This window comes from Myxine glutinosa, chromosome 10 (assembly GCF_964187855.1).
Source record: "Myxine glutinosa chromosome 10, kmMyxGlut1.1, whole genome shotgun sequence".
Taxonomy (NCBI): Eukaryota; Metazoa; Chordata; class Myxini; order Myxiniformes; family Myxinidae; genus Myxine; species Myxine glutinosa.
Genome location: NC_136270.1, coordinates 28,621,613 through 28,693,701, shown reverse-complemented (window position 1 = coordinate 28,693,701; position 72,089 = coordinate 28,621,613). Strand labels below are relative to the sequence as shown.

General features: G+C 43.3%; 1 protein-coding gene across 1 annotated transcript; it reads left to right on the top strand.

Annotated features, from left to right (window-relative positions):
• The first annotated feature begins 34,883 nt into the window (after nt 1–34,883).
• ASB4 (ankyrin repeat and SOCS box containing 4) lies at nt 34,884–61,623 on the top strand. The gene is made up of 6 exons (XM_068127224.2): nt 34,884–35,153; nt 37,283–37,582; nt 39,347–39,558; nt 40,971–41,249; nt 56,084–56,197; nt 60,351–61,623. The coding sequence occupies exons 1-6, from the start codon at nt 34,973–34,975 to the stop codon at nt 60,537–60,539; spliced, it is 1,275 nt and encodes a 424-aa protein (XP_067983325.2). The 5' UTR covers nt 34,884–34,972; the 3' UTR covers nt 60,540–61,623.
• The last annotated feature ends 10,466 nt before the right edge of the window (nt 61,624–72,089 follow it).

Sequence of the window (72,089 nt, the reverse complement as noted above, 5' to 3'; positions counted from 1 at the left end):
CCTGGAAGTAGTGGAGTTAGAGGAGTTTTGAGTTTGGTCCAGATAGCACAGACCTGATGAGCCTCATGACCGCTACTCTTACGGTAGATAGGTATAAAACTGGAATTGGATAGGTACCTAGAAGTCGTGGAGTTAGAGGAGTTTTGCGTTTGGTCCGGATAGCACAGACCTGATGAGCCTCATGGCAGCCACTCCTATGGTAGATAGGTATAAAACTGGAATTGGATAGGTACCGAGAAGTAATGGAGTCAGAAGAGTTTTGAGTTTGGTCTGTGGTGTGCGTGTACGTGCGGCGTACATGTGGTGTGCGTGTCTGCATTTTAGAAATTCATTTTCTCGGCAACCATTGGTCCGATTGACACGAAATTTTACCATAGGAGTGCCTCCGCCTGTACAATATTTTTATTCATAATTATGACGTTATAGGTCATCTTGGGAAAAAAGTTACACCTCAATATCTCCGGAACAGCTCAATGGAAAAATTTAAACAAGGCTCATTGTTAAGTAGTCCCCATGGGGAATAAGATCTGTTAATGATGATGTATTTGGTGTCTTCATTATGACGTCATAATCCGACAAGTACAATGCTTGATCTGTTCAGTGTGAAATTTTTTTTTATCTGCAGCTGTTAGTCCAATGGACACGAAATTTTCACCATAGGAGCACCTCCTCCTATAGAATTTATTTAATGATACTTATGACGACATATGTCACTTGGTAGAGGCGCCAGCTTGGAAAAACCGAAAAACGTTGCACCTCTATATCTCCAAAATTGCTCCACGGAAAAAATTGAAACATGGCTCATTGTAAAGAACTCCCCATGGGAAAAAAGTGTTGTTAATGATGACATCATTGGTGCCTTAATTATGACGTCATAATTTGACAATGCTTAGTCTGATCAGTTTGAAATTTATTGAGCATCATCTACGCAACAATTATATTAGAGAATATAAATTTATGATGTAATCGCTCACGTGATCTGGCAGCCATATTGGATCAAAGAAATAAACCCTTCAAAAACAGAAGAGTTGGCTCGTACCAAGTTGACTGCGCAGGTTAAGTATTCTATGAATACCATCTAGTTGCAAATTTGTTGAAACATGAGAAAATTCCAGATGCCAGAGATTGTAGATGGGAGAGGTTGGAGGGTCATTATTGAAAATGGAGGATAATACAAATGGAGAGCGACTGGCATGCCACCGGCAATTATTCAATCTACTTTTTTTTTAGGGAAAAGTGAGTTTTTAGCAAGGTTAAAACACATAATACGACATTTGTCTTTTCTGTAAACTATGGAATCTAAAGCTCCCAATTATTTTCATTTGCCATAATTACACCGAAACACATAACCTTATGCTTTCACATCCAAAACATCAACAAACTCCCTGTTTTGTTTTTTTTGCTTCCGCTCCTCTTGTCTAGCCTTCCCTACCCTCTCAGCCCTCCGACCCTCCCCAGCAGCGCCAGGATGTCGACATTCTTCTAGGAACTCCATCCTGGTTAAACTCCATCACTCCAAGAAATTCAAGATTACACTCACTCCTGTTGCTGTTTTCTCCCATTTGTGGAACTGCCTTCCTGAAGCTGTTCAATCCCTCTCTTCACCCCTAGTTGGCAGTGCTCTGCCATCTCATCCCTACCCACAATATTTTCTATCCCCTTGAATCCTACCTCACTCAATCCTCTGACTTGCATTTTAATGTGTTTCCTACACTCATCCCTCCCCTTGTCTTCCCTTCTCTCTTCATTCTCTTTCCCTCTCTTTGCTTAACCTGTCCAACTGTTTACCTACGGCCCCACTGTTGGTTTGTCCCCTTTTGCCCTCTGTCACCATGCTCTTCCAAATGTCAAAATTGTGTGTGTGTGTGTGTGTGTGTGTGTGTGTGTGTGTGTGTGTGTGTGTGTGTGTGTGTGTGTGTGTGTGTGTGTGTGTGTGTGTGTTATAATTGCGTTATAAGTGACTGTATGAATATTTGAATAACAGTTTGATCCAGAGTTAAGTGGGTGATTGTGCAGGTTGGTGGACATGTTATATTTAAGGTACGATGTGCATGAATTCATGTATTATCATATAACTAGTACAAAGCCCGTCAAAAATGACGGGTTGGAACAGTTTATTTGACAGTGCAGCCGCATGAGCGTGCCAAAGTCTGAAGCCTGGGCCTAGTGTCAGGTGTGCTTATAACTTCTTTATTTATTAGATATCTTACAGGAGTAAATAGACACTTAGTTTACTCTGCGCACTTTGCACATCACGTTCAGCGAATGTCACCTCCCTGTGCCTTGTATTTATTGTGATTAAAAAAAAAAAACCGCTTCCGTACACCGACCTTGAGGCTCGGTTTGCAAGCCACCGTCCGCAATTCCAATGTAAGAGACATAATTACTCTTATTGGGGCAGCTTAGGTAGTGGATGGGGACATGCCGGATAAAAGCACCAAAATTTTATCAGGCAATCTTCAGGGTCCCAGCTATGATTCTATAACCGGCGCCAAGCGATACGACCACTCTTATTTGAAATGTTTTATTATTTATGAAAAAAATTTTTGAAAATTTTGGGAAATTTTTTTTGGGGGGTTTTTGGAAAAGAAATGTTTTTATTGCAGAAATGAGAATCTTTTCCGAACATTTTGGTGTAATTGTTTTTCAAATCGAACATCTAGAAGTATTTTAAAACAATATTTGAAAATTAGGTGTCTCGGGTGCATTTCCTCAATTTTATTTAAACGTTCTAATTAACGTAGAAAGATGAAATAAACGTCATTTTAACGGGCTCGGGACAGCGCGTTCAATGCCGCTAGTTTCAGCGCTCTAACTTAATTAGGAAAAATTTTATGCCCGAAAAACCTGAAAGTCGGAGCCTGCCCTTAACACATACGAAAATCAAGAAAAATGGATACTCTTTCAGACCGTGCGTATATTCACCCAACATGGTGCAAAATTACTTCTCGGCTAAGCTACTTCTCACATCGGCAGCTGCATAGTTCGAAATTACATGGACATGAGGAAACATGTCCTTCTATCTGCAGTCTGATGAATGACGTGATCTGTCAACTTGGGGTCCTTGTGTGTCACTTGGGGCTCTCTGCTCACGCTTCTTGGTCTTCTTGCAGTTGTAAAGGATGACCTGTGAAGCTGTGAGACAGGCCTGTGAATCCGCTGTGTCCTGGTCTTTCAGATCAGCCCCTTTCATCAGCATGGTTATCAGGGATTTGAGTTGGGTCGGGACAGCCTTCTGCTGGCAGTCACTGGGGAAGGCACCATCAAAGCTGAACCCGCTTGAGCTGAAGATTTCATTTCGTACAATCCTGGCAGCTTTCGCCAAAATCAGAGCATCTCCCTCAAAGTCCTGTTTGAACGCCTGCTTCAGCATTTCCTGCATTCCTTGTTCACACACGAGTATCACTTGTTTCCCGTCACTTTGCTCTTGGGCGTGGGGGAAGTGATTCAAAACTTGCTCCTTGAAACGGCCCTTGTTGATGTCACTGGTAATACCAAAGTCTGCAAGGCGCTTCTCATAGAGGTGCCTCGATGAGGCCAACTTGAAGCAAAATGTACCTTCTTCTATCTCGTTTTCAATGTGTGTGAGGAGTTCTACGAAAGCTCTTGCTTTGAACTTCTTCACATTCGCAGGTTCATCCTTGGAAGTTTCTCTTTGTCTCACTAGAGACCGATGACGATTCCGAAGACCAACGAGGCAAGCCAGATGATACTTTGCTTCCAGGGCAATAAGGTCACCGGCTCCTTCAATCCTGTCCATTAACTCTGTCTCTTGCAGATCGTTGGCCATAAACCTGACGTTATCATCTGCGCCTAGAGTTCTAAATTCATGCAGGAGTCCATCTTGCTTAGTGCAAAATATGCAGATGGTCTTGTCGAGCGATTGGCGCGGCCGCCGGCGCCTGCCTTCAGTCGTGCCACTTTCAGGGGTAACATCTCTCTCCCTCTTTCTTGCTCTTTCCAGTCTGTTTGCATTGAACTGTGAATGACAGGATTTGTGCCACTGTGCACGATTCCTGATGAGGTCATCCACAGTGATATCACTGCCGAAATGCAGCGGCACCGGCAACGAGTTCAGTTCTCTGAAGTGAGCCACATTTTCTAGGAATGATGCATAGGCTGCCGGTGCTGATGTGTCTGCTCCACGTGCATTCAAGGGGCAGTGCAGGGATTCAGGTGTAGTTTGTTGGCAAATTATGCACTGTGTCCATTCCATCTTCATGAAGTCTAGCCCTCGAAACCTGCAACACAAAGAAACACAATACAAGGAAAATTGCAACATATAGCAACATATAGCAGATATAATTTCAACATATAGCAGATTTAATATAATATGCATGTAATTAAATAAAAATATATAAATGTCTAATGTGCATGCATCTTGCTGTTCGGATCGTTTGGCGCCGGTTCTAAAATTGAAGCTTAGATGCTGAGGCAATGCACCCGAGACACCTAATTTTCAAATATTGTTTTAAAATACTTCTAGATGTTCGATTTTAAAAACAATTACACCAAAATGTTCGGAAAAGATTCTCATTTCTGCAATAAAAACATTTCTTTTCCAAAAACCCCCAAAAAAAATTCTTTCCAAAATTTTCAACATTTTTTTTCACAAATAATAAAAATTTTCAAATAAGAGTGGTCGTATCGCTTGGCGCCGGTTATAGAATCATAGCTGGGACCCTGAAGATTGCCTGATAAAATTTTGGTGCTTTTATCCGGCATGTCCCCATCCCTTTGAAATTCGGTGCTAAGCTGCCCCACTATCTTCTTTTGGGTCTTCGGAGTCCTCAGGGTCTTTTGGGTCCTCTGGTTCATTTGGGACTTTTGGGTGTTCAAATTCTTTTGCATCCTTGGGATCTTTTGGGTCTTTGTGTCCTCTGGGTCATTTGGGTCCTCGGGGTCTTTTGGGTCATTTGAGTTTTTTGGGTCCTCTGGATCTTTGGGGTCCTCGGGTCTTTTTGGTCATCTGGGTCTTTGGGATCATTTGGGTCTTTGGGGTCCTCAGGGTGTTTTTGGTGTTTTGGATTGACATCTTACAGACGTAAATGAACACTTGGTTTACTCTGCGCAATTTGCACGTCACATTCCGATAATATCACCTCCCTAAGCTGTGTAATTATTGTAATTAAAAACAAAACCGCTTCCGCACACCGACCTTGAGGCTCGGTTTGCAAGCCACCGTCTACAATTCCAATGGAAGAGACATAATTACTCTTCTTTTGGGTCTTTAGAGTCCTTGGGGTCTTTTGGGTCATCTGGTTCATTTGGGACTTTTGGGTGCTCAAGCTCTTTTGCATCCTTGGGATCTTCTGGTTCATTTTTGTCTTTGGGGTCTTTTAAGTCATTTGAGTCTTTTGGGTCCTCTGCATCTTTGGAGTCCTCGAGTCTTTTCAGTCATCCAGGTCTTTGGGGTATTTTGGGTCTTTGGGGTAATTTGGGTGCTTGGGTTCCACTGGGTCTTCAGGGTCTTTAAGGGTCTTTGGGATCCTTTTGGTGTTTTGGATTGTTTGGTTATGTGGGGTCGTTAAGGGTCTTCAGGGTATTTTGGGTTTTTAGTATATTTTGGTTTTCTGGGTCTTTTCGATTTTTTGGGGACTTTGGGGTGTTTTAGGTCTTTAAGCGTCTTTGGGATATTTTGTTTCTCTGGGGTCTTCGTGGTCTTTTGGGTCTTTTGTGTAGTTTGAGTCTTTGTGGTATTTTGGGTCTTCTGGGTCTTTTGGGTTTTTGAGTCTTTTGGTCTTTGGGATCTTTTCGGTCTTCTGTGTATTTAAGGGTCTTTGGGATCTTTTTGGGTCCTTGAGGTATTTAAGGGTCTTTTGGGTCTTTGGGGTATTTTTAGTCTTCAGGGTTTTTGGGGTCTTCTGGGTATTTAAGGGTCTTTGGATCTTCAGGGTATTTTGGGTTTTTGGGTCTTTGGGTTATTTTGGGTCTTCGGGGTCTTTTGGGTCTTTGTGGTCTTTTGTGTCTTTAAGGGTCTTGGGGTATTTTCAGTGTTTTGGATCTTCGGTGTCTTCATGGGTCTTTGGGGAATTTTGGGTCTTCAGGGCCTTTTGGGTTTTTGTTGTATTTTGGGTCTTTAAGGGTCTTGCGGTCTTTGGGGTATTTTGGGTATTCTGGATATTTAAGGGTCTTTGGGGAATTTTGGGTCTTTGGGGAATTTTGGGTATTTGGGGTATTTTGGGTCTTCTGGATATTTAAGTGTCTTTGGGGTTCTTCAGGGTATTTTGGGTCTTCACGGTATTTTGGGTCTTTACGGGTATTTGGTATATTTTGGGTCTTTGGGATATTTTGGGTCTTTAAGGGTCTTGGGGTCTTTACAGTCCTTTGGGTCTTCAATGTCTTTTGGTTTTTTTTGGTCTTTTGGGGACTTCTGGGTCTCCATGATCTTTTGTGTCTTTAACAGTCTACAGGGTATTTTGGGTCTTCGAGTATTTTGGGTGTTTGTGGTCCATTGGGTCTTTTCGGTCTTTGGGGTATTTTGGATCTTCAGAGTCCTTGGGGAGTCTTCTGAGTCCTTGGGGTCTTTTGGGTCCTCTTTGTCATTTGGGTACTTGGGGTTGTTTGGGTTTTTTGGATCCTCTGGATCTTTTAAGTATTTTGGGTCTGTGGTGTATTTTTGGGTCTTTGGGGTCTTCTGGGTCCTTGGTGTCTTCTGGGTCTTCATGATCTTTTGTGTCTTTAACAGTCTAAAGGGTATTTTGGGTCTTTGGGTATTTTAGGTGTTTGGGGTCCATTGGGTCTTTGGGGTCTTCTGGGTCCTTGGGGTCTTTTGGGTCCTCAGAGTCTTTTAGGTCTTTTGAAAGGTGGACACAGTTTTAGGTGGACACAGTCATGTTCAAAGATTGCCCATTTAAATCGCCCCACTCAAATCCCTCCAAAAGCACTACTCAAAGCCTTTAAAACCTACACTTATGAGGGACACACACATACACACACACACACACACACACACACACACACACACACACACACACACACACACACACACACACACACACACACACACACACACACACACACACAAACACACACACACACACACACATTGTGTTTTATATGGTAGATTGAATATGTGATGGGATTTGGGATTTATAACTTTGTGATAATACATTAAATCATCTAGTGAGTAATGATTGGTTTGTGATATTGCATTGATGGGTTAACTGACTGCCTGGAGCCAACTGAGGTTGTGGATCTACTGATGTAGGCAATCTACTGATGTGGATCCATGACTGAGGTTGTGGATCTATGACCGAGGTTGTGGATCTACTGATGTGGATCTATGACCGAGGTTGTGGACCTACTGATGTAATGTCTACTGATGTGGATCCATGACCGAGGTTCTGGATCCACCATTTGGCGAGTTCCTGGGCTGAAAGGATCAAAACCTCGAGGAAGAACGATGCCCAGCTGATTATCCGTGCAGTCAGAAAACTAATCAATTGCTTATAGGTCAAGGTTCTTACTTTAGTTAAGGGAACTATGCTTTGAGGTTTGCAATTTCAAATAAAGTGGGGCATGGGATGTTGTGAAATTAACATCATTTACAGCAATCCTTTAAAATTAAATTATATTAAAGTTTCGGAACAACCAATACTATACAATTAATTGATTAATTATAATTAAGTGTGTGTGTGTGTGTGTGTGTGTGTGTGTGTGTGCGTGCGTGCGTGCGTGTGTGTGCGTGTGTGCTACATCGATTAGTTAGTGCTGCCTCTCTTACATAAAAATATTCCTGTACTCTATGATTGATTTTCAGATGTTTACCCACGCACATGAAGCAAAATGTGTCGATTGGTTCCCTTTGTCTGTCTACAATCTTCAGTTTATTATTGAACAAGTACAAAAAGTTTTAATTAAAACAAAAGCCGCGTCGATGTTACACAATGCCTAGATGCAGCTGTGCCTATAACGTCGATGTTATAGGCACAGGACATTCCTATTGATTCGATTACTTGATGTTATTTTTGTGCAAAGTGAAAATATATCTCGGCAATTTCCCGTGTGTGGCGACGAAATTTTAATATATCTCGGCATTTTCCCGTCCGTTATTTCAGGCGGTGTATGACTGACCATGCCGCGATTTAAAAAAAATATATCTCGGCAATTTCCCGTGTGTGGCGACACGTGAACGAAGCTATGCTCCTCTCTCCACATTATTGTGACGACGTATAAATTAAATATTTCATCGTGACGATTGTCATCAAATGGACGAAATTTTAATATATCTCGGCATTTTCCCGTCTGTTATTTCGGGCGGTGTATGACTGACCATGCCGCGATTTAAACAAAATATATATATCTCGGCATTTTCACATCTGTTATTTCGGGCGGTGTATGACTGACCATGCCGTGATTTAAAAAAAAAATATCTCAATGGACTTGAAGTTACAGGCCTTTGAGAATTCATTTCGTTCTATAAAGGGCAACTTTCATCGGATTTTCTTCCCGTATTTTTTCAACCGAGTCTAAAACTATGTTAACGACTGTGAAAAATGAAATGATATATCGAATTTGATTTGAAAGAAAACTGTGTGAGAGAGGAAGACACCACGGGCCTACAAAACAGGCCTCAAAGCTATGCGAGTTAATAAAATGGTGGATATTTGTTTATATGAAGCCTCTCCCAAAATGAGTGGAGCTATGGTTCCCAGAATGGGTGGAGCTTTGAGGTTTTGTCTTCTCTGCAAGAACAACAAGAAGAAGAAGAACAAGAAGAAGAACAACAACAACAACAGCAGAGGGAACTCTATGACCAGCGTCTGCGACGCGGCTAAAAACAACTTGATTTCAGTGGAATGTTATATTTTCAACATGGACTGAAAAACCAATCTGTAATTTAGTAGTACATTGGCTCTGTATTTGTCCCAATCACACATGCATATGGAGGAGTGAATGAATGTTTTTGTCTGTCTAATTGTCTGGCAGTTAAAAAATTGAAAATCATTTCAAACAGGAAACTTTCTGTTTTGTTAAGGACGTCATAAAGGACACAAACAATGGGCATGATTAACTATTGTAACGTATTAAATAAGGTGGTGTAAAAGACTGCATCAATGGCGGTAAACTTCCGAAAAAGGTTTTCTTGTACAACCTTAAAATCTTTAATTTCTTTAAATTAAATTATATACTTGACAATGCAAAACACAAATTGCCTTATTGGCACTTTCAAAAACCTTCTGTTTAGCAGTACTTGGACAAAATATTTCAGCATTTTACGTTTTTACGTCCAATCAAATTTTCCGCTTGCAGACCCTGTCCATGCCCATGTTTTTCAAGACTGCACGGGGTAAGCTGGTGTTCTATGAACTTTCTAATTAATTTTTTCTAGAGGAGAGGGTATTACATTTGGGTCCGTTTGTTTGTCTGTCTGCACATAATGTGACAACATAGACCAACATTTTCACACATTTTTTTTTCAACTGAGTACCTCTATAAAGTCTGTACAATTAAAATGTGACTACGTCTATAAAATACGTACTATAAAACCACACAAAAGAAAATCCAGGGATGCTTCACAATCTTTGATTGCTCTTCATAGTTGTTGTTGCTGTTATTGTTGTTGTTGTTGTTGTTAAGCCGTGCGTGCAAAGCATAAAGCGGGGTTGAACAATTGGTTCACTTTGTCTGTCTGTTTACAAACGTCAGTTTATGATTGAGGGACAACTTAATTTCAATTTAATGTTATATTTTGAACACAAGTCGGAAAACGAACCTGTAGTTTACGTACTTTGGCTTTGAATTCGTTCTGATCGCACATGCGCAGACAGGAATAAGATGAAATATTTTAGCCTGTCTGCCAGTTTGCCATTCAAACAAAATTGAAAATCATTCCAAACAGGAACTTCGTTTTTTAAGGATGTTATAAAGGACACAAACAACTTTGGGGTTTTAAAGGGTCTAAGGGGGGTAAGGGAACTTAGCGTTCTTAAGGTTCATAGGGGTCTTTAATGGTGTTAGCATTATTAAGCATAGCTAATGGGTCTTAGCATTCTAAATGGTCTTATGAGGTCATAGGGTTAAAAAGGGTCTTATGGGTCTTAATGGTTTTAGGTGTCTTTGTGGTCTTCAAGGGTGTTAGGTTTCTAAAGGGTCTTAGGTGTCTTAAGGGGGTTTAGAGGGTCTTGGAGATCTAAAAGGTTTTAGGGGGTATAACAGGTCTTATGGTTAGTAAGGGTCTAAATGGTGTTGGGGGTCTCAAAAGGTCACAGGGTTCTAAAGGCTCTAAAAGGTCTTGGTGATGTTTGGGGTCTTGAAGGGTCTTCGGGATCTTAATGAGTCTTAATGGATCTTAGGGTTGTAAAAGGTCAAAAGTGTATTTGTCTTCTTAAGGGTCTAAAAAGGTCTTAGCCCTTTAGGTTCTGAAGGGCTCAATGTAATGAATACACATACTCAGGTGGCGCCACCTAGCTAACTGGCGCATGTTTTTGTACGGACAGACAGACGTAAACGCAATAACCTCTCCTTTGGTGAAGATAATAATTACAAAACAGTGAAATAATTCCAGCCAGAAAATTATAATGGGAACCTATTTTGTACATTTAGGTCTATCATTTATATTTTTCTTATTTTTATTTATTTTAATTATTTTATTTATTATATTTATTTTATTTTATTTATTTTATTTATATCATTTATTTTATTTATTTGATTTATTTCTTTATTTATTTCTTTATTTATTTATATTTTATTTTATTTATTTATTTATATTATTATTATGTATTATTATTATTATTATTATTATTATTTATTGTTATTATTTTATTTATTATTATTTTATATTTTTGATTTATTTTTTTCTTTCTTTATTTATTTTGTTTATTCTTATTTATTTTTATTTATTTCATTTATATTAATATTATTTCTATCATTTATATTTATTTGTCTATCATTTATAGTTGTACGACAGAGTGATAGGCAAAAGTTCTCTTTTTCGCTAAATTGAAAGCAAAACATATTTATTCACGAAGAATCTCAAGTTAAATAGAGCAGGATTATGAAATTGCAGCTGTTTTGTTGCCTGGTGGCCAATGGTACTTGTGTTTGTGTATATGTATTAGTAGTTTGAGAAGCCACCCACACTCACTAATCTTGCCTTTGCTACTGCTGGCCTTCTAATGTGACGACCCAGCTGAGAATGTATTTTTCTCTAATAACAAGCTGAAAAATGATGCTTTCCATTTCCACTTGATAGATTGTGATCCGCAATAAAGTCCTTCGGAAGCATTAGATAATTTATCAGTATGCTCCATTCTGGCTCCAATGCTCAGCTTTACTTTGCCAACAAAGGCGAATAAGCAAACATTCCAAACAAAGCATTGCTAAGTCATAACACTGGGGCACCGGTAGTCATAACAAAGTGGAATCCACAAAGAATCAGGACAGATGCACATCTTCCCAGGAATACTTGTTTTTACACATCCTCAATGCTTCCTATTTTGCCGTAAAAGGATGTGCTTCTTAATGATGCAGAGAAACTATAAACCTGATTTTATAACTTGTCTTTGAGCTGTCGAGTCTGGGTTCAATTCCCAGCCCAAATAGAAACGGTTGAATTTATGCTTTGCAGGAAGGATTTTGAATTTGTGTGCCTGCTAGGTGTCCCATCTGAAAATATTTAGTGGAAGTGAAATATCTCACGGTGTCTTTAGCAAAGAGACGGCGGGGGTTTTTTATATATGGTCTAGCTTCATGGAAGAGCTAGGCCACAGAACAGAACAGGACACAAAATAACAAAGGGAACAGCACGAGAAAGGTGAATCAGACAATAGCAGGGCAGAGGGAGATGGACAAACAAGGGATACAGGTAAAGATGAGGGGTAGTGGAGAACGCAAAGAGTGGACAAGATGGATACATAAGCAGAATGTTTGAGAGGGTTGGGGTGGTTTAACAGATGTAGAAAAGATCATGATTTAGGATGGGGGTGACATGAGATGGTGGTGTCCACAAGTGGCGAAGTGAGAGGCCCATAGATGTTGAACACGCCCTCAACCATTAGTCCATGGGCTGGATAGACCCACCGTGCACCCCCCCCCCCCCCCCCCCAGATTCCTCACCCACTGGTATATTTTTGTCCATTAGGGTCTCCTTGATGAAAAAAAAGATGTTAACAAGGAAAATGTAGGGACGGACTTCATGTTATCACCCTATTTTCATTGGTTCCCCCTAGACGACATTTTGCGATTTTTGAATATTTAATTTAAGGGGGTATGGTTACTTTTTTGGCTAGTATTTCAGTATCATTACAATTTATATATCATTTAAAAGTTAATTGAATTACCTCTCCAATGGTGTATTAATATTTCAGCTACCACCACTACTCATACATCTACAACCGTTCGAAGTGAATATCTATCGACAAGTCTCATAAAACATCGAAAATATCCCCTCGTATACCAAAACACATTTTTTAATATATTTTTTAAACAGGTACACGCTATTAATGAGTATTTATAAGATGGAAACACATACAAGAAGATAATCAAAACATATTTTGACTTTCAGATTATTATAAGCCTCAGGAAAATGTGAAAAACCAAGATGGCCGCCAAATCGTCATACGAAAATCTGTAAATTCTCATATTTTCCCTCTCAGATGAGATACATACATGAATGAAAGTTCCTTTTGTATGTTTTCAGACCCAAGGAATCCATTTCCACCAATGTGTTTGGAAAATAAGTACAACTTATCAAGATGGCAGCCATGTCCAATTGAAAATTGCTAAACATCAATTAAGTTTTAACATTTTTGTACCACAGTGAAATTATCGTTACAACAATGAAAGGTTGTTTTGTACAGTTTATGACCGAATCCTGTTTTTGTATCATTTCAGGTATATGTTCCATAACGATGTGTAGCCCGTGATCAAGATGAAACATACTAAAAGACGCAAATGTGAACAAGAGCGTGGAGATGACCCTGTAGATCAGCCTGATATCTGTGTCATCCATTGCACAGACTCTTCGCCGGAAAACTTCACTTACCTTACACAAGAAAGACTCGACAAGCTTCAAGAAATTTGCAAAAAACGACTCTCACAAGCAGCAACGTCTCCGTATCGAATGCCCGATGTCTGTTCCCAGGTTCCAGACACACTCACAAGTCGGCATGGTTACCACCGTCACTGCTATCAAAGGTTCACCATGAACCTCAATCGCTTATGCGGAGCTTCCTCTGTAGATGAGCCCAGTACATCTCGATCTGGTACATCTCGGCCAACAAGACGTTCATCCGACGACACAGACAAAGCTATATAGTCTTCCAGCCTGACTGCATCTTCTGCAACAAGCAAGGACGAAAAAAGGTCAAGCAACATGGAAGCTGGACCACCGAGGCGACATGGAAGTTTGAGTTTGGCGGTGGCGAAAATGTCTTGAAAGTGGCAACGAAAAAGTCGGACGATGACATGTTGCGTCGCATCAAGGGATACGATCTATTTGCAAGTCAAGCCCGCTACCATCAGTCATGCCGAACCAAATATATCCAGGATCCGTCGTATTGGCGCAGCGACAATGTGGAAGTGAAAGAAGAACAACAAGACATGAGTATGGCTCATCACAATGCATTTTAAACAGTGGGCGCCATTGTCGATGAGCAGATCATAACTAAGAATGAGGTTCTACACTTAGACTACCTGAAGGATTCCTATGTCGATGCTCTTAACAAAACCCAGTTCCCCAACACCAACTATAGAGCCGAGAATCTCAAATCTAAACTAGGACGCCAATATGTCGATGATATTTCCTTTGTATCGCTTAGAAGCAAGGCCAGTGGTCAGTTTGGGACATACCTAGTATATTACACTAGAATTTGTACGAGTGATGCCGTACGTCGCGCGTATATACTAGGTACAGCTGACAACACTAAAGATGTGGCCATAAGCATGAGATCGTCAATACTGTGCACCTATAGAGAAGCAGAACAACTGAAATGGCCACCCACTGCAAGATATCTAGAAGAAAGTCTCGATAATGTCATCCCATCAGAATTGAACAGGTTTCTGTATATCTTGCTGACAGGAACACACAAAGAAGAATCTTCTGTCTGAGTTTCTAGGTTGGGTACGTCAATCGGACAAGATCTTTGCAGAGCTGTAACAAATGGTCAATGGAAGATGCCCAAGCACATCTTACTTTGTATGGCACTGCGCCACATGCTTAGAAGCGCTGAACTGACGACTCTGTTGAATCGATTTGGACACTCCGAAAGCTACAGCTTTTCACTGTAACTGGAAACCGCATTAGCGACTATGCTTCAGCGCTCATCAGCACTGCTTCCTATGCAAATCAACAGGAATCCACCCGCACGTTCAACCTTCCATTCTGATTTTGACAATTTCGATCAAAATACTGCATCCGGATCTATACATACCAGCCATGGAATCATGCTGCAGGAGGTCGGGCCATATTCTGTATCCACATCGCAACCAGAACGTGCACCACAACCAATGGAAGTGAACCCTCCAGAGCAGGACATCTCACAGAGAAGCAGAGAAAGATCGTTGACAATAGAGTCTGCTCCTCTTCCAGACTGCTATGTAACCCAGAGAAAGAGCCCACCATACAATATCCGCAGATGGGAATGTGTAGACGGAGAAGCAGCTCAGTAGAAAACTGTTCATCAAAACATGCTCTGAGTACTTGCAAGGCTGCATAGTGACAGGTCAAATCAAGCAGTATCAGGTTGGGCTGGATATGTATCGACAACTGGAGAGAAGCCAACCAAGACCACAACCATTGACTACTATCCAGTGATCAACTGTCCAATAACAGAGTACAGGGCAGTCCAAGAGTGCCTCAGGTACTCCGAAGAAGCTTCGAAAGAAGTTGGACAACAGTACGTCATAACGACTTTTGATTTGGGAGTCTGCATGAAAGCGTACCCACTTGTGTGGCTTCATCCTGAAATGTACCAGCAGCACATTGTGATGATAGGATCCTTCCACGTGATATGTGCATATTTTAAGATGCTTGGGAAGAAAACGAGCGGTACAGGACTTGCAGATATTCTGACAGAAGCTGGACTCATTGGTTCTGGATCTCTGAATGCTGTCCTCGCTGGGAAGCAGTACAACCGAGCCATAAACTGCCACAAAACAGTGGTCGAAGCTCTCGAGAGATTGCTCTTTCAAGCCTTTTTGACGACAACTAAAGAAGAGAAACCAATGGAATCATTACCAGAAGAGTCAAGGGTGCTGTTCGAAGACCTCGTAGATTCTCCTTCAAAGGTCACACAAAGTACAGTGCTGGAAGATGATGCTATAGTGTCTTACATCCAGAAGTATATAGACTTCAAATCTGATGTTGCTGGCGGGAAGCACGGCAAAACTGCACAACTCTGGATCACCTATATGAACCACGTCTGGCTCGTGCTACAGTTGCTTCAAGCAGTGAAGACCAACGACGACTCACTTTACAACCATTGTCTATATAAAATGGCCGATATATTCTTCAGCTTCGACGGCCAAAATTACTCGCGTTACCTGGCGTTCTTCTCTGTGTTTCTGGCCAACATTGAAGATACTCACCCAGGTGTAACACAGCTGATGAAGGGAGGCGCCATCAGTGTAGCAAGATCGTTAGTTCCAGGAAGTAGGTGTGCCGTCGATAAGACCATAGAGGAGACCTCTATGAAGCACGCAAAGTCTCATGGAGGCTCCGGTGGCTGTGGAGCTGGGCGAACAGGACTTCTCGGTAACTTTAATGCATATCAGCGTTGGGTTAAGACGACATACGTGCGCGCTCAGTTTGTGGACGTGACCTTTGCGATGGCTGACATGCAATCAGAGTCACCTGGTGGATGCAAACATAAAGATCTCAGACCAGCGCAAGTTCAAAAGAGCGAAAGAATGGTACAAAAAAACATTGATGCGATCAACGGCTTTCTAAACCCCTTCGATGTCCCAGACAACACTAAGCTCTACTGCATATCTTCGGGTGCTCCCGCTCCTCTGGCGATCGAAACAGACGTCCTGATGGCTGAGGAACTTGGTAAAAAAGCCAAGGAGCAGTTCATAGTTGATCGCCTTGAAAAGAAATATCACTTCTTTGAGCCAGTGAAGAAGATGAGACTAAAAACACTCGAGTCGATGAGCAAATCTGTGAAACTGAAGACAACTCAGAATAAGGTCCTTGCATATAAGCAGCACAGCAGTGTTGCATTACAGCTGTTGGTCCGAGCAGAACCCACTGGTGCTATAGATGTTGAAAATTTGATGAGATACCCTATCACTCCAGTTCCATACAGCATGGGTACCGCAGACGGATTCCTGGCCAAGACAGACAAAGCGAAGGGTCTGCAATATCTCCTGAAGGATACAGAAGATGTTCCACTACCAAGAGCTGATACCCATATTTTTCAAGATGGCAATGCCTTATTTCACACCTTGCAGGACATCCCAGGCAATTTCCAACAAATCGCTTACAGAATATATGATGCTATGCCCAAGCATAATGACATTGTATTCAGCACAGACATATACAAAGCTCAATCGGTGAAGGGGATGGAACGTGAAAGACGAGGATGCGGAGACAAGTTGATTATCCGTGGACCACTGACAAAGAAGCCCATCAATTGGAAGCTCTTCATAATGAATGATCACAACAAAATACAACTGAGCCAAGTTCTGAGTGATGTTTGGAGTGAGAACGAATTCACTTCAAAACTGCTCCAGCATAAGATGGTTGTCGTAGTTGAAGGACATGCCTACATGTTGAGCTCAGATGATGGAAACACAATGAAAAGAACTGAAATTACTTCCCTGTATTCAACACAAGAGGAGACAGACACGCGAGTCATCATATACTGTCTCTATGCACAAGAGAGAGGATACCAGGTTGTACGTATCCGAAGTCCAGATAGCGATGTATTCTTCATTGCTCTTCATTACGCTCCGACCCTAGATGTAACACTGCTATTCGACACAGGCTCTGGAAATAAAAAGCGGCTCATAAATGTCACAGATCTTGCACATGGCTATGGTCAACAGTTCTGCACTGCCGTGATGGCCTTACATGCATTTACGCACTGTGATGCCACTAGTGCCTTCAAGGGCATTGGGAAAATACGGCCAATTAAAGTGCTCCAAAGGATGCCAGCATTCCAGTCTGTATTAGCGAGCCTTGGAGACGAATGGACTGTTCCTGAAGCTGTGTACACTGAATCGGAGGCATTCGCGTGTGCTATCTACGGGAAACCCCGGTATAAGAAGGTAGACAACTTACGCTACGCAATGCTTAAGGAGAAATGTGGCAGTCCTGATGGAGCAGTTAATCTCGGTCGGAAAATTGACCTCAGCCAGCTTCCCCCTTGCGTAACAGTGCTGCATCAGCATATTAGGCGAGTAAACTACCAGGTGGCCATCTGGAAGAGGGCACACGTTCCACAACCTGATGTCCCAAGTCCTGCAGATGGTAATGGTTGGAAAGTTGGAAAAGGTGACAAGCTTGAACCGGTGTGGTTTGAAGGAGACGCACTACCAGTCGACCGTGCGGATGTAGATAGTGATACCGACACCGAGGACTCAGATGATCCGGGTGCCTCCGATGAGGATGAAGATGTCGACGACTTCTCGCAAGACGATGATGACAGTGATGATGATGATGATGGCACTTAGCCAGCTGTTTCATGAAAGAGTTTGCTCTTTGATATTGCAAAAACATTGTTAATCAATTAGGAATACTTTCACAATATAATTATGTATATTATGTTTCTGCAGATGTGATTTACCATGTTACTGTCCACATTAATTACCTGGTCATTCAATTCAGTATTACCATAATGAAAAAAGTCTTTGTATTTTGTTATTTGCCGTTCGGTAGTTGACCTGCCTTGGTTTTACCAATTTTTAGTTGTTATTGTGCATAGTCGACATGTTTTTAACCATAATATGATCCATGAAGGTGTCGACAGGGTTGTAAAACTTCCATATCACTCACTCACTCACTTTGTATTTTGTTTTGATTTCCGTGGGTGATTAAATATTGTATCCCCCGCACGAAAGTCGGGAACACCGTGGTTTAGGGTTCGCGGCGTCCGAGAGATTTCCTTGCGACCGCTCTGCAGTCTGCAAATGTGAACATGGTGAATGGATTTCGATCATATTTGGTATTAATCATGGTTACGAAAGGTTACGAAACATAGTTTTGTATTTGTTATTTTAGTACTGCATATTATTATTATCAATTATCACCAATGTTTAGCAATTTTCAATTGGACATGGCTGCCATCTTGATAAGTTGTACTTATTTTCTAAACACATTGGTGGAAATGGATTCCTTGGGTCTGAAAACATACAAAAGGAACTTTCATTCATGTATGTATCTCATCTGAGAGGGAAAATATGAGAATTTACAGATTTTCGATTGACGATTTGGCGGCCATCTTGGTTTTTCACATTTTCCTGAGGCTTCTAATAATCTGAAAGTCAAAATATGTTTTGATTATCTTCTTGTATGTGTTTCCATCTTATAAATACTCATTAATAGCGTGTACCTGTTTAAAATATATATTTAAAAATATGTTTTGGTATACGAGGGGATAATTTCGATGTTTTATGAGACTTGTCGATATATATTCACTTCGAACGGTTGTCGATGTATGAGTAGTGGTGGTAGCTGAAATATTAATACACCATTGGAGAGGTAATTCAATTAACTTTTAAATGATATATAAATTGTAATGATCAGATTGTTGATACTGACATACTAGCCAAAAAAGTAACCATACCCCCTTAAATTAAATATTCAAAAATCGCAAAATGTCGTCTAGGGGGTACCTATGAAAATAGGGTGATAACATAAAGTCCATCCCTACATTTTCCTTGTTAACATCTTTTTTTTCATCAAGGAGACCCTAATGGACAAAAATATACCAATGGGTGAGGAATCTGGGGGGGAGGCGGGGTGCACGGTGGGTCTATCCAGCCCATGGACTACATTTCTCGGACTTACATTTACCAATGTTGTTCAAACTTTGCGCACACGTAACGAATGACGGCTTACATATGCATGCCATTTTTTTTCGACATCGGATGCAAGATGGCTGATTTTCTGTATGCCAATTTTCCTGGCTCCCCTGATGGCTGATGGCCATTATGCCACTTAAACGTATCCCCAACCATTTTCCGGACATGCATTTACCGATCTTGTTTAAATTTGGCACAAAGACAACACATGAGAGTATGGATATGCAGACGATTTTGTTTGGTAATCTGATCAAAGATCGCCAACTGACGGCCTTTAACTCCGTACAGCAAAATGACTAAAACCAGGGGGACAATGACATTTTATGTGTTCTTCTTCTTGTTCACATTTCACTTTTGTCTATCTATTACCATATATTACACTAGTTTGTGGAGTGGAAATTCATCCGTGGAAAATGCATCTCAGAACAGGATCGCTGATATTATAGGTTTACGCATTCACCTTTGAGCTGTCTTTACTGGGGTCAAATCTCCATCCAACTATAAACCGCCACCTTGGTGTTTTAGGTACATCAACATGTGCACAATCCATTGCAAGAACATAAAGCCAGTTGACTCGTCTTCCAGCACCTTTTGTTGATGGATCCGGAACATCCCACGGTGTTTTCACAAAGAGTAGGTGAGTTTATGCCGACAACGTAGATTAAGTTTGTTGTGTCAAACCTCCTGTTTTGAACAAGGCTGGGTGAAGATTTTGGATGAATGCATAACTCCAAAGCGCATTGTGATTTAAGAGGAAACATCAGGGACTGTTTGGCTGGGATACCACAGGCCATCGTGGTGAATTCGGCTATGGAGCCATTGAGAGGGGGTGTAAGACATTTTATTGGGACCCATGTTAGGAATAGGGCAAAGTAGGGGGCGTGGCCATAGTTCATTGTGTTGTCACTGTTGTTGCCATGGGTGACAATAGGGAACAATAAAAAAACGATGCATCGTGGAAGCGCCAGTAGGATGGTTGTCGTGCACCAGAGATGACGTGCTTTACCATCTCGGTCTTTCTCCTCCTCAGAAGTAAATCATCCAGACCCGTGGTAACAGTGAAGTGGGGATGTTAAAATGTACTTTCAGCAAAGGCACAGGTTACAGGGCCCAACTTGGTTACTTTTTGAGGTTGGTTGAACAGGATACATTTGTGGTCTTACAGGGTATCTGGAAGGAGTATTTTGCTCTGCCTTTGAGTTTCATTCATAATTTAATCGGATCCCAATATGAACTGTCATCCATATGAAACACTACTACGGTGTGGCTTCATAATGGGATAGCCAGCTTAATGTCTAATCCTTCAGGAGACCAAATTAAGTTGGATGTCCTGTCCAATGCCCATTTATTGTCGAAATCGAAGATTTCATGAGTAGTTTTTGAAAAGGAGTAGTTCATTGTGTGTTGGTACACAGTATAAATCCATATTTCGTCTTCCTGTCTGTCCTTCAAATCGTGGCAGGCTCTCTTTGCCATTAGAATGTGATTAGGAACACAAAGAGGGTTTATATTTGGTTGGAAACTGCAGGTTAACATTCCCCACTAGGCCATGATCGAGTTTGTCCCATTTGGGCAAGAACTCCTTCATGGTCGTGTTGTTGGTGGATTAAGTTGGCTATGGAGCCTTGGAGAGGGAGTGTAAGACATTTTATTGGGGCCCATATTAGGAATGGTGCAATGTAGCAGGCATGGCAACAGTTCATTGTGATGTCACGGTGGTTGCCATTGGTTACAATAGGGAACAATAAAAAACGAGATGCATCGTGGAAGCACCAGTAGGTTGGTTATCATGCACCAGAGATGATGTGCTTTTTGGTTCTTCTTGGTTTAAAAAAAAAATACAAAGTCAAGGCTCGTGTAAGAGCCGACACATATAACATATAATAAAGGGAACAGGAGACAAGAAGGGAAGAGAGAGGGAAGCACAACAACAGTAAACAACAGGGACATAGGGAAATCTGTAGAAAAGAGGAGGGTTGGGGAGGGGTGCATGGGATAAACAAGATGGACACGACTAGAACTTTCAGGAAAGAAAACGTAATTAGAAAAAGGTAGAATTTGGGGCGTGTTAACGGGGGTACAAAAGATCAAAGTTTTGGATGGGGGAAGATAAGAGATGGTGGTGAACAGCTGTTTTGAAGACCTGGAGGGAGGAGTGAGATTAAAGAGAGTGAGGGAGTTTGTACCAGAGGTGGGGAAAAAGAGGCATGAAAGAGGGAAGATTAGCAGAGAGTCTTGATTTTGGCAGTTTCACCAGGAGAGGGTTGAGGGCAGATCGTGTGCGTCCTGCAGGAATATTTTGGGGACAGCACAGACAGAGCTGGGGCAGCAAGGCCAGAGAAGAGTCAGTAGAAGAAAAAACACAACCAACCTGCCTGCGATGAGAGAGAGAAAGGCCCTCAGAATCACCTTCATCGCAGGATATACCAATAATCCTAAAAGCTTTGGTTTCTACAGGGTGAAGCTGAGCTATGTGTGAGGCAGGAGCACCAGCCCAGAGGGGAGAGCAGTATTCCATCAAGCTGCAGATGAAAGCTTTCTTTGTGTTGAGGAACTCAGAGATGCCAAGGAAGGACTTCGCACGATGGAGGATGCCCAGTCAGCGACTGGCTTTGGAGGCCAGCTTGGAAATATGGTTTTCCCATGAAAGATCATGGCAGATAGTGAGACCCAACAGGTTGAGTGACAGAACTTCTTCAGGAGGATTGTTGAGAAAGTAGATGGGAGGGTTGGCCAGACGGTCCTTTTGGAGAGACATAGTGAGAGTGTGAGATTTGTCGGGATTGAAAGACATGTTCCACTTGTTTGAACAGTTTATGATTTTGTCCAGGTCTGCAGAGAGTTAAGAGGCTGCTGCATGATGATCTGAGGGTTGAGATATGGAGTGGCAGAGAGTGGAGTCATCAGCGAAAAGATGGAAAGGATTTTCCAGAGAGTCGGAAAGATTATTCATGAAGACCAGAAAAAGCAGAGGGCCCAGAACACTGCCTTGAGGAGCTCTAGCCTGAACAGGAAGGGGAGCTGAGAGAGATCCATTTGGAGCCACACGTTGACGAGGACAGGAAAGGAAGTCCACGAGCCATGTTTGGAAATTTCCATGGATACCATAAGAGGAAAGATTGGTGAGCAGAGCTGAGTGCCAGACTGTACAGATGGCATGAGATATGTAAAGGGAGACAGCTCTGATTTCCCGTTTGGCATTGAGGACCTCCATCCATTGTTGAGACAGCAGAAGCAGCATGTCCAGAGTAGAGTGACCTGGTCTGAAACCAAATTGATAATCAGAGATCAAGGCATTGGAGAAGAAGAAGGATTTGATATCCGAAGCGATGATGGATTCCATGACCTTGCTGATGATTGGGAGCAGGCTGATTTCTCTGTAGTTGCAAGGATTTGTTTTTGCAACGTTTAGTGAAAAGTGGTGATGTTGGTTGATTTCCAAGCTGATGGCAAATGACCTTGAGCAAAAGAGAGGGTGAAGAGAACAGAGAGAGGATGAGATAGAGTGGCGAAGCACGATTTTAGGACCCGTGGGCTGATGCCGTCTGGTCCATTTGCAGAATCGGAGTCGAGGTTTGACAGACACTTCTCCACCGTGTCGGGAGAGAAGGACACAGAGTCCAGGAACAGCTGGGTTCGACTGGGTAAGGTGGGAACAGAGAGAGACGGGTTTGGGACACAAGATTTTGAGGCAAACACAGAGTTGAGGCATTCTGCTTTTTCACGTGCAGAGTCAGCTGTGTAGCCATTTGAGGTAAGGGAGGGAATGGAATGGGAACAAACACCAGAAACAGATTTGACCAGATTTCACCAGGATTTGGAGGAGGGAGACAGGTTTGAGAGTTCAGTCTTGAGAGTAGAGAGATATTGTTTTCTGGCTCTCCTGAGGGTGGACACACACTTGTTCCGAGCTTTGTGGAAGGAACGGAGATTGCCTTCAGTTGGATTTGCCTTCCATGAGGCGATGGCAAGTTGTTTCAAGGCAACTGCCTCAACAGTGTACTATGGAAGGGAGGAAGGGTATTACAACTGAAGACGAGATGGGATGAATCTGTGCATGAGAGAGAGCAGTTTACTTTGGAAGAATTCCCAGGAAAAGTTGATGTCAGAGGCAGTAGAGATGGGAGACCAGTCCAGATTATTGATGGCTGTTTGAAGACCGTGCCAGTCGGCCTGAGTGAAATGCCAGACACGTTGACGCTGAAGAGCCTCTCTGAGAATGGCCAGAAAGATATCCACTTTAACAAGCAAATGATCAGATGAACCGATTGGAGCAGATGAAGAACAGCCACCATTTGCAGGGAAGTTAGTCAAAACCAAATCTAGAAGAGATGATGTACCGTTGAATGAGATCCGTTCCATGTCGGGAAATTGACAGATTGTCTCAGTCCCAATGAGTTGCAGAAGTCCTTTGCCGAGGTGCCATGGCAGGTGTGAGAGGTACCCACACCCAGCCAGCTGGCATGAGGACAGTTGAAGTCACCACATATGAGGAAGAGAAAGTTCGGATGAGTGGAAAGAAGTTGGTCCATGTTGTCGGACAGTGAGTTGTAAATGGAGTCATTAATATTTGGTGGACGGTATAGAACACATATGAACAAAAGGTTGGAGCGGATGGGAAGCCATAGCCAGAGGTACTCGTGCGGGTGTGGTGGCGTGAGAGCAGTGCATGGAGAGTGAGGAAGAGAGCTTTTGATTAAGAGAGCAACTCCACCACCAGGATGACGAACATGGAAAGGTATCGGGTTGGGCCATGTTACCTGTGCATTTACAGAGGGTACACTTAAAAAATCCCCACTTACCTGTTGCCACGGGTTTGGATGATTTACTCCCATGAAGGAGTAAAGCCACGATGAGAAAGCACGTCATGTCTGGTGCACGACAACACCACGCCCCCCACTTTGCACCATTCCTAATGTTGCCGCAAATATAATGTCTTGTGCGTTTTCGGCAAGGCTCCATATCCTACTTCTTCACCATGGCATGTGGTATCCCAGCCAAACAGTCCCTGATGTTTCCTCTTAAATCACAATGCGCTTTGGAGTTATGCATTCATCCAAAATCTTCACCCAGCCTTGTTCAAAACAGGAGGTTTGACACAACAAACTTAATCTACGTTGTCGGCATAAACTCACCTACTCTTTGTGAAAACACCGTGGGAAGTTCAGGATCCATAAACAAAAGGTGCTGGAAGACGGGTCATCCGGCTTTATGTTCTTGCAACGGATTATGCACATGTTGATGTATCTAAAAACACCAGGGTGGCGGTTTATAGTTGGATCGAGATTTGAACCCACCCAAGACAGCTCAATGGTGATTGCATAAACCTATAATATCAGCGATCATGCTCTGCGATGCATTTTCCAGGGATGAATTTCCACTGAACAAACGAGTGTAATATATGGTAATAGACAGACAAAAGTGAAATGATAACAAGAAAAAGACATAAAATGTCACAACCCCCCATAGTTTTTGTAATTTTGCTGTACAGAGTTAAAGGACATCACTCGGCCATCTTTGGTCAGATTACCAAACAAAATGTTGTGCATATGTACACTCCCATGTGTTGTCTTTGTGCCAAATTTGAACAAAATCGGTCCATGCATGTCCAAGAAATGGTTGAGGATATGCTCAACATCGGGTTTAAAACAAATAAAATGGCCATCAGTCTACCAGTCGGCCATCTTCATCCAGATCGCAGCAAAATAAATTGAGGTGCACGTGTGTGCTATCATGTACTCTGCTTGTGCCAAGTTTGAACGGAATCGGTCCATACATGTTCAATAAATGGTTGGGGACACGTTGAAATCAACAAAATGGTCACCAGTCGGCCATCTTGCTTCTGATCTCGAAAGAAAATGACGTACATATGTGAGCCATCAGTGTGCCAAGTTTGAACCACAGTCGGTAAATACATGTCCGAGAAATGGTTGAGGATATGTTCAACATCGGATTTTTTTATAACAAAAATGGCCGCCAGTCGGCCATATTTGATCGCATCGCGAAAATCAAAATGATGTGGGTATGCACTATGCATACCATCTTGTATTGTCTCTTTGCAAAGTGTGATCAAAATTGGTCCATACATCTCCTAGATATGGTTGCAGATGTCCGGATGTACGGACGAACAGACGGATTGACGAGACCAAATCCATAAGCCCCATTTCAGACTAAGTCCAAAGGGGGCTAATAATCCTCCAAAGACACGACCATGAAGGAGCTTTTGCCTAAACGGGACAAACTTGATATTGGCCTGGTGGGGAATGTTAACCTGCAGTTTCCAACCAAATATAGACTCTCTTTGTATTCCTCATCACAATCACACGGCAAAGAGCATCCGCCAAGATTTGAAGGACAAACAAGGAAGATGAACTGTGGATTTAAACTGTGTACCAACACACACTGGACTACTCCTTTTCAAAGACTACTCGTGAAATCTTCGATTTAAACAAGAAACGGCCATTGGACAGGACATCAAACTTAATTTGGTCTCCTAAGGGATTAGACATTAAGCCGGCTGTCCCATAAAGAAGCAACACCCTAGAAGTGTTTCAGATGGATGACAGTTCACATTGGGATCTGAATAAATTGTGAATGAAACTCAAAGGCAGAACAAAATACTCCTTCCAGCTACTGTTCTCCCCTATGGGCCGGTGCTCCTGCCTCACACCTAGCTCGGCTTCACGCTGTTGAAACCAAAGCTTTCAGAATTATTGGAATCTCCCGCGATGAAGCTATCTCTGAGGGCCTTTCACTCACTCACCGCAGGCAGGTAGGTGGTCTTTCTGTCTTCTACCGACTCCTCTCCGGCCTTGCACCCCCAGCTCTCTCTGTGCTCTGTCCCCCAAATATTCCTACAGGTCGCACAAGATCTGCCAGCAACCCTCTGATGGTTAAACTGCCGAAATCTCGGCTCTCTGCTCACCTTCACTCTTTCATTCCTCTTTTCTCCCGCCTCTGGAACAAACTCCCTCACTCCCTTCAATCCCACTCCTCCCTCCAGGTCTTTAAAACAGCTGTTCACCACCATCTCTTATCTTCCCCCATCCAAAACCTTGATCTTTTCTACCCCCGCTAATTCACCCCAGATCCACCTTGTTTGAAATTCCAACTTCTTTCCTGGAAGTCCTGGCAGTGTCCATATGTTTTATACCTCTCCCACCGCCCCCTTCCCATGGCCCCCCCCAAAGCCCTCGCCCTCTCTCAGATCTCTCGATGTCTCCATGTCTCTCGGTCCCTGCTCTCAAATGTTGTGTTTGTGTCCTTCCCCCTCTCTCCCCATCTTGTCTACCGCTCCCGATGTTATATGTTTTATGTGTCGGTTTGTCTTTCTGTGTGATTAATGTTCGCTCTTTCACGAGCCTCGATCTTGTATACAAAAAAAAAAAAAAAAAAAAAAAAAAAAAAACCCTGTAAGACCACAAATGTATCCTGTTCAACCAACCTGAAAAAGTACCAAGTCGGGCCCTGTTACCTGTGCCTTTGCCGAAGGTACATTTTAAAATCCCCACTTATAGTCAGGTTCACTATGTCAATAAATTATATTTCGTTCAAAATCATGGTAGATTAGCAAACCTATACATTTTTGGAAAGGTTATAGCATAAGGAAACTAAAAATCAATGTTTACATTTGGAGAGATACCTGTATGGCGGCCATTTTGGATTTTCAAAATGGCCACTGTAAAATACATATTTTGTTCTATTTCTGCCTCTAATTACCCTAAACACTTTTTAAAATATACTAAACCTATATTTTCAGGGACAAGGAATCCAATGAAAGTATCAAATTAGTGCTATGGGGAATGGTAAGACACGAATCAAAGGTTTTGAATTGCAAAATACTGTCTTTATATTCGCGATAAGTTGCATAATCAAATACATGTTATCATTTTGTACAGGCAGTTAATAACATCAAAATGTGTCACAATAATTCATATCACCAAACATACACAGGCAGTCAGCAAAATCATATATACACATGCAGTCAGTATAACTTCACATCTACACAGGCAGTCAATGACAAAATATACACAGGCAGTCAATGGCATCAAACATACACGATTACAGAATATGCCATTTAGAGTTCGTCATCACTGTCCTGTGTGTCGTATCCGACAATATAGTCCGCATCGTTTTCACAGTCCGTTCCACACAAGCAAAGGTCGGTCAAATTGATTGGCAAATCGAATTGGTCGAATGGTCGATCGAATCGAATTCGATGAATCGAATCGAATCAAATCGATCGAATGGTCGATCGAAGCGATTGGTCGAATTGGTCAAATGGAATTGGTCGATTGGTCGAATTGGTCGAATTGGTCGAATCGAATTGGTCGGAATTGGCAAATGTAAACATTGATTTTCTGATTTTCCATGTAATAACGTTTCCAAAAATGTATAGGTTTGCTAATCTACCATGATTTTGACGAAAAAACATAGTGAACCTGACTATTAACTGTTGCCAAGGGTCTGGATGATTTACTCCCGAGGAGGAGAAAGACCGCGATGGTAAAGCACTTCATCTCTGCTGCACGACAACCAACCTACTGGCGCTTCCACGATGCATCGTCTTTTTTATTGTTCCCTATTGTCACCCATGGCAACAACAGTGACAACACAATGAACTGTGGCCACGCCCCCTACTTTGCACCATTCCTAATGTGGGCCCCCAACAAAATGTCTTACACCCCCCTCTCAATGGCTCCATCGATGAATTCACCACGATGGCCTGTGGTATCCCAACCAAACAGTCCATGATGTTTCCTCTTAAATCACAATGCGCTTTGGAGTTATGCATTCATCCCAAATCTTCACCCAGCCTTGTTCAAAAACAGGTTTTACACAATAAACTTACGCTACATTGTCGGCATAAACTCACCTACTCTTTGTGAAAACACCGCGATTTACATATATGTGTAATGTGTGTGTGTGTGTGTGGTTATTAATTTTTCATGCAACATATCTTATGCAACATAGTTGTTATGACAAAGATTGATTTGTAAATTAATGTTGTTCAAGCTACTTACAGACATGGCATTTAATATGGAATATTTTTTTTGTGGGGGTGAATTTACTTTTCAAGATGACTTAGAACCAAAAGTTCATTGGAATTATGTTGAAATTATTCTAGATTTTGTTAATGTGACCTTTAAAAGAAACAAAAACCACATTTGACATTTTGAAGCAAATAAATTGATCCTTGAAAGTGATGTAAACTGATATCGAACTCAATTCACGGACAGTACTGTGTTAAACTTCTGTACGTTTTCCAGAAGTATCTCTTTAATTTACACATGAGCCCAAAAAAATTTCAATAAAAACAAAAGTTAAATCATGACTGGGATTACGGACAATAAAATTACAGTTCAGTACTTCGTGTAACCCCCACGAGCATTCAGGAGAGCACGTACACGTCGAGGCATGCTGTTCACGAGATTTTCCAAGGTTTGGACAGGAATCGCTTGCCATGCAGTGACAATAGCCTGCTGCAATTCACGCACAGTGGTGAGCTGCTGGACCAAGTTGTCGATTTGATGTGTTAATTCTGCCGACAAGTTCTCTATCGGATTCATATCTGGGGACATCATGGCAGGCCACTCCATATGTTTGACACCATGGTCAACAAGAAAGTGTTGGATCATGCGAGCACGATGAGGCCGTGCATTGTCATATTGGAAGACAAGGTTTCCTCGAAAGGCTGCACGAGCAAATGGAAGCAATGTTTCTTCCAGAATGGCCCTGTACTTGAACTGGTTCAGGTTTCCATTCAGAACAACCAGGTCAGTTTTGCCCCTGCATGAAAAGCAGCCCAAACGGTCACCCCACCACCTCCTGCTTGGACTCTTGGCACTATATAATCTTCGTTTTTTTTTTTTTTTTTTTTTTTTTTTTTGTATACAAGATCGAGGCTCGTGAAAGAGCGAAAATTAATCACACAGAAAGACAAACAGACACATAAAACAAATAACATCGGGAGCGGTAGACAAGATGGGGAGAGAGGGGGAAGGACACAAACACAACATTTGAGAGCAGGGACCGAGAGACATGGAGACATCGAGAGATCTGTGGGAGGGAGAGGGCTTTGGGGGGGAGGCATGTGAAGGGGGGAGGCATGTGAAGGGGGGGAGGCATGTGAAGGGGGGGGGTGGGAGAGGTATAAACATATGGACACTGCCAGGATTTCCAGGAAATAAGTTGGAATTTCAAATAAGGTGGATCTGGGGTGAATTAGTGGGGGTAGAAAAGATCAAGGTTATGGATGGGGGAAGATAAGAGATGGTGGTGAACAGCTGTTTTAAAGACCTGGAGGGAGGAGAGGGATTGAAGGGAGTGTGGGAGTTTGTTCCACAGGCGGGAGAAAAGAGGAATGAAAGAGTGAAGGTGAGCAGCGAGCCGAGATTTCGGCAGTTTAACCATCAGAGGGTTGCTGGCAGATCTTGTGCGACCTGTAGGAATATTTGGGGGACAGAGCACGGAGAGAGCTGGGGGAGCAAGGCCGGAGAGGAGTCGGTAGAAGACAGAAAGACCACCTACCTGCCTGCGGTGAGTGAGTGAAAGGCCCTCAGAGATAGCTTCATCGCGGGAGATTCCAATGATTTTGAAAGCTTTGGATTCAACAGCGTGAAGCCGAGCCAGGTGTGAGGCAGGAGCACCAGCCCATAGGGGAGAACAGTATTCCATTGAGCTGCGGATGAAAGCCTTGTATGTGGTGAGGAGCTCAGGTGTGCCGAGGAAGGCCTTCGCACGACGGAGGATGCCCAGTCGGCGACTGGCTTTGGAGGCCAGCTTGGAAATGTGGTTTTCCCAAGAAAGATCATGGCAGATAGTGAGACCCAAAAGCTTGAGTGACAGAACTTCTTGGAGAGGATTGTTGAGAAAGTAGATGGGAGGGTTGTCCAGTCGATCTTTTCGGAGAGACATAGTAAGAGAGTGAGATTTGGCAGGATTGAAAGACATGTTCCACTTGTTTGACCAGTCTGTGATTTTGTCCAGGTCTTCAGAGAGTGAGGAGGCTGCAGACTGCCTATCTGAGGGAAGAGGAATGGAGCGGCAGAGTGGAGTCATCAGCAAAGAGATAGAGAGGATTTTCCAGAGAGTCAGAGAGATCATTGATAAAGACCAGAAAAAGCACAGGGCCCAGCACACTTCCTTGGGGAACTCCAGCCTGAACAGGAAGGGGAGATGAGAGAAATCCATTCAGGGCCACACGTTGACTACGACCAGAGAGGAAGTCCGCAAGCCATGCATGGAGATTTCCATGGATACCATAGGAGGAGAGTTTGGTGAGCAGAGCTGGGTGCCAGACCGTATCAAAGGCCCTTGATATGTCAAGGGAGACAGCTCTGATTTCCTGTTTGGCATTCAGGACCTCCATCCATTGTTGAGACAGCAGAAGCAGCATGTCCAGAGTAGAGTGACCTGGTCTGAAACCAAATTGATGATCAGAGATCAAGCCATTGGAGAAGAGGAAAGATTTCATATCCGAAGCAATGATGGATTCCATGACTTTGCTGATAATTGGGAGCAGGCTGATTGGTCTGTAGTTGCAAGGATCTGTTTTTGCACCTTTTTTGTGTAAAGCGGTAATGTTAGCTGATTTCCAGGATGCTGGCAGATGACCTTGAGCAAAAGATAGGGTGAAAAGAACAGAGAGAGGGTGAGATAGAGCGGCAGAGCAGGATTTTAGGACCCGTGGGCTGATGCCGTCTGGTCCAGTTGCAGAATCAGAGTCGAGGTTTGACAAAAACTCCTCCACCTTGTCAGGAGAGAAGGACACAGAGTCCAGGAGCATTTGGGTTCGACTGGGAAAGGTGGGAACAGAGAGAGATGGGTTTGGGACTAAGGATTTCGAGGCGAACACAGAGTTGAGGCATTCGGCTTTGTCACGTGCGATGTCAACTGTGTGGCCATTTGAGGTAAGGGAGGGGATGGAGGGGGAACAAACACCAGAAACGGATTTGACCAGACGCCACCAGGATTTGGAGGAAGGAGACAGGTTTGAGAGTTCATTCTTGAGTGAGGAGAGATAGTGCTTCCTGGCACTCCTGAGGGTAGACACACACTTGTTCCGAGCTTGGTGGAAGGAACTGAGATTTCCTTCAGTTGGATTAGCCTTCCAAGAGGCAAAGGCAAGTTGTTTCAGGGCAACTGCCTCACCACAAGATTCAGTGTACCATGGACGGGAGGAAGGGTAAGACAATTGAAGGCGAGATGGGATAAATCTGTGCATGAGAGAGATCAGTTTGCTTTGGAAGAATTCCCAGGAAGAATTGATGTCAGAGGCAGTGGAGATGGGAGACCAATCCAGACGATTGATGGCTGCTTGAAGACCGTCCCAGTCGGCCTGAGTGAAATGCCAGACTCGTCGACGCTGAGGAGGCTCTCTGAGAATGGCCAGAGAGATGTCCACTTTGACAAGCACATGATCAGAAGAACCGATTGGAGCAGAAGAAGAGCAGCAGACATTAGCAGGGAAGTTTGTCATAACCAAGTCTAGAAGAGAAGATACTCCATTGGCTGAGATCCGGGTCGGGAAATTGACAGATTGTGTCAATCCCAGTGAGTCACAGAAGTCCTTTGCTGAGGTGCCATGACTAGTGAGAGAGGAACCCACACCCAACCAGGTGGCATGATGACAGTTGAAGTCACCACATATGAGGAAGAGAGAGTTGGGATGAGTGGATAGAAGTTGGTCCATGTTGTCAGACATTGAAATGTAGATGGAGTCATCACTGTTTGGGGGACGGTACAGAACACATATGAACAAAAGGTGGGAGCGGAGAGGAAGCCGTAACCAGAGGTACTCCTGCGGGTGAGGAGGAAAGAGAGCAGTGCAAGGAGAGTGAGGAAGAGAGTTTTTGACAAAGATAGCCACCCCACCACCAGGCCGAGGCTCAGGTCTATCATACCGGAGGAGGGAGTAACCAGGAAGAGATATTAAGGAATCAGAGACATCTTGAAGGAGGAAAGTCTCTGTTAAGCAGATCAAGTCTGGATTGTCAGAAGCAACCTGTATGGAGAGATCAGTCAGGTTTGAGCGAAGGCCCCGGATGTTTGAGGTCCATACCGTTAATGAAGAGAGAGGGGGAGCATCGGGTACAGGACAGGGGAGGGGAGGAGTAGGGTAAGATGAAGGATGAGAGGGGGAGGTAGGGAGAGCAGTTGATAGTGTTTCAGATGTTGCAGAAGAGTTCCAAGAAAGGGAAGGATGAGGAGGATGAAAGGTTTGCTGGTGAAGGGATGCGGCACAGTGAGGGGTTGTTTGAGGGGGGGCAGAGGAAAGTAGAAGGTTTGGGGGGGTGGAGGTATGAGATAGAAGGGAGACGAAGTGGGGAGGAGGCAGCTTGGAGGAGGAGGGTGGAGGAGAGAGAATTGGAGAGGAATGGTATGGGGGGAGAATTGAATGGGAGGGATTGGGGGGGAGTTTTGAAGGGGAGGAGTGAGGGGGGAGTTTAGGAGGGGAGGGGCAAGGGGGGAGTTTTGGAGGGAAGGGGAAAGGGGGGAGATCAGGAGTGGAGGGGCAAGGGGGGGATTAGGAGGGGAGGGGCAAAGGGGAAGTTTAGGAGGGGAAGGGCAAGGGGGGAGTTCAGGAGTGGAGGGGCAAGGGGGGAGTTTAAGAGTGGAGGGGCAAGGGGGAAGTTTCGGAGTGTAGGTGCAAGGGGGGGGATTTGGATGGGATGGGCAAGAGGGGAGTTTAGAAAGTGGATGATTAATGAAAGACGAACATTGATAACAAATTGGGTTTGTTGTGATTTTCAAGTTAGCAATCCGGTTCAGGATGATGGAGGAGGGATGGAATGAATGTGAATTTAGACCATGTAGTGAGGGAGACGTATAAGATATTGAATTTCTTTTTTTTGAAGTGGAATGAGTTGGAGAGGAAATTGAGAAAAGCCTTTTAAATAGGAAGAAAAACAGCGTGTTGTAATATACCACTGAATAAAAAACAGAAGGGGAAAGGTTTAACATATTTAAAAATATTTAAACAGAACATGAACAATCTTATATGCACAAAAATACCAACGGGGGGAGAGCCGAGAGGGACCACCACGAGTCACGTGAACAGGGCAAACGGTGGATGGCAAGGAGATAATGGGGGTGGGGCGAACAGCACACCTGGACAGAAAATACAGGATGAGACAACAGTACACGTGGAGAAAAGAAAATAAATGTTTGTTTTTTTTTTGTTTTTTTGGGGGGGGGGGGGGGTGGGGAATTAGAACGTTAGACAGTATTATGTTCGGGGTAGAAGGGAAAAAACCAAGAGCCAAGCAAAACACACTTAAGTTAACAAAACACCGACGGGGGTACAACTACAAGGCCACACACAAGGGCAGAAAACGATTAATTAATTACGAGTTACAGGAAATTCAAACCAAAACTAACTATAATCAAACAATATCACATGGACGATAAAATAACGAATTGAAATTTGACAATCTATCTGGGGAAATGGGGGAGAAACACGTGGTCGAAGAACGAACGAACGAATAAGAATGAATAAACGAATGAGCACAGAGAAGGTAGTCTTTTTTTTTTGTTTTTTTTGAGTTGAGATTTACATAAGGAAGTAGGCTTTGGGGTGGAAAGACTGCGAAAACAGAGAACGAAAGTTATTGGATCACAAACGACAGGCGCTGAGAGAAAAACAAAGCCTCAAGGTTGTACAGTGTACACTGTACAAGACCTCGAGTCGAGACGACACGAATTAACGCGATTTTCAATACAGGTATGAAAGATTTGCACCGAAAATCTTTGACGGGACAATAAACGTACATACACCATAAAAGAAATACAGTTATAACGAAAATACAAATTGGAACAATGACTTAACTTCGATTTCGATGGAGAGCGTGGAGACCTGCGAAAAAACGAACCGTCGCCAGCAAGACCGGAAACGGAAGGACTTGTAGGCTTCATGCACTTGTCTGCATAATCGGACGTGGCCATCTTGACGATAGACCAGAAATCTAGACTCGTCACTGAAGGTCACGTGATTCCAGTGTCCTGGCTGCCATTGACGGTGCTCTCTGGCCCATTGCAATCGGCGCTGGCTGTGTTGTCTGGTCAGGTGTGGCTTTCTCAGGGGATGCCTGGCACGATAGCCTGCTTGAACCAGTCGTTGGTTGACTAGCCTTCTGGATACAGGCACATTTGTCAGTTTCTGCCACTCAGCCCTAAGCCGATTAGCTGACTTGGTACGGCCATTGCAGACTAACCGGTGCAGCTGGCGATCATCTCTCCTTGTGATTCTGCGGGGACGTCCTGGCCTCGGTATTGGAGTAGGGACACCCTTCTGAGCATTTCGTTTCAGGATCTTTGACACCTGCCCTTGAGTGATGCCATACTGCCAAGCAATAGCCCGCTGTTTCATGCCAGAATTTCGTAAAGCTACCACTCCATGACAAACAGCACTGTCAAGTTGACGGACCATCTCCAGAGGAAGCGGCAATAACTTTTGTAGACGTGCAGCAGTTGTTTTACACTAATACAGAACCAACAACCCTTATAAACCCGATTGTGAAGCCAATCGTCAAATGTACCTGTCCTTACATTTTGTCACACCACCTGTGATATTATCCTGTTATTGACTTCTTGCTGCGAAAGACAATCAGTGACATGGTTCTTTTGACAAAGAAATCACCGAAGCGTAAAAGAAACTCAGATTGATATACTGAGTTCAGAAAGTAAACCTCTACAGAGGTTCAAAAAGTAAAGTCAATAATAAAAAAAATATTCCATATTAAATGCCAAGTCTGTATGTTGAGTATTTGCACTACCGAACGAGCTGCATTACACATGTTGTATGGATGAGTGGTGTTTGGGTAAGACTGCACTCCACAGTCTGTTTGGCCTTGTAATCCCACCTTTAAAAATAGACACCGAAATCAGGGTATTGAATTGCATTGCAGAAATAAACACAAGCTCGATTGCTGGTTGTGGCAAGGTTGTGGATGTTTTTTTTCATACTTAGATTCTCCTAAACATTTGTGCGTGTTGCATCGGCATGGACCGTGTGATGCTTTCACCGTTAGAGAAGAACATTGAATCGAAAAAGGTGTTTTTGGACGCCATTAACTCCAACAACATCCAGCTGGTGGAGGATTATCTTCATGAAGGAACCATTTCAGTCGATGAGTTATTCGTGGTGGAGGATGAAAAAATGTTGCTCTGTGCTTATAAACCAGGTGCGTCCTCTAATCCTAACAAATATCTGTATAATCTTAATTTGTGGGAGTTTTAAGTTTGGCTGTTTAATCGTAGCTTTGCACATCAATCATATCCATATCTTGCTGCAACATCCTCTCAAGCAAATTTTAGTTATTATCCCGTCCCATGTGCAACAGGAGACGGGGTCTTACAATCGTGTGTGTGTGTGTGTGTGTGTGTGTGTGTGTGTGTGTGTGTGTGTGTGTGTGTGTGTGTGTGTGTGTGTGTGAGTGTGTGTGTGTGGTAACTTTTTTTCCAATTGAACTATTGTCATCAAATTTTCAACAAAGCTTTTTTATGATAATACGGAGAAGGCAGATTCATAATTTTGTCAAAAGGTCAAAGATCAGCATCACCTAAAATCATCAATTTTCATCCAATTGATCTTTTTTCTTTTTTTTTTTTTTTTTTTTTTGGTATACAAGATCGAGGCTCGTGTAGGAGCTAACATCAATCACAAAAAAAACGGATACACAAAACATACAATAAAGGTAGCGGGAGACAAGATGGGGAGAGAGGCCGAAGCACACAAGTACAACAACAGGGAACAGGAACATCGGGAGATCTGTGGGGAGGAGGGGGCTTGGGGGGAGGAGGCATGTGAAGGGGGGGGGGGGGGGTATAAAACACATGGACACTGCTAGCACTTACAGGAAAGAAGTCGGTATTTCAAAAAAGTGGATCTGGGGTGAATTAGTGAGGGTAGAAAAGATCAAGGTTTTGGATGGGGGAAGATAAGAGATGGTGGTGAACAGCTATTTTAAAGACCTGGAGGGAGGAGTGGAATTGAAGAGAGTGAGGGAGTTTGTTCTAGAGGCAGGAGAAAAGGGGAATGAAAGAGTGAAGGTGAGCAGAGAGTCTTGATTTTGGCAATTTAACCAGAAGAGGGTTGCTGGCAGATCTTGTGTGACCTCTAGGAATATTTGGGGGACAGAGCACAGATAGAGCTGGGGGAGCAAGGCCGGAGAGGAGTCGGTAGAAGACAGAAAGACCACCAACCTGCCTGCAGTGAGTGAGCGAAAGGCCCTCAGAGTTTGCTTCATCGCGGGAGATTCCAATAATTCTGAAAGCTTTGGTTTCAACAGCGTGAAGCCGAGCTAGATGTGAGGAAGGAGCACCAGCCCAGAGGGGAGAGCAGTATTCCATTGAGCTGCGGATGAAAAGCCTTGGCGCCTGAAATTTCAATTTACCATTTGAGTTTTGTCATCAAATTTTCAACAAAGCTTTGTTATGAGAATGCGGGGAAGGCAAATTAATAATTTTGTTAAAAGGTCAAAGGTCAGTGTCACCTAAAATCGTCAATTTTCATCCAAATGACCTCCATTTTAAGAATTTACATGTTGTGTCACTGAATTGGTTCACCAATAAAAAGCTAGAAGCTGATTATTTTTTTAGATCAAAAGGTCAAAGGTCAAGGCTGCATAAAATAGATTTTCATTTTTACCCTCGCCAGAGGAGAGGGTATTGCATTTGAGTCTGTTTGTCTGTCTGTCTGGCTTTGTTTGTCGGTCTTATTTTTGTCTGTTTGTCCGCACAGAATAAATGGCTTTCGTTGCAACCGTTGGTCTCATTGACAGGAAATTTCCACCATATGTGCAGCTCCTCCTGTAGAATTTATTAATCATAATTATGACGTCATGGGTCACGTGTTATGGGCACCATCTTGGAAAAACCGAAAAAATTGCCCCTCTATATCTCCAAAAGCGCTGCATAGAAAACATTGAGACATGGCTCATTGTAAAGAACTCTTCATGGGGAATAACAAATGTTAATGATGACGTCATAGGTGCCTCCATTATGACGTCATAATTCGACAAATACAAAACTTCATCCGATCAAGATTAAATTTATTGAGCGTCATCTAGGGATAAATTTTTTGAGAAAAAAATAATGATGACGTCATCGGTCTCGTGGTTCGGCCGCCATATTTGTTTCAACACAAAAGCCTTAAAAACATGTCCTGGCGAGGGTCTGCAATCTCTGATTGCTCTTTCTTGTTTTTATAAACAGATGCGGACAGGCTTTGCATTTTCACATGCTCTCTTGTTGTTGTTGCAATTCAAATGAATACATCATGTTAACACTCAGAACATGTCGCCATGACCAGGATACTGGTTGCCAAATTACAAGCTGCAGTCATCGTGGGCCACACCGCTGCATTTGGCCACGGTCCTCGGTCGCCCAGAGATCTCTCGACTCCTACTGCGGTATGGAGCCCCGATTGAATCGGCATCCAATGGGAAGACCCCATTACACGTGGCCTGCTCTTTGGCACGTGATGAACTCGTGACCGTGCTGATGGAGCACGGAGCTGATCTGGATGCTTACTCCCTCAGCTGGTTAACCCCTCTGCACTACTGCACGTTTCCCAAGACGCTCGAATGCGCAAGGCTGCTGCTCGAAGCAGGTTGGTTTCCACAAAATGTGAAGTGTCTGATGCTGTGTAAGTATATGCACGATGCAGCCAATCACGAGGCTTCCTACATTAGGTATAATGACATAAGTTATGTTTGTGTGTTGAACAATGTATGTGAAGCATTGGAGCATTAAATTACAGCTCGAATTTGGCAAATAGTCACCTAACACTTTGTTTCAAAAGAACTGTCGACACATAACTATGTACTAGTTAAAGTTGCATACAAAAAAGTGTCTAGGAGAGTCAAAAATCCCCAGATACGGTTTTAGCTACTCATACAATATTTGTTTATTTGTTAGAATTGTCAAAATTTGTCGACCTGTTTTCATGATCTGCATCTGGCAATTCACAAATGACAGTTTATATACATGGTTTCATGTGAAGGCCTTCTTTCATTGTGCGACGTATGATTAATGAATACGACACACCCAACTTTGCAGAACGTTTCCGTAATGATTATTTTGGAGATCTGAGAATGGATGTTTTAATGTTTTTAATTCCCAATTCACGAATTTTTGGTCATCCTCTGCGCTTGCTGTCGAGAACACTTCCAGTCTGAAATTTAATTCCCCTCCCCCCACACCCCCCCTGAAGAAAAAAAGTGTGATTTGAGTGAAAAGAAAAGAGTTAAAAAGATGAAGATTTGATTCTGACGGTGCTGGCTTTCCAAAACGCTCCTTCAAGTCGTCTTGCACCTGTTTCATCAACTTGTTTGTGTGTTCTCCTCTCATAGTACCACACGACTGCTACCAGCCTCTCTTTCATGGTAAATTGACTGGTGTCTTCCATCTTGGTTTAATTAATGTATTATTTGTTTTACCTGAAAAAAAAGAAAACTGTGTAAATACATGGTACAAACAAATCTTGTATAAGCAGCTAAAACCGTGTCCTGGGACTTATGACTCACCCTTTAGTAACTATAGCACACCTGCTCTCCACTGGAAAAGCAGGAAAGGTCTTTTTTTTTCTTTTTTTTGTATACTGAATCGAGGCTCGTGAAAGCTAACATTTATTTCACAAACAAATCAACCAGACAAACAAAACATACAAAAAGAGGGAGCGGAAGACGAGATGGGGAGAGGAGGGGAAGCACACAAACACAACACCTGAGAGCAGGGAGAAGCGCGGGAGGGAGAGGGCCTGGGGGGAGGAGGCGTGGGAAGGGGGGGGGGGAGGGAGAAGTATAAAACACAAGGAGACCAAGGACTTCCAGGACAGAAGTTGGTATTTCAAAAAAGTGTAGGATTTGGGGTGAAATTAGCGGGGGTAGAAAAGATCAAGGTTTTGGATGGGGGAAGATAAGAGATGGTGGTGAACAGCTGTTTTAAAGACCTGGAGGGTGGAGTGGGATTGAAGAGAGTGAGGGAGTTTGTTCCAGAGGCGGGAGAGTATAGCGGGAGTCATGATGTTATTCTCTCTGGTATATATACGTAGATTACAGTAGATCTAGGCTTGTACAAGATAAGCATATATTTCCTCAAAAACGTCGGGTTTCCTCCCCGTTCAGTTTAGTGTTAAACAACAAAATAATTCACATTAGTGTGTTATATTCTCATATTCTGGTGCTATATTGCTCTGATGAAGGGGTAATGCCTGGAATGTCAGTTTTACTTTGCTTTCCATGCTTGGCACAACTTTATCAATTTCCAGTTGATGAAACCTATTGCTGCATGATTCAAGCTTTGCTCTATTTGAAATGCATGGTACCCATCCACCCAATATATTTTTGCATGCAATTCCTTTGTTGTAGCACAGGAGCAGACATTAACCTCGAGAGTGGACACTCTACTGCTGAGTCTCCACTTCATGTGGCCGCCCGCTATGGCCTAGCTGATCACGTCACTTTGTACATCTCGTACGGTGCAGAGATGGACATCCTCAATGGGGACGATGAGACGCCTCTCTCCACTGCGATCTACTGGTCACTCGACCTCAAGATGCAATGGCACAAGCCAGAACATCACCAGGTATGCACACAAACATCATGCAACAGCAACACTGTTATCATAATACTAAACTGATCTGATTTCAAATTTAAAGGTAACCATTTATGGAGCTTTGTGGAGCTGCTGCATTGGTAATTGAGTCTGGAGGGTTCAAACAAGGGGAAGGTCATGAAACCTGCATTAAATTGACACATTAACAAAATAATTTTATGCCTCCGCACCCGAAGGTGGCCGGACGCATTATGTTTTCGGGTTGTCCTCTGTCGATATGTCTGTCCGTCCGTCCGGGCTAAACCTTGTTTTTCTCAGCAACCATATGTCCGATTGAGACGAAACTTTCAGGGTAGGAGTGCCAGCCATGCAAAATGTTTTTATGATAATTGTGCAGTCATAGGTCACGTGGTATGGCAGCTATCTTGGATTAAACGCAAATAATTAAATACTTCTCGGAAACCGCTTAATGGAAAAATTAGAAACTTGGCACATTTTCAAGTCCAATGGGGGAACAAAAGCATGATAATGATGACATCATTGGTGAAGTGGTATACCACCCATTAATGTTTTAATCGAATGTCTTATCCTAAAAATCTGAAACTGCATGCACATGATCTATGACCCATTTGCATTTAAATATTAAATTGATGACATCTTAGGTCACATGGTTTGGCAGCCATTTTGGATTGAAGGAAAATATAAAATAATTATATCTCTGAAACCGCTCACCCTATCGATGCGAAATTTTACAAACATCATCTAACAGCACCGTTGCATATAGTTTGAAAATTATGATGTCATAGGTCATGTGATTTGGCAGCATGTCAATGTGATATTTCAGTTTTTTCTTTTTAATAAATTTGCAAAACTTTCTAAAATCCTGTTTTCTCTTTGTCATTATGGGGTATTGAGTGTAGATTGATGGGGGAAAGAAATGAATTTAAACGATTTCAGCATAAGGCTGCAACATAACAAAATGTGAAAAAAAGTGAAGGGGTCTGAATACTTTCTGAATGCACTGTATGACTAAACTTGGTGGATGAGTTGATTAAGTGACAACAAGGCGATTCGATTTTGGTTCATGTCAGATCCAGATCTGGCCTATCAGTGGGATACAAAACATACACTGTTCAGCCTGGTTGAGGTATGTGCTCTACCGAGTCCCATTGTAGTTCATTGTAGCAATTTATCTCTCAGTCGCTTAAACTTTCCTTCAGGCTTCATGTAATGTGGAGTCAAGCAGTGTACTGGCCAAGCAAATCCTCTTGCATTGCAAAATTCTTAATGATGAAACCATTGAAGCAGAAACACATATCTGAAGCAGAAACACATATCTGAAGCTGAAGATTTAAACATTGCCCCTGGTTTGAGCATTGCCCCCAAAGGTGGCTATTGCTATTATTTTGACAACTCTCTCTTTCTCACTCTTTTTCCAATAGGTATGTGAGCTTCTCCTTGCACTTGGAGCCAACCCCAATGCCACGGATGGCGACTACCGCTGCCTTCTGCACAAAGCTGCGTGGAATGCAGACATCTTTCTCCTACAGCTCCTCCTCAGTTGTAATGCAAACATCAACAAGATGGATGGAAACGGTTGCATGCCACTTCAGTACCTACTTTCTGTTGTTTCAGTTCGTCGTGAGTTCCAGCCGGAGGCCTGCGTTCAGCTCATGCTTAACCATGGATCCCAACCAATCAACCCTCTTCAGTTTCACAAAGTAAATGGCTTTGATGGTGTTTTCAAACATCTAATTTTAACTTTTCGTTGGCATCATGTTGAAGCAGATGAAAGATTAAGACCTTCTACTTCTTTAATATTTTGTCAACTGTTGGAGAAAAGCATGGCTTTTGAAAACACTTGATGGTTTTGATAACTTGTTGTACACCACACCTTTCCTATGCCATCCCCAGGTGCTGCATATCGTCACTGCCGGGCACCGAAGGGGGCTCGGCAATGACGAACGCTGAAAGGGAGTACTCAGTTTTCACTCTGGTTGTTTGTTTGATTGTTTGTTTTCTTGGTTGTTTGTTTGTTGTACACCGCACATTTCCTATGCCAACTCAAGGCATTGCAAAACGTCATTGCCGGGCACTGAAGGGGGTTCGGCAATGACGCACGCTGAAAGGGAGTACTCAGTTTTCACTCTGGTTTTTTTCTTGCTTTCTTGTTTTCTTGTTTGTTTGTTTGTTTGGCCGGGCGATATCTCAGCCATCCTTTGAGCTCGGAAGCTGAAATTTCGGCACAATAGTGAGCAAGTCCTTTGTCAAAAACTGTATTTATTTGTTTTTTGATTAATCAATTAATTGAGGAGTTATTTAATTATTAGCGATTAATTAAGTACTTATTTAATTAATCAAATTTCCTCTCTTCTGACCATTAATTCAGGCACCTTTTGAGTTAGGAAGCTGATATTTGGACATGCCAATGACCAGGTGATTTGGCTGCAAAGGCTATTTTTGATTTATTAATTAATCAATTAATCAATTATTCGATTAATGACTAAAAAAAAAAAAAAAAATTAAGTTACAGATTGTGATGAAATGTTAGTGGTTTATGTGTTCTATGACCGAATTGATTAATAATTTAATTTTTTAATGATTATTATTTATTTATTTTCATTATTAATCATTTATTTATTTTCTTTCTCATTTGGCCGATATCTCCAGCACCTTTTGAGCTAGGAAGCTAATATTTGGACGTGAGTGACCAAGTGATGTGGCTATCAAGGATATTTTTGATTTATTGATTAATCATTTAATCGATTAATTATTTATTGATTAATCAATTAATTATTTAATTTTTTTATTAATGACTTATTTAATTAAATTCCTAAAAGATACATCTTCGGATGAAGCACGAGTGGTTTCGTTATGCTATTAGCCAATTGATTAAAAAAATATTTTGTGATAATCTTTTATTGATTTTAATTATACAATTAATCAATCAATTAGTGTTCACCTCTCCCTCCCAATGCAGCCTCTATGAGCTGCACTGCGGCATTGCCGGGCGCCGGAGGCACCCCGGCAATGCCGCGCTGTAGGATATTTAATTATTTGGCATGGGGGCGGTGTACTTTGAATGTATCTGTACTTGTTCAGTATTATTTTTTATATACGGTGTCGAGGTTAGGGGAGGAGCTATAACAAGGAACAGTTCAGGCGAAAACACAACAAAAAGAAGAACAGAAAAAGAAGGGTTGAGGGAAACACATCAGAAGCAGGATTGAGGAAGAAAATAGAGGGAGACTTGGAGAAATACGGGATGTGGAGCAGAATGAGGGCAAAAGGAGGACACAGGGGATTAACTAGATGGATACAGCTGCAAACTCAATCAGAGAAGTGGAAGGAAAAACTGGGAACTCGGAAAGAGCTGGGCTTAGGGAAGGTTCATGGGGGTAGAAATTATCATTGGTTTCCATGGTAACAATCTGAGTAAGATGTGTCAGTGGTGCCAGCAGAGAGAGGAGAGCAGCACTCTGTAAAGCTGCTGATGAATGCCGTGGAGGTAGATAAAAGTTCGGCTCTGCCAAGGAAAGACTTTACACGATGGAGGATGTACAGTCGGCAATTAATTTTGGATACCAACTTAATGTGGTTTGCCCAAGGAAGATCAGGGCAAATAATGAGGCCCAAAGGTTTGAGAGAGTGAACTTTCTTCAAAAAGATTAAGGAAGTAGATGTGAGGTTCTCCAGATGGTGTTTTTGGAGAGACAGAGTGAGAGTGTGTCCAAGTGTTTGACTAGCTCGTGATTCTATCAAGGTCTGAAGAGAGGGAAGAGACTGCTGCCGGCCTAAATGTAGGATGAGGGATATCATGGCAGGGGGTGGAACCAATAGCAAGGAGATGACGAGGGTTTTCCAGATAGTCAGAAGGATCGTTCATGACGTTTAGGAATACGACTGGGCCCAGAACCCTGCCTTGGAGCACTCCGACCTTGATAAGTAAGCCGTGTGTGGAGGTGCCTTGGATGTCATTGGCAGATAGTCTGAAAAGCAAGGCAGGGTGCTAGATTGTATTGAATGCTCGACATTTGTCTAGAGAGACGACCCTGATCTCATGACTGATTTTGGGCACGGCCATCCATTATTGGGAGAGCATGTCCAGGGCAGAGTGACCGGGGTGAATCTGAACTGATGGTCTGCGATGAAGCTTTTGGAGAAAAAGAAGGATTTGAAGTCGACTGCCATGAGGGTTTACATGACCTTGCTGATGATTAGAAGTACTCTGATGATTTATTGATGGAGGAACAACTTCTTGAAATTGAATATTGTATTTCGAACATGGATCAGAGCGTAAATCGGAAAACAAACCTGCCGTTTAACAGTACTTTGTCCACTTGTGTCAATGGCAGTAAAAAGGCAATAAACTTCTTCCGGAATTTTTAATACGACTTTTACAATCTCTATTTTATTTAAATTGAATTATATACTTGAACATTATATAATATATATATAACCACCTTTAGAGGCCATTTTTTCCCGCAAAGCGGGGGTTGGCCTTTTTCGGGAACCGTGGTTGTTGTTGTTTTTTGGTCCCCTTTTTGAAGCAATGTTTTACGGCCGGATGCCCTTCCTGACGCCAACCCTTTTTGCCACCTTTAACGACAAACAGGGAATTACCAGTGAACTGGTACTCAATTAGCCGACCTCGGAAGGATGACAGGCTGAGTCAACCCCCCTGGTGTTAATTCAGCGATCGACCGGGATTGCGAACCCAGGATCCTAGGTATCCTAAGCCGGCACCCTAGCCGCTAGCCCAACACCAGGGTTTTTGTAGAACCCAAATCATCTTCTTGTCACTTCTGAGAACCTCCAGTTTTGCAGTACTTGGACATACTAAATAAGGTGGTGTATAAGACTGCTGCTGCTGTCGTGCCAAACTTCCAGAATTTTTTTAACAAACTTTAAAATTATTATTTTATTTCAATTGACGTATATACCTGAACAATGTGTGGGATAACGTGTTCTATGAACTCTCTAGTTTCATCCTGTTTCTGCAAAGCGGTGATGTTGGCTGACATCTAACAGATGAAAATTGACCTGAGCAAAATGATAGGATGAACAGAGCAGGAGGATGTGCAAGAGCAGCAGAGCAGGTTTTTAGGACATTGCACTGCATCTGGAGCATGCGTTGCAGAATCAGAGTCGAGCATTGACAGAAACCTCTGCACCTTCTCAGGTGAAAAAGACACAGAGTCCAGAAACATTTGGCTGCGACTGGGTAGGGTTTGTGCAGGAAGCGAGGGTTTTGGGGACAATGTATGGAAACAAACACATGATTAAGCCATTCGGTCTTCTATCCAGTGGAGTCGGTTGTCGTCCTATTTGAAGTGAGGAAGGGATGGAGGGGGAAGTATACTCTGGTGACAGACCTAAGGCAGCACCAGGTTTTAGAATAACGAGTGAAGTTGTAAAGTGCTGTTTCTTGTGGTTGGACAGATGTGTTGTCATTCTCCTAAGAGTGGATACACTTGCTCCGGACTTTGTGGAATTACCTGAGGTTGCCTTCGGTCATATTTGCCTTCCAGGAAGCAGATTTCTGTGGAATAATTCCCATGATAAGTTAATATCATGAGCAGTCGACAAAGGAGACCAGTCCTGAAGTGAGATGGTGGCTTGCTGTCCCTACCATCAGGGGCATTGATGGGAGCTGTCGGGGGGATTGCTTCCTCGGGACCGGGGTCCATTGAGGGGCCTGGGCTTCTGTAATTTTCTTTTAAAACAGTACAGTGAAACCCCTCAACGGGTTATCCTCATTCCCTCATCGTTACTTTTAAACCCAGAAGCTGATTTTGCTTTATTTATCAGCTCGTTGCTACTCTCATTTAGGATCTTCATCAGAGAAAGTTCCTTAACAAGTTATAAACTAGAACGGGCACTCGGTAGAGCGCATACCTTCGCCGCAGCTACTGTTCTGTACTTGGTAAAAATACGATTTTGACCTTTTCGTGACCTTGACCTTGACCTTTGACCCGATTGCTCCCAAAATCTAATCAAATGTGTCCCGTATAATAACCAATCATCCCACCAAATTTCATGCAATTCGGTTGAATACTTTTTGAGTTATGCGAATAACATACACACACACACACAGACATACAAATAAATACACAGCGATCAAAACATAACCTTCCGCTTTTGCGAAGGTAAAGAGAGAAAGGGAGCGGGTGGGGACCCAAGGTTGTTTGCCTCGCTGCCCGTGCTGGCTCTCGACGCCCCTGCCTACCAGTCAACCTAAGTGAACTGCTAGACTCGCCATGTGCATATGTGCCTCTCTGAGAATAGCCAGAGAGATGTTCACTCTCACACACATAATCAGATGAACCAATTGGAGCAGAGGAAGATCAGGAGACATTAGCAGGATAGTTGGTCATTACCAGTTACAGAATGGACCATTTGCCATTGGGAGAAATCCGGATCTGAACCTTAAGTGATTGAGTGGGTCACATGGAGTCACAGAAGTCCTTTGCTGAAGTGCCATGACTGTTGAGAGAGGTAGCAACACCAACCAAGTTGCTTGGTGACAATTAAAATCACCACATATGAAGAAAAGAGAGTTGGGATGAGTGGTTAACAGTTGGTCCATGTCGTCTGAGAGAGAGATGTAGATGGAGTCATCACTGTTAGGAGGACGGTACAACACACAGACAAAGAAGAGGGGGGAGATGAGGGGAAGTCGCAGGTGGAGCTACCGGTACTCCTGAAGGTTGGGAAGTGTAAAAGCAGCACACTGACAATGAGAAAAGGATCCGTTTTCTCAAGTAAAAATGGAGTTCAAGTGTTGTTTTTGATATTCAGTCATGAATATATGAGCCATCCCGATCCCTTTCACATCTCTTTGGAACATGAATAATACTTCTTGCAAATGTGCCTGTTCAATTTTGTTGAGGTAAAACAACAGGTGGCAAAGATGAGCAGTTGAAAATACAGTCGTAACATTACTTTTACTGATGATAATTAGCTCGGCAAACTTTCATTCAAATCAAGATCTTTGTTAAAAGTTTCATTGCTTCAGACTTAGCATGGCATTCCGGTGCAAAAGAGGGAGCTGACTCGGAAAAATATGAGGAAATAATGTTTGTTTCCGATTCCCCCAAAATAATAATTCCTCCTTGATTTCTATACACTCTGATACTAACTTTGCATTGAATTAACCATCAACAACTATCATGGATGCCTCTTCGTGGTGGTTGTACCCCCCTAACGCAAGCCAGGGGCAAATCTTCCTCATTCTTCCCTGCTGCCCAGATTCGTCAGGGCAGAACGGTAATGGTCAGAGTGCCGATCGGTCCCCATGGACCAGCCCTTTCCCTCTTCTCTCTCTCACTTTCTCTTTCACTCTCTTTTTCTTTCTTTCTCTCTCTTTCTTTCTTTCTCTTTTTCCTTCTCTCTCTCTTTTTCTTACTCTCTCTCTTTTTCTTAATCTCTCTCTCTTTTTCTTTCTCTCTCTCTTTTTCTTTCTCGCTCTCTTTTTCTTTCTCGCTCTCTTTTTCTTTCTCGCTCTCTTTTTCTTTCTCGCTCTCTTTTTCTTTCTCGCTCTCTTTTTCTTTCTCGCTCGCTTTTTCTTTCTCGCTCTCTTTTTCTTTCTCGCTCTCTTTTTCTTCCTCTCTCTCTTTTTCTTTCTCGCTCTCATTTCTTTTTCTTTCTCGCTCTCTTTTTCTTTCTTGCTCTCTTTTTCTTTCTCGCTCTCTTTTTCTTTCTCGCTCTCTCTCTCGCCCTCTCTCTAGCTCTGTTGTAGCCCCGACTTTGAAGGCTAGATGGGGGGGAGGGGGGGGGGATCTCTGGGTTGCTCCTGGGAGATCAATCGATTGTCTCCATGCCACGGGCTTGTTCAAGAGAACTGAACAGGGCTAAACAACAACAACTAATCAAACAGAGAAGCCTCTAATGCAAAGGAGAATCTTTTGATGAAAAAAAAAAATACCCTTCAATTTCAGGAATATTTATCGAACAATAATTGAACATAAATCAACTGTTTTCGATGTGAATTCACATTTCTTCATTTCAAGCAGAAACTGACCTGAACGGCGCTGAAATGCATCGGAGGTTTGTAGTTCAAGTAGAGTGTGTAGCAAGCTGGTTAGGTTAATTTGCCTTTGTCTTTACGTCGTTTATATATTGTTAAGAACCCAACGTCGGCCTCGGATCCCCTTAGAGGGGGGATTAATCCCCTCTTCTATAACTGACCGACGTGGTCCCTGGCGCTGTACAGCGACCTCCGGAAAGGCCGATGGCACAGCCCCGTTCATACCGCGGACAGATGTTAATTGCCGAGCGGTTTTAAGCAACCGCGGCATGAACTATTAACAGATACTAGACCCGATTCCTGAACGTTGGCCAAATCGTGCCACGGGTATTCAATGTGGAAACCTCAAAGACAAAGGATGTGAAGAAGAAGAAGAAGAAGAAGAAGACAAAAGGTAAGAAATACGAATATGATTTATTACTACTATTTACAACCAAAAGAAACCAAGGAAGAAGGAAGGATAATAAAATCATGCAGAAAGAGGGACGGACCAGAAGGACACAGTGAAACTCTAGCTTAACTAAACAGGCTTAACTTATACCCCAGGACAAGACAAAAGACAGACTACAAGCACACTTACATGGGGGATGATGACAGGAATGGCAAGAAGGGTTTGGGACGGCAGAGAAGGGGAGGAAGGCACGGAGCTGGCTGGAGCTTGATCCCGCACGGGACGTCGGACTGGACCTCGACGGCCACCGATGCCACCGATCCTGGTTCCCGCGGGGTAACGGGTCGGAGCTGCCTGGTGGAGCCAACCTGCTGGTGGAGTCAAAACTGCTGGTCGAGTCAAAGCTGCTGGTCGAGCCAAAGCTGCTGGTGGGGGGTCTGGCATGACGGGTTCTCTCTCTCTCTCTTGAACTTAATCGTCTCTTTTGCCGCCGTGGGGACGTCGCGTGCTTTCCCCGGACTCATCTGAGGTGGGGGCATCTCCTGCGGGTTATATAAGCCCCACCCTCTAAACTTTACGAACCTCCCCGATCGCTCTTCCTCCGCCCTCTCAAGCCAAACCCCTCGTGCTTGGTTGGTTGTAGGGGCTCTCCTGGCCCCACCCTCCGATGACGAGGTGGAGACACGCCTTTCCTTCCCAACTTGACCGCATGCATAATGGAGGTTTTGGGGCAATTTGAGCGAGCCCCAGCCAAAGGGCAGCAGTGGCGAATGCAGCAAACCACCCAGTGCAGTTGGCAATTGACGAAAGGGGGGATGTGCAGGGAATCTACCTTGTTTGAATTCGATGCAATGCAGTGTTAACTAGTGGAAAACAGAGCCTTAACCTAATACACAGAATAAGGAAATAACTACCAACAAGGAGGAAATCTATGATTTGGCTACGTGATGGTATATGACCTAACTAAGGGACGCCCTTTGACCTTTATACACAACAACTGGAGGAAGGAGGGTGGTATTTACAATTCATTACACAATAAAAAAACACAATTCTCATATCCACAACACTGCACCCTCCTCCTCTTAGGCACGTCCCAGGCCTATTACTTTTACTTTTAGTGTGGCACGTAGGTGTAGTTCCCTCTACATTTAACCTGACCCTGAGTGTGACAGTTTTAAAACACAATTAAGTATGTCCCTCTGCTGCATTGCACCCTGCCTAACAGATTTGCACCCACAGCTAACCGAATTGCGGAATGGTTTTCAAACTAAAACATGAACGATGGGGGAGCATTATTTACAGTTGACGCTATTTTATTTACAAAACGCAACCCAGGACCTGTGATTGTTCTTTTGGGGGGGAGACAGTCTGCCCTGCAACGACGCACCAGAAAGCACCAAAACACCATCAAGCACCACAAAGCACCATTTGGTGCACAGTCATCACAGTTCATGAATAAAAATAACCAAACAAACCCTGCTGGTGGTCTCTTGCTCTTCGGCTCCCTCTGCCGGCTATTGTCGTTTTTCCAGATGTTGTCTTTCTTCCTTTTCTTACTGGCGGCCTATTTGGACATAATAAGAGTGCAGAAAACGTGTCCGTTTTTTTATTTATGGCCCACAGGGCCGACTAGGGGTGGTTCACCTGTGTGGCATAGGTGCCCTGTGACCAAGGTCCGCCAGCAAGATCTCGGGCCTTCATGGCCGGTTCCAGCAGAGGGGCCATGCCCCAACCCATGGGGTCCATCAGTGGTGCTCAGCCACAGACATGTGGTCCATAAGGTGGTGCATCGATGCAGACAGCTGGTTCCGGGAGTTTCGGGCGCACAATGGCGGACTCCCGCACGCTCCCCTCGGCGCCCAGTCCTCGTGTGGGAGACAAGGGGGGGTAGGGGGGGGGGAAGACAGGTGAGCGAGGGGTAAGGTCACAAGGGTACACGTCAAACAAGGCAATGCAAGGCGAGGTGCGTTTGGAGACGGAGCGGAGAAAAGCTCGTCCCTACCGTACGTCACCCCCCCTGTCACCTACTCTACCCTTGCCCTTACCCCATATTTACAACAATCTACACATTTACAAATCCATCACTAATGTCTTGTCTTCCCCATATTTCCCCTATACCAAATTCGTCTTCACTCCCACTAATCCAAAATTTGCCATCACCCAATTCATCATCAATCCTCATAAGGAGGGAGAGATGGAACAACAAAGCACAATGTCACACCCACGTCATGATGCGTCTCACATTCCAAACATTTGCACAATAAAAATAATAAAAACAACCTGGCATGGTGTGGAGGTACGTCACCTCAGGTGAGTGAATGTCGATGGTGCGAGGAGATCTCAATCCTAACTACCTTCTAAATGACTTTAATACACTTTACACTACCCGGGGTCTTTCCCTGCCAATCCATTGGCCAACTTACACTATGGGTTCTAAAAACCAATTCCCATTGACCAAACTGTGGTGCTTATCAATTTGGGGTCTCACTCCCCCGATTCATCTCCCGGTGCCCTTGCACAATTTCCGGGCTGAGTCGTGTAGCTCTCCCAGCAGGTCTACCCACCTGCACACCTCCACCACTGCAGTTGCCTCCGAGCTTACCTGCTCCTTACCCTAACCTATCTACCTGGGGAAGGCCCTCTGGCGCTCTCCCCACTCGGTGCCCTCTGGCACTGGGCTACCCGGGTCCGTCTTCCGGATCCTCGGGCCCCATCCACAACTCTACCGGCTCCCAGAGCCCACCTGCGGCCTCACCTGGCCGACACCCTAACAGTGGCGGAGTGCTCAACCAACTACACACACTAACAGGCCACACGCCCAGCCATTTCCACGTCACTAATGCACCCATCCAAACTCCATTCTTCCACACGCACCACAGATGCCAATATCCAACCACAATTTACCTACTCCCTCTACCTAACTCTTAAACTACCCTCCCTGGGTATTCGTGATGGGGTCCATCCTCCTTTCCCCCATCCACACCTTCGCACCATCCACTCCACTCCACAGTTTCCACCATACTCACTCCACGACCATCCATTCCATACTCCATATATTCCACACTCCATGTAATCCACACAACCATTCTCCATTCACCTGTAGTTGCACACCTGTGCAATCACTCCTACACCTGGTGCTTCCTGCACCCTCCTTCCTCCCAGGACCATTTGGTCAGCACAACACACATCACCATCACTCACTCACACACTGCTCCATACACCTGTTCAGTTGCACACCTGTGCAATCTCAATTGTTCCTCACTCACTGCTCCATACACTTCCATGCTCATTACAATTCACAATCACCTTCTCACAATACACTTCTGAATACCTTTTTACACACACGGCATCATCTGACCTACCTGTTGCCCTGCTAAAACTCGCGCTTCCCTGTCGCCCCTTTAAACTATTGCGCTCCCTCGTCATTATAATCCAAACTAATCTACCTGCGTCCCCACTACAGGTATCATTGTCACTACCTAACCTTACCGTTACCTATGGTCAATCTCTAGGTCCCTACACACGATATCCTAACCCTCCCGGGCGAGTTTTCACTGCCAACCGCATAACTAGTGCTCCTTTGCCCCCTCTGTGAGGGATGGCAGAGTTGCCACTCCTCCACATCGGGCATCTCTCACTATTAATTTTGCTCACCAAATTCCAGCCAATCAAAAATTTGCCAATTATCTGCCAATCATTCTACCAATCATCAATCTGCCAATCCTTTGCCAATCATCAAATTTTTGCCAATCACAAATTCCCTATCCTCAATTTCGGGTCCAAAACACTATCATCATCACAGTCCGCTATATCTGAGCCTCGGTGCGTCGTCACATCATTAAAACTCGGCTTCGCAAAGCCGAGCAATGAATTCGGGTGGTTTGGTCGCCTGCAGGTTGAATCCATCCGGCTTTCAGTTCAAGGGAGGGGGTTTGGTCGGGCCGAGATTCCACGCACCATCTCGGCGCGGATCCTTGCGGCCTCCGGCCCGATCTCGCCCGGTCGGAACCCCGTCCCCGCCACCAGGGGGCACCGTTCCGCTTCCTCCTACTCGCCCTTGAACCGGACCGGTCGCCTCGCCCGACAAGGCCCGGACTCGACCGTGCGGGGTGGGGCCAGGCCCGAATCGTGCACGACGCTTCCAAGAGAAGCGATGCAGCATCGATCCGCGCCGGGCCTCGCATCCAACAAAGCGCACCGCGCCCCGAGTGCTCGCCTCGGCTATCCGTCGCCCTAAACGCTGCCCCGGTTAACGTCGATGCTTCACTTGCATGCTTACACCACGCGACCCTTTTCACACTCACCAAACCTGGCATCTCGGTGCCTCCAGTGCATCCCACACACTCCGTCCATTCCACCACTCCACTCCCTGTTACACACCACACCTCTCGCGCACCCTCTTGCGCACACTTCCTTAAAACACCTCGCACGCCATCTTGTGCACTCTCCTCCATTACGTCCTCCGTAACACTCACCATGGGCGTGCAGTCTTGCATCCACCCACTAATGCGCTCCAATGTGCTCTCCCACACCCGCGCCACAACCAACTCAGGTGTGCTTTCTCGCACACTCTCGCCGTTCATCCCAAGCGTGCTTCCTCGCACCCGCTCCTCCACCAACTCACTCTCACCCTCGCACGTACACTCCGTGCACTCCGACGTGCATTCCCGCTCGCACTCGGTTTTACACTCGCGCTCCGATGTGTTCTCTTGCACTCGCGCCACCACCAGCTCACTCTCTGTGTCACACTCCGTACACTCTGCTTCACACAGACCCTCCGACGTGCATTCTCGCTCACACTCGGTTTCACACTCGCGCTCCGATGTGCCCTCTCGCACTCGCGCCACCACCAACTCACTCTCCGGGTCACTCTCACCCTCGCACGTACACTCCGTCGTGCATTCCCGCTCACACTCGGTTTCACTCCCACACTTTATAACACACCCACTCGCCGACGCACACCTTTTCCTCACACGCGTGCCATTTCCACTCACACGGGACCCTTCACCAACGCCCGGGTGCCATATTGACCCCAATCGCGCGAAAATTCTTTTGTCGCCAAACATCCTCCTGCAAAATCTCCCCGCACAATACACAGCACGACTCACCTGGGGGATTCTCTTCTCCATGCGCACCTGCAAATCTTTATAAGGATTAGCAAGTAAGGCATCAGGATGTGAACTTAGACTTTGTGCACAATCCATTCCTTCCTCCTGCCGCGAGTGCTTTTCTAAGCCCCCGGTCTCTCCAATTTCAATTCCCAGCACTTTTTCTTTGGCGACCGCTGGCTTTATTAAAATTCCCTCTACCTCAGCGGTCGCCGGCTTTTTCATACCCCGGGTCGCGATGTCTACCCTGGTCCAGTTACCTGTGCTTTCCTCCGCCTCACTCAACCAGCGCTTCTCGACCCGCTTTACCTCGTCGTGCACCCCTGGGACCTGCTCGCCCAATCTGCGGTCAATGTTCTCCCCCACCTTTTTCAATCTGGCCATTCGATCCATCTCTTCGTTCAGTGCCTGTCTTGACACTCCCATCCTCGCTAATAATCGCGTCATAAAGGCGTCCATTTGCGCAGCCATTTGCTGCGACATTTGCACATCTATCACAGCCATTTGCGCAGCGGGCGCGGCACTCACTGCCATATGCGAGGCGCCATTTTGTGTGTCTGAACCCTCCGCAACCCAATGCGTATTGTGCTCCTCCATTACTCCCAAATCCTCCCCGGGGTCCTGGGTCGATTCTACCCACCCTAACTCTACCCCCACCAGCAACCGATCGCCTTGACTATCCATGGCACGACTCAATTTGGGATTTTATAAAACAAAATTTCGGCCCACTTGAAATTTGAGCACGCTAAGCGCTTCAGGTCCGTATCTCGCTCTCGACACCAATTGTTGTGGAACCCAACGTCGGCCTCGGATCCCTTCTTGAGGGGGGATTAGTCCCCTCATTTGTGACTGACCGACGTGGTCCCTGAAGCTGCACAAGCTCCCTCCAGAGGCAGGTGAGCAGCTTCGTTCGCGACCGCGGATAAGATGTTATTTGCCGAGCGGATGGCAGCCGCGGCACGAACCGTTAACAAAGACTAACCCGATCCTGAACGTTGGCCAAATCGTGCCACAGGTATTCAATGGGGAAAAGACAAAGACGACGGATGTGAAGAAGGGGAAGACAGAAGTAGGAAATACGAATATAATTGATTACTACTATTTACCACCAAAAGAAACCAAGGAAGAAGGAAGGATAATAAAATAAAAACAGAAGAAGAAGAAGCAGACACAGTGCACCTTAGCTTACCTATGCAGTCTTACTTAACCCAGGACAGAACAAACAAAAGACAGACTCACACGAATGGGGAATGAAGGGTGGATTGGCTGGAGTGGTTTGGAGGGATGAGAAGGGGAGGAAGGCACGGAGCTTGCTGGAGCTTGATCCCGCATGGGACGTCGGGCTGGACCTCGACGGCCACCGATGCCACCGATCCTGGTTCCCGCGGGGTAACGGGTCGGAGCTGCCTGGTGGAGCCCACCTGCTGGTCGAGCCAAAGCTGCTGGTGGGGTCTGGCGTGACGGGTTCTCTCTCTCTCTCTTGAACGTAATCGTCTCTTTTGTCGCCGTGGGGACGTCGCGTGCTTTCCCAGGACTCCTATGAGGTGGGGGCGTCTCCCGCGGGTTATATAAGCCCCACCCTCTAACCTTTATGAACCTCCCGGATCGCTTTTCCTCCGCCCTCTCAAGCCAAACCCCTCGTGCTTGGTTGGTTGTAGGGGCTCTCCTGGCCCCACCCTCCGATGACGAGGTGGAGACACGCCTTTCCTTCCCAACTTGACCGCGTGCGTAATGGAGGTTTTGGGGCGATTCGAGCGAGCCCCAGCCAAAGGGCAGCAGTGGCGAATGCAGCAAACCGCCCAGTGCAGTTGGCAATTGACGAAAGGGGTGATGTGCAGGGAATCTACCTTGTTTGAATTCGATGCAATGCAGTGTTAACTAGTGGAAAACAGAGCCTTAACTTAATACACAGAATAAGGAAATAACTACCAACAAGGAGGAAATCTATGATTTGGCTATGTGATGGTATATGACCTAACTAAGGGACGCCCTTTGACCTTTATACACAACAACTGGAGGAAGGAGGGTGGTCTTTACAATTCATTACACAATTTAAAAAACACAATTCTCATATCCACAACAATATCATGATATTGGTGATGTCAGATGTACATGATATTGATGGTATCAGATGTACATGACATTGATGGTATCAGATGTACATGGTATTTGTGATATCAGATGTACATGCTATTGAGGGTATCAGATGTACATGATATTGATGGTATCAGATGCACATGATATTGATGGTAGATGCACATGATATTGATGATATCAGATGTACATGCTATTTATGGTATCAGATGTACATGATATTGATGGTATCAGATGTACATGATATTGATGACATCAGATGTACATGATACTGATGGCATCAGATGTACATGATATTGGTGATATCAGATGTACATGATATTGATGGTATCAGATGTACATGATATTGATGGTATCAGATGTACATGATATTGGTGATATCGGATGTACATGATATTGGTGATATCAGATGTACATGATATTGGTGATATCAGATGTACATGATATTGGTGATATCAGATGTACATGATATTGGTGATATCAGATGTACATGGTATTGGTGATATCAGATGTGCATGATATTGGTGATCTCAGATGTACATGATTTTGGTAATATCAGATGTACCGGATTTTGGTGATATCAGATTGATCTGAAATTAGTTTTTTGGAGAAAATGAAGGCTTTCATATCAACTGCGATGATGGATTCCATGACCTTGATAATTATTGTAAGTAATCTGATTGGTCTGTAGTTAAGGGGATCAGTTGTTGCACAATATTTATATAATACAATGATGTTGGCTGATCTCCAATCAGATTGAAGATGACCTCGGACATATGATAGGGTGAACAGAGCAGAAAGAGGGATGTGCAACAGCAGCAGAAAAGAATGTCTAGGACACTGTTTAAACTGTTTTGTTTACCCTGAGAGATGTCATCTGAGGATGCTACCTTGCAGTTCCATCCAAACAATATTTACTCATCCTGTGTGCAGGTACTAGAGACGTGCAGCCACTCACCAGTGGTCGTTGAAATGACTGCTAACTGTTACAAGTCACTGAGAATCACCAGACTTTGGAAAAAGGCCATTGACCCAGAACATCGAGAGGTGAGTTCAACCTCAAACTTGCAGGGAAAAAAATGTCATATTGGTCAAAACATGCAAATTACGATGAAACACTTGAATTCAAATTCACCAAAAAAAATGTCATATTGGTCAAACATGCAAATTACGATGAAACACTTGAATTCCGATTCACCAAAAAAAAGTCATATTGGTCAAACATGGAAATTACGATGAAACATTTGAATTCAGATTCACCAAAAAAAATGTCATATTGGTCAAACATGCAAATTACGATGAAACATTTGAATTCAAATTCACCAAAAAAAGTCATATTGGTCAAACATACAAATTACAATGATGCACTTGAATTCCGATTCACCAAAAAAAAGTCATATTGGTCAAACATGGAAATTACGATGAAACATTTGAATTCAGATTCACCAAAAAAAATGTCATATTGGTCAAACATGCAAACTACGATGAAACACTTGAATTCAAATTCACCAAAAAAATGTCTTATTTGTCAAACATGCAAATTTCGATGAAACACTTGATTTCAAATTCACCAAAAAAAATGTCATGTTGGTCAAACATGCAAATTTCGATGATGCACTTGAATTCCGATTCACCAAAAAAAAGTCATGTTGGTCAAACATACAAATTACAATGAAACACTTGAATTCCGATTCACCAAAAAAAAGTCATGTTGGTCAAACATACAAATTACAATGATGCACTTGAATTCCGATTCACCAAAAAAAAGTCATATTGGTCAAACATGGAAATTACGATGAAACATTTGAATTCAGATTCACCAAAAAAAATGTCATATTGGTCAAACATGCAAACTACGATGAAACACTTGAATTCAAATTCACCAAAAAATATGTCTTATTTGTCAAACATGCAAATTTCGATGAAACACTTGATTTCAAATTCACCAAAAAAAAATGTCATGTTGGTCAAACATGCAAATTACAATGAAACACCTGAATTCAGATTCACCAAAAAAAGTCATATTGGTCAAACATGCAAACTACGATGAAACACTTGAATTCAAATTCACCAAAAAAAATGTCATGTTGGTCAAACATACAAATTACGATGAAACACTTGAATTCAGATTCACCAAAAAAAATGTCATATTGGTCAAACATACAAATTACGATGAAACACTTGAATTCAGATTCACCAAAAAAAATGTCATGTTGGTCAAACATACAAATTACGATGAAACACTTGAATTCAGATTCACCAAAAAAAATGTCATGTTGGTCAAACATACAAATTACGATGAAACACTTGAATTCAAATTCACCAAAAAAAATGTCATGTTGGTCAAACATACAAATTACGATGAAACACTTGAATTCAGATTCACCAAAAAAAATGTCATGTTGGTCAAACATGCAAATTACGATGAAACACTTGAATTCAAATTCACCAAAAAAAGTCATATTGGTCAAACATGCAAATTACGATGAAACACTTGAATTCAGATTCACCAAAAAAAATGTCATGTTGGTCAAACATGCAAATTACGATGAAACACATGAATTCAGATTCACCAAAAAAAATGTCATGTTGGTCAAACATGCAAATTACGATGAAACACTTGAATTCAGATTCACCAAAAAAAGTCATATTGGTCAAACATGCAAATTACGATGAAACACTTGAATTCAGATTCACCAAAAAAAATGTCATGTTGGTCAAACATGCAAATTACGATGAAACACATGAATTCAGATTCACCAAAAAAAATGTCATGTTGGTCAAACATGCAAATTACGATGAAACACTTGAATTCAAATTCCCCAAAAAAATGTCATATTGGTCAAACATGCAAATTACGATGAAACACTTGAATTCAGATTCACCAAAAAAAATGTCATGTTGGTCAAACATGCAAATTACGATGAAACACTTGAATTCAGATTCACCAAAAAAAATGTCATGTTGGTCAAACATGCAAATTACGATGAAACACTTGAATTCAAATTCCCCAAAAAAATGTCATATTGGTCAAACATGCAAATTACGATGAAACACTTGAATTCAGATTCACCAAAAAAAATGTCATGTTGGTCAAACATGCAAATTACGATGAAACACTTGAATTCAGATTCACCAAAAAAAATGTCATGTTGGTCAAACATGCAAATTACGATGAAACACTTGAATTCAGATTCACCAAAAAAAATGTCATGTTGGTCAAACATGCAAATTATGATGAAACACTTGAATTCAAATTCACCAAAAAAAATGTCATGTTGGTCAAACATGCAAATTACGATGAAACACTTGAATTCAAATTCACCAAAAAAAATGTCATGTTGGTCAAACATGCAAATTACGATGAAACACTTGAATTCAAATTCACCAAAAAAAATGTCATGTTGGTCAAACATGCAAATTACGATGAAACACATGAATTCAAATTCACCAAAAAAAATGTCATGTTGGTCAAACATGCAAATTACGATGAAACACTTGAATTCAAATTCACCAAAAAAAATGTCATGTTGGTCAAACATGCAAATTACGATGAAACACTTGAATTCAGATTCACAAATTTGAATTCATCATTTCAAATTTGTGAATTTGAATTCAAGTTGAATAATATCAAAGTAAACTCCTTCAATATTGTGGAGATGTGAATCAAAGTGTCACCCCAAGGATGTGTTTGAGATGGCTAACCCTAACCCCAAACTCTAACCACTAAACCCTAACCCAGTTTCGGAGGAGCTAGTTGGTGCTTGCCAAGTCAGCCATTCCTTATCAACGGTTTCGATTAGTGCGCTTGCTTGAGTGTTTAAGGACTTGGCGAGAGCTCTACAAGAAAGATGGTAATGGAGCACACCCGTGGCATTCCCGCCTGGGTTTGAGCCAACCTGTCGGACTGGCTTGATAGCCTTCCTATCTAAATACATGTGGGTTAAGTAGGTGCACATAATATTAAAAGTCGGCAATTCTCCATATGTATGTGAATATATGTCTGAACCTTATAGATTATAGAAGCTTCAACAGATATTGCAGACGTCCTGGGACTGGGGGTACCCAAGGTCAAGTGTTTGGCACAGAAAAATCCCACCTTGCTCTGTGAGAGTTGGTGGACGATTTTCGATTTTCGCCTGTATATGTAGCACAGTGCACATGGTTTACTGACTCCTGCCGTAGGAAGGGGGTATTAGTATAGCCAAGGGCACAAAAGAAAAGAGAACGGCACTCAGTAGAGAGCATCTGCAAATGCAAATTACGACCTCCGCCTGGTTGGCCATATCACTCAATGGTGAAGAATCCCTTAACATTCTACTAGCCGAATCCGGATCGTCACCAAAATTGAATCGATTCTTTCTTGTCACACACACAACCTGTCCAACAAGTTTCGCCCAAATCCATCAATAACCTTTTGATATATCCTGCTATGTATCGTTTTTGGCCCTATCTCCCAATGGTGAAGAATCACTTGGAAAATTAAATAATTCTCATATCCGAGTCCGTATTCAGATCTTCACCAAAATCGATTCGATTCCTCCTTGTCACACACACATGCCCAACAAGTTTCGCCCAAATCCATCCATAACCTTTTGAGATATCGTTCTATGTATAATTTTTGGCCCTATATCCAAATGGTGAAGAATCACTTAGAAAATTAAATAATTCTCATATCCGAGTCCATATTCAGATCTTCACCAAAATCGAATCGATTAGTCCTTGTCAGACACCTATTCGCTCTACCAAGTTTCGTCCAAATCCGTCGACAACGTTTTGAGATATTCTGCTATGTATAGTTTTTGGCCCTATCTCCCAATGGTGAAGAATCACTTTAAAAATTCTAGTAGCCGGATCCGAATCCCGATCTTCACGAAAGTCTAATCATTTCGTCCTTGTCACATACGCTACATCTCTGCCAAATTTCGTCCGAATTTGTCAACAAATTTTTGAGATATTTTGTTCACAAACGGACAGACAGACAGACAGACAGACCTCCTCAATGTTCAATTCCATGTCATAGAAACACATAACAGATTATTTTTCTTCAAGTATTGATATAATGAAAAATCAATCATATATATCGTTTTTGGCCCTATTTTTCAATGGTGAAGAATCAATTAAAAATGATTAAATCCTGATCTTCACCAAAATCTAATCAATGTGTCCTTGTCATATCCACTTTAACTTTTCTTTGCAGGAACATAGAGCGTTCTACGACTCGCTGTTCCACATGTGCCGGAGTAGGCCTCGTTCTCTGCTGCACCTGTCACGATGCTGCATTCGCTGCACTCTGGCCACGAGATGCCACTCTGCGATCCCACAACTACCTCTGCCTGGGCGGCTCAAAGCCTACCTCCTCCTCCAGCCAGAAGGAGTGTTTTATTGATCTGTGGTATAATCACGTGATTTGAATCAATAAGCACCAATTCCATCCTCTCCATGCTTATAATGGCTGCTTTGCTGGCCGTGCGGATGTGAACACTGTGCAGTTCAGATCAAGTGAGCCTTGGTGTTGACCACGTGATCGAACTTTATTTTGATGAACAAAGTCATCAGCATAGTATGCAGCACATGTCAGTCTGTGCTGCATTCCATCAGCATAGTATGTAGTTCCTCTTGAAGAACTAGAAAGCATCTGGAAATGCAAAGCCCGTCTGCGTCTGTTTGTATATTTTAAAAGAAATACAAAATGAAAACTGATGATTTATGCAGCCTTGACCTTTGACCTTTTGATCTAAAAACCAATCAACTCCTACCTATTCATTATTGAACCAATTCAGTGGCCCAATATGCTAATTCTTTAAATTTTAGGTCAATTTAAATAAAATTGATGATTTTATGCAACCTTGACCTTTGACCTTTTGAACTAAAAACCAATCGATTCCTACCTTTTGATTATTGAACCAATTCAGTTACCCAATATACAAATTCTTTAATTTTAGGTCAATCGGGTGAAAATTGGCGATTTTACGCAACGTTGACCTTTAGATCTAAAAACCAATCGACTCCTACTTTTTCATTATTGAACCAATTCAGTGGCCCAATATGCTAATTCTTTAAATTTTAGGTCAATTTAAAGAAAATTGGGCGATTTTACACGTTGACCTTTGACCTTTTGATCGAAAAAAAACCCAATCAGCTTCGAGCTTTTGATTGCTGAACCAATTCAGTGACTAAATATGCAAATTCTTAAAATTTCAGGTCAATCGGATGAAAATTGACGATTATATGTGATGCTGACCTTTCGCCTTTTGACCAAATTATTAATTTGCCTTCTCCATATTATCATAATTAAGCTTTGTTGAAAATTTGATGACAAAATTGAAATTGTAAAAAAGTTACGACCTAGACACACACACACACACACACACACACACACACACACACACACACACACACACACACACACACACACACACACACACACAGAGAGAGAGAGACACACACACACACACACACACACACACACACACGTGATTGCAAATGGCTACTGAATTTCAGGACATAGAAACAAAGCTAATTATCACTGACAAACTTGGCTTGTTAGCAATGTGAGAGTAAAGTCAAGAAAAGTCGAGTTTGCTTACTTTCGGAAGATAGTTCAGGTTGGAGTTTGGTGACTATAGCTGATTGATGTCACTGACAACATGGTTGTTTGAGTGCATGCATCATCCTTCTGGGTGAGACATTTTTAGTGCACACTTCTTCTTTCGTATGCATCTCATGGCTGCAGGTAGCATCATTGGCTGAAGGATCATGGCTGTGCCACTGACGCAGTGCCCCCTGCAGGACACAGCAATTATTGTATTATCTGCTTTGGCAAGTTCAAACCATAACATATGTGTATCTGCTGCATTGCTTTGAGTAAGAATGACAAATTACATGCAATGAAATTAAATCGGTTGGCGTGTTCGGCTTTGCGTATATGACGACATAACTCGTGAAGTTGGTTTCCAATGCTCAAATCTTCATATGCTGTGTTGATTTGTCCTTATCAGTACAAACTCCTCTATAAAACCACAAAAAGACACCATAAAAAGTTTCACCTCAAGCAATTATATGTAGGATTATTAACGCTGCTTGTGGAGATCGGACCCAGTGTTTTCAGCTCTGTGACCTAAACAACTCATCCACCAAGTTTCCTTCGAATCCGTCCATAACTTCTTGAGATACAGCAGACCCTCCCATTCACAGTTGTTATGTTCTTGAAAAAGCCCACATTGGGAAAAAACGCAATGCGCAAAGTTAAGACCTTATGGGAAACATAGGGTTTGGGGAACCAACTCTAAAGTTTATCGACTTTTTTTTGCCTAAACTATTAAAATGAAAAACACTTCAAATTGTACTTTATTTTGATGATTATGATTATGATGATGAATGATGAAGCTGATGATGGAGGGTGTTGGAAGTTATTGAGATGATGTCGACGTCCCAGGGTAAGGGTCTTCAAGGTCATCAGACTTTGTGAAGAAGAAAAGTGATCTTTGTCTGCTTTGCCTTGTTCTGCATGTCCTTATAGACCTCCCGTCACTCTCGCGCTTCAATTCCAAGCACCTCTCCATGAAATGGTTGACCTCAAATGAATGGTCGACCAAGTCATCCACTCTCTAGAAGACTTTCTTGACAGCACTGATTGTCAGTTAAGGCCTCTCCACAATGCCCTCAGAATCTATATCATCCTCTGGATCACTGGGTGCTGCCAGCTCTTCATGGTCCTCCTCAGTCAACTCAGCATCATGAGACTTGATAACTTCCTCGATGTCAGCCTCCTCCAAGTCGGCAAATCCTTCCCCTTGAACTTCACGGGCTAATGTGAAGATGCTCCTTATTTCATCCTGCTCTATGGGGAAACCCTGGAAGTTGTGAACTGCTTCAGGCCAAAGCTTCTTCCAGCAGCCATTCAGAGTCATGGACCTGAGCTCGTCCAGGGTCTCCTTGATGCTGAAGAGGCAGTCACAGATGCTGCATGACTTCCAGAAATCGATTACACTGATTAAGGTCTCCTTCTCACTCGCATCCAGTATACCACGGAATGTGTGGCGAGTGTAGTAACTCTTGAAGGTCGTGATGATTTCCTGGTCGAACGGCTGCAGGAGTGAGGTGGTGATCGGCGGTAGATATGCAACCTCGATGTTAGGACGGGTGAGATCAAGATCGACCGGTTGACCTGGGGCATTATCCCGGACGAGGAGGACCTTCAACGCCAGATTCTTGGGATTCAGATAGCGTTCCATTTAATGGCAAATCAATTGCCGAACCAATCCAGAACCAATTGCCTCGTCATCCATGCCTTGTGATAGGCCCTACAAAACACAGGCCCTACATATTGCTCTTGCCTTTTAGGACCCAATGATTGAAGGAACATTGGTTTTATCTGGCAGTGCCTGAAGTATTAGAACAGAGAAGGGTGAGACGGTCCTTTGTGATCTTAAATCCTGGAGCAGTCCTTTCGTTTTTGGAGATGAATATAAGAGTCGGCATTTTTCCCCGAAACAGGGTAGTCTTGTTGAGGTTAAGGAATTGTTCGGGAAGGTAACCCTTCTCCTCCATGATCCTCTTGAACTTGTCTGGGTACTCGCTGGCAGCCACATGATCAGCGGATGCAGATTCACCTATTCTCTTCACGTTATGAAGAGCCATCCGCTTAAAAAAAAAAATCAAACTAGCCTTTACTGGCACTGAAGGTGCCTTTCTCGCACCCTCAGAATTAGTGTAGTAGTCGTATAACCGCATGGCCTTCTCCCTCACCACAGCATCACTGAGCGACAAACCTTTCTGTCTCATCACACACACACACACACACACACACACACACACAAACACACACACACACACACACACACCTTTTCCATTTTTTTCAAGGATGGGATCAGAACGACTCACAAACGACACTTTGGCATTCCATGGAGCACTGGCCTTAACACTTTCTCCGATTTTGGCTTCATTTTCTTTAAAGTAATGAATCGGCTAATGGCGTCCTACCGCAGCAACATTTACTCCACTGGCCAACATGTCCAACATGTCTACTTTCTCAAAAAGTGACATCACTTTCCTTTGCCTTTTTCTCTCAGGCATTTCACCAGGACCTGCATTATGCTTAGTATCCGGCAAAGCCGGTGTTGTCAATGAACGCGTACGTATTATGTTGAAAAAACAGATTATGCTGGATCCCTTGGCTTGAGAATTTCGAAGCTTTGACGCACCAAATCGCTCAATGGAGGCCGCCATCTTGCGGATGCGGAAGTATGCATAACAAATTTGAAAAAGTTCCATAGGAGTTTGTTTCACCCGTCTTTGTTTGATTCACAATCTTATGCACCTCTAATTTGTAATTAAAATACTTTAAGACCAACCTCGTTATCTTCAACGAAAATCGTCACCAAACACCGGAACCAATGAGATTCGAGCTTTGAAAAAAATACTTCAAAAAAGCTTATTACGCGTTTCGGAGGCTGAAAACGGCGTCAAATATTCTAAAATTGACGAAGAATTATTTTTTAGAAATCTCGCGGCCGTAGGGGATAGTTTGGCACGGCCGGAAATATCCGAAGTTGAGACGGAATTCACCGAATTAATCAAGAAGTAAATTTTATCAATTTTAATCTCATCCAGAATGCAAATGGTGTCATTTTAGGTCTGAATTTGCGAAATTTTGTGAGCTGACCAATCAGCGATCAGCTTAGGTCAGCTAATCAGCGCCATCGACACGGTTTCATTAACGACAGTCACACATTGCCGTTGAAACGGCGCTATCGTCTGATCTGTCGGCATTGATCTTACTGCAAGCTAACTTCTTCTGGTGGGGGAAGCCGCAGTGCCCGGAGAGAACCAGTCCTGACAGTGACTGAAGTTAGAAGACTACACACATACTGTGAAAACGTATATTAAGCCCAGTTAAAATTTCTTGAAATAGGCCCTAAGCTAGCACATCGTATAGTTACTTCCTTAAGCTTCTTGTGACATTTATTGTATATAGGTATTGGGGAGGACTGTCTGCTCTTCTTTTTTACCAAGTCTTACCAGGTACGGTACCTACCACACCTACCTAACCCACTGATGCCATCGTGATGGGTAAAATAGTGGCAAGAGGCTTTGGCTTCGCCGGCTCATTGCGGCTTTGCTGCGATGGAGGGCAGTGTGGGGTTGAGGTGAGACGGAGATGCGATGTTGTGTATTCTTCTGTTTCAGACTGTGATGGAGTGAGTGAGGGACCAATGCCGCGATCGGCACATTTTACCACAATAATTCACTCGCAATTAAGCGAAACCGCGATGCGGAAACCCATGTTCGTGGCGGGCCTGCCGTATCATCCTATAATATCGTTTTTGGGCCCCATCTCCTAATGGTGAAGAATCAGTTTAAAAGTTCTAGTATCCAGATCGGGGTCTCACCAAAATTTAACAAGCGTTACGCCTACGTCCCCCATCGGTGAAGTGATGTGAGTTGACAAAGTGGAAGACGCAGAAAACATGCTATGATATGATATTTCGCTCACAAAGTTCAGACATACATGGAGGCGGCCATCTTGGATTTTGACGTGGCCACCCAATTTTCAATAGCGTTCTTCCTTATGCCTAGATACACCCACACACCAGATTAGAAGTTGGTACTTTGCTTATTTTTCAAGATATTACGCTCACAAGTTTCAAACATATATATGGTGGCGGCCATCTTGGATTTTGACGTGGCGATCCAATTTACAATAGCGTTCTTCCTTATGCCGAGATACACCCACACACCAAATTAGAAGTTGGTACTTCGCTTATTTTTCAGGATATTCATCTCACAAGGTTCAGACATACATGGCGGCGGCCATCTTGGATTTTGACGTGGCGACCCAATTTTAAACAGCGTTCTTCCTTGTGCCTAGATACACCCACACACCAGATTAGAAGTTGGTACTTCGCTTATTTTTCAAGATATTTCGCTCACAAGTTTCAGACATATATATGGTGGCGGCCATCTTGGATTTTGACGTGGCGACCCAATTTTCAATAGCGTTCTTCCTTGTGCCTAGATACACCCACACACCAGATTAGAAGTTGGTACTTCGCTTATTTTTCAAGATATTCATCTCACAAGGTTAAGACATACATGGCATCAGACATACATGGCGGCGGCCATCTTGGATTTTGACGTGGGTTGCACCCACACACCAAATTCGAATGCGGTCCTTCGCTTACGCACGCACGCATGCACACAAACAGGCACGCACACATGCACGGACACACGGACGGAGGGGAAAGCCATAGTCCCCCTTTCGCTACGCTGTGCGACGGGGGACAATAAATTCTTCCTTGCTATACAGTGCATAGGGCGGACAAGATGGATACAGAAGGGAACTCTCATGAGGGAAAACTGCAAATTTGGAAGGAGGGATTGGGGAGGGGTGAGATAGGGAAGAGCGGGAGTTAACGAGGGTAAAAAAGATCATGGTTTTTGATTAGTGACGATCTGAGATCGTGGTGAACAGCTATCTTGAAGACCTGGAGGAAAGAAGGATTGAAGAGAATGTGGAAGTTGGTTTCACAGGTGGGAAAAAGTGGAACAAATGAGTGGAGGTGAGTAGTGATCCTGGATTTAGGTAGTTTCACCAGAAAGGGGTTAATGGTGGATCATGTGAGTCCTGCAGAAACCTTGAGGAGGGAGACATGGAAGCATGGAAAGAGCAAAGTGTGCAAGAACAGAAAGGAGGCGTTTAGTTGTACGAGAAGTGTGTCCGGAAGGAAGTCAGAATTCAAATATAGTAACACTCAGTCAGGAAAATGTACAGAATGAAGGTGTTGAGAGTGCAAGTGTCATGGTCAGCTTGGGAAGAAAGGAGATCCTCTTCATGCTCAGCACAGAACAAGTACATATAAACCTCAGTGAAGGAAGACGATATATCCACTTCGGAATCGAAAACCGATGGTTAAGGTTAATCTATAAACCTGTAACAAGAACCAACGTGAATGGAATGAATCCCAAGACGGTTTGATGGTAATATGATGCACACATGTTTATTTGCCAATATTGTATTCATATGTCATGGTGTATATACATGTCATGACCAATTCAATTTGCACTTCTTAAGTTACTCTTCAATAAGAGGGGTGAAGTGTTATAGAGTGATCATGCCATCTCGTGTACGTGTTGAACAGTGCTGATTTTAATACATGGGCGTGAGCGGAAGTCTTTTCTTTTTGAGAGATTCTCAATTACACAAAATACACCAGAATACAGAGAAAGTCGTTTAGTGATGTGATGATAAGGAGGTTCCAAGTAACACAACTTCATACTCGGTCGGTGATTGTTGCGACGCGATATTAAATACAGTACTAGTATAAAAGCCCATCAAATATGACGGTGCAGCCTCGTGTGCGTGCCAAATTCTAAAGCCTCGGCCTCGTGTCAGGTGTACTTATGTATTTTTATTTATTTATTCGACCTCTTATGGATGTACATGAACACTCGTTTTAGTCTGCGTGCGTTGCGCCTCCCTGCACCTTTATTTATTGTTATTTAAAAAAACGTTTCTGTACACCGCCCTTGAGGCTCGGTTTGCAAGCCACCGTCTACAATTCTAATAGAAGAGACATAATTACTCTTTTATGGAAAATGTTTTTCGAGCTTGTTTTGTCATCAAAAATAGACCATAGTGAACACACATTCGTGTAAAAATATTGGCTTTTAAAACCTATCCTTATGAAGGGGGACAGACATCTGCACAAACAAACAACCTGACATTGAGAGATGGATGACTTGTGGTTTGTGAGGGGAGGGATTGAGAACTTAAAGTCCCATTTTACAAGTACATGTACGCATTTTACAAGTACGTACATGTACGCATTTTACAAGCATACCAGACTAGGGCGGGACATCAGCCTCCTGCTGGCCTCCTGAGCCCTGATGCCTCCATCCCTCTTTTCCTGTGAGAAGTACTTAGCAGAAGCCTCAGTCACCATTTTAACAACCCTCTCAATGCTTTGTGTGTGGCAAGGCCAGTTGAGCACCTCCATGGGGGTGTTGATGAAGTTCTTCACCTCCGAGGTGCTTAGGGAGCAGGTGAGAGGTGGCTCTGACACACCTTCTGACCAGCTGATCAAGTTACCAATGCTGGAAGCATCACAGTTGATGTCAGGTGTCTTTCTGGTCCTGACAGAGGAGTCCCCCAGCTGAGTGTCTGGGTCCCCCTCTCCCCTGATGGCCAGGATTCTCTCCACCCCTTCAGTCCTCTCCTTCTGATCCTCAGAGCACAGCAGTGTTTGGAGGATGGCTTCACTGTGGGCATACCAAGCAGATCTTCTCACAGTCGGCATCACAAGGTCCAGCACCTCCTTCCTCTGGGACTTGAGGCAGTCCAGCTGAAACAAGATGTGCCTAGGCCCTTCGATCCAGGAGTGCTTGACTTTTACGTTGAACCAACATGGATAATACACTCCAATGATGAATTCCACAATGAATTGCAGATTCTTCCGGTTCTTTCCTTTCAGTCCATGCTTTGACACCCAGAGCCTGAGAAGTCTGTTCGCTGTGGTGAGCCAGCGGCTGTGGTTTACTGGTCCAATCTCCACTAGAGCCAGCCTTGCAGGAAGCACTCCATCCCTGATTGCACAGACAATTTTATAGCCATAGTGTTGATCAGTTGAGAGATCTTCAATGGCCTTGTCAGACAGCTTGATCAGTGGAGGGCCAAAAAAGATCCGGGTGAAGTTTGGATTGATATCCAAGTCTGTAGCAGAAGCAAGGAGCTTTCATATTGGCCCGGAAAATGTGTTGTCTGACAGAGTAGGGCCATCAAGGTGAACAATGAGATGGTGCAGGGGAAGTTCACCAGTGTGCAGGTTGCACACCAACCAGACCAGCTTTCTCCCCAGGTGCAGCTCCAGCTTCCGCATTACTCCAGCTTTCACACCAGTGTTGACATTTGTTGAGTCTCCTCCAATGGCCCACAAGGTCTTATCAAAACCCCTCTCTTTCAGCCAGGCAAACAGGACCTTAGCAACCTGCTCCGCATGTGACTCCTCTTTAGTTGCTTTCTCTGGGGTAAAGTGGAACAGATAGTAGCTACCAGGCTCACTAACAACACTATAGTGTTCTTCCTTGATCTTTGCAGGAAAAGATTGGTCACTGCCCTCAGCTTCCATCATCACATTGGTCAGGTCAATCCACCCATCAAAGAGGATGCAGGACATCCCCCCCCCCTCCTCCCTGTACTTCTCATCAAACTCTTCCCCCAGCTCTGTCATCAACTTCTCCTGTGCTCTATTGACCTTGTTCTTATCAATCACTTTACTTGTATTGTCTTCTGTGATGATTCCTGCATCAATCAGAGCTGCAGTTGGCCTCAGCCCTATGCCATACCTTACACTAGCAAGGGCAATGTTTGGAATCTCATCAGTGTCAGTTTCAGGGAAGAGCTCAACTTCGTGACAAACTCATCTTCAGCACCACTTCTCTCCAATTCCAGATCCTCATCACCATCTGACAAACATCTCTCAACATCCTTCCTGGCTGCCTTCTCTGCTGCTGCAGCATTTTCCTCCTTGCTCCTTCTCCTTTTCTCTGCAGTCTTTTTATTTTCCTGCCTTTCCAATGTCCTCACCTGTCTCTTGTGCTCTGGCAGATCAGGGCTCCCCATTTGGTGGGGTCCTTTACTTCCAACCTTCTCTTTCTGTCCCTTGATGTAGGCAAGATCTTTCACAGGAATCATTTTCTCTCTGCTGCAGGAACAGTTAATGTGGGCTTGAATCACACAGCCGTCACCAGCCTCACAGCCTCCCCCCTCACAACTGGTAATCTGACACTTGCAAGTCAAAATATCAAATAACTTGTCTAACTTGACAATGAACCTCTCTTTGGCATCAAGTTTGCCCTTCCCAAGAGAAAACTTCACTGCCTGATTCCAGACCTCCTTGAGCTTGGACATGATGGTCACCTTTTCATTGATAACAGGAGGCTTGAAAAGAGCATTAGCTTTGCTCCACTGACAAATCAGACCAGGGTAGATGTCAGACACGAGCTGGTCCACTGGGTAGTTCCTCCTGTCATCTTCACTTTGCTCCCTCAAGTAGATGCCATACCTCAGGATATCCCTCACAGTTGGCAGTTCAGACACCAACAGCTCCTGCCCAGTGCCAACAAGATTACTTAAATGAGAACTTGATTTCGTCCTTGTTCTGACTTGAGCCATTTTTAGTAGTTCACACTGAAATAAAAACAATACACAGGTAAGTATCCACTACAGACAAATATTAAGGTATTACACAAGTATTACAGAAAACCGTCAAAATATTCACTTCACAGGTCACTATTTTCCTTCACATGTAACTCAGGCTAGCAATAGGTAAGTACACAAATCGATTAACAAATATAATATAAAACAAGGTAATTTACATCTAAAATTATGATCTATTTGTTCCTCAGGTTCCTAATCAAAAACGTACTGACTGGCAATGCCATAAGAAGAGAAGAGAAGACGGATGGATAAGGATTGCCAACCTCCAAAACATCGAAATTTCAGCAACAAGATGGCTACAACTGCCGTCCCAACAGGAAGTTACCAAAATAAAAGCCCTAACTTCAAAATAAACAAGTACAAAAAGTTTTAATTAAAACAAAAGCCGCGTCGATGTTACACAATGCCTAGATGCAGCTGTGCCTATAACGTCGATGTTATAGGCACAGGACATTCCTATTGATTCGATTACTTGATGTTATTTTTGTGCAAAGTGAAAATATATCTCGGCAATTTCCCATGTGTGGCGACGAATTTTTAATATATCTCGGCATTTTCCCGTCTGTTATTTCAGGCGGTGTATGACTGACCATGCCGCGATTTAAAATATATATATCTCGGCAATTTCCCGTGTGTGGCGACATGTGAACGAAGCTATGCTCCTCTCTCCACATTATTGTGACGACGTATAAATTAAATATTTCATCATGACGATTGTCATCAAATGGACGAATTTTTAATATATCTCGGCATTTTCCCGTCTGTTATTTCGGGCGGTGTATGACTGACCATGCCGCGATTTAAACAAAATATATATATCTCGGCATTTTCCCATCTCTTATTTCGGGCGGTGTATGACTGACCATGCCGCGATTTAAAAAAAAAAATCTCAATGGACTTGAAGTTACAGGCCTTTGAGAATTCATTTCGTTCTATAAAGGGCAACTTTCATCGGATTTTCTTCCCGTTTTTTTTCAACCGAGTCTAAAACTATGTTAGCGACTGTGAAAAATGAAATGATATATCGAATTTGATTTGAAATAAAACTGTGTGAGAGAGGAAGACACCACGGGCCTACAAAACAGGCCTCAAAGCTATGCGAGTTAATAAAATGGTGGATATTTGTTTATATGAAGGCTCTCCCAGAATGGGTGGAGCTTTGAGGTTTTGTCTTCTCTGCAAGAACAAGAACAAGAAGAACAACAACAACAACAGCAGAGGGCACTCTATGAGCAGCGTCTGCGACGCGGCTAAAAACGTCTCTTTTTAGCCGCGTCGCAGACGCTGCTCATAGAGTGCCCTCTGCTGTTGTTGTTGTTGTTCTTCTTCTTCTTCTTCTTGTTCTTGCAGAGAAGACAAAACCTCAAAGCTCCACCCATTCTGGGAACCATAGCTCCACCCATTCTGGGAGAGCCTTCATATAAACAAATATCCACCATTTTATTAACTCGCATAGCTTTGAGGCCTGTATTGTAGGCCCGTGGTGTCTTCCTCTCTCACACAGTTTTATTTCAAATCAAATTCGATATATCATTTCATTTTTCACAGTCGCTAACATAGTTTTAGACTCGGTTGAAAAAAAACGGGAAGAAAATCCGATGAAAGTTGCCCTTTATAGAACGAAATGAATTCTCAAAGGCCTGTAACTTCAAGTCCATTGAGATATATATTTTTTTAATCGCGGCATGGTCAGTCATACACTGCCCGAAATAAGAGACG

Excerpts from the sequence above, each read along its gene's own strand:
- ASB4 (XM_068127224.2), top strand. The coding sequence starts at position 34,973 with ATGGACCGTGTGATGCTTTCACCGTTAGAGAAGAACATTGAATCGAAA. Across the intron at positions 37,583-39,346 it reads AAGGCTGCTGCTCGAAGCAG|GAGCAGACATTAACCTCGAG; the intron begins GTTGGTTTCCAC and ends GTTGTAGCACAG. Across the intron at positions 39,559-40,970 it reads ACAAGCCAGAACATCACCAG|GTATGTGAGCTTCTCCTTGC; the intron begins GTATGCACACAA and ends TTTTTCCAATAG.